The 60,159-nt window shown below is 35.3% G+C and overlaps 1 protein-coding gene across 1 annotated transcript; it reads right to left on the bottom strand.

Moving 5' to 3' along the window:
* Positions 1–21,043: 21,043 nt before the first annotated feature.
* Positions 21,044–54,395, bottom strand: LOC142341159 (uncharacterized). Its single transcript, XM_075392054.1, has 6 exons — positions 52,630–54,395; positions 48,906–49,095; positions 30,446–30,581; positions 29,870–30,034; positions 26,509–26,693; positions 21,044–21,663 (listed from the first exon to the last, which is right to left on the bottom strand). The coding sequence occupies exons 1-6, from the start codon at positions 52,839–52,841 to the stop codon at positions 21,277–21,279; spliced, it is 1,275 nt and encodes a 424-aa protein (XP_075248169.1). The 5' UTR covers positions 52,842–54,395; the 3' UTR covers positions 21,044–21,276.
* Between the last annotated feature and the right edge of the window lie 5,764 nt (positions 54,396–60,159).

The following is a 60,159-nucleotide window of genomic DNA, read 5'->3' as shown; positions in this document are numbered from 1 at the left end:
AACCCGCAAAACCGAAAGCAAAATAATTTTATTGAAACTGATACCTATGCGATGCAGGCAAAAAACCCGCAAAACAGAAAGCAAAATAATTTTATTGAAACTGATACCTATGCGATGCAGGCAAAAAACCCGCAAAACCGAAGCAAATAATCTTTTTTTTCAACAATCAAACTAATCGAAATTTTATTTTATTGAAACTGATACCTATGCGATGCAGGCAAAAAACCCGCAAAACCGAAAGCAAAATAATTTTATTGAAACTGATACCTATGCGATGCAGGCAAAAAACCCGCAAAACCGAAGCAAATAATCTTTTTTTCTACAATCAAACTAATCGAATTTTTTTAAATAAAAACTGATACCTATGCGATGCAGGCAAAAAACCCGCAAAACCGAAACAAAATTCTAATACTCTTTCAACAATCAAACTAACAGAAAATTATACGCAATCCATTTGCCTATATAATTTATTGGTCTCGTTAACCAACATTATACAAAGACTACAATGAATTGAAAACCGAATCCAAATGTCAATTAAGGTCAAAAAATTGAGCACCAGTATGTTCCAAAACAGTGGTTCAAACAAATATGAGTGAGCAGGCTTAACAAATGGCAAAAATAAAGCAAATAAAGCAAAGTCTAATATACGTTGGACAAACACTAAGGGATTCGTCAAAGCAAAGACTAATATACGTTGAACAAACAATAAGGGATTCATCAATTAAGACCATTCTCTCTCATGCACTTATTGATCGCACAAGCTAATTCCATGAATCCTTTTTCAGTCAAATGAATACCGTCTGATTCTTTGAAGCATTTTCTGTTGGAAACATCCTGGTGAAGCTTGAAGTGCGAAATTTCTGAGTTCATAAGCTGCGAGTTGTATCTCTCAATGTAATGGTGGTTAGCCTTCAACCTTTTCAGGACTGTACAGACAATAACTTTTGGTCGGTGTGGGAAACATTTAATTCGATTGTAAAGCTGCCGAATTTTTCCGATAACAATCTCCGGTAACTCGCCAGGGGCGTCATACAACGACAAATTATTTCCGCCCACAGCCAAAATCACATTTCGATAGCTCTTGACCGTATCAAGGATTTCGTCGAACTCTTCAACCCTACCACCCGAAAGTGAAATCGCTAGACAGTTATCAATGCAAAGGTTGTCGACTATCGAATCGCCTACAATTACTGTGTGCAGTTCCAGATGGCTTTGAAAATTGTTCAGAATAAATTCTAGGGGACGTCCATTCTCCGGCCTCTTTAAGATTTTGCCCTGAACCTGGTCTTTTGAGAATGCTGGCTTAAACTGCTTCCTGGGGGCTACATATGGATTGCTTACATAGGTTTCACCGACTCTACTTCTGTTGAAAGTTTGGTCCTGTTCGCTCTCAGCACTCCAGGAGTCAGAGTGTGGCGAGGGCGGATGCCTCTGAAGCAAAAATATTTAATATTTTTCTGCCATCCAACTAATCGAAACTTATTTCATTGAAAAAGATTCCTATGCGATGCAGGCAAAAAACCCGCAAAACCGGAGCTAAATTAAAAACAATCTTATAAATTTTAAGCAATCAAACTAATTAAAACTTAGTTTATCAAAACTGATACCTATGCGATGCAGGCAACAAACCCGCAAAACCGAAGGGAAATTATCTAACACTCTTTCTACTATCAAAGTAATGGGATCTTAATTTATTGAAAATGATTCCTATGCGAGGCAGGCAAAAAACCCGCAAAAACTAAAACAAAATTGTATAATATTTCTTTACTATCAAACTACTGGACGACGAGGGATGTCCACTCCAGGGGTCAGAGTGTGCCGAATAAGGATGGCTTTGGGCAAAATTAGAAAAGACTCCTGGACTAAGAGGCCGACTGCTACTTTGACTGGATGAGCCTTGACCAGGGTACAAAGGTGCGCCAGTACATCTATCCGAAGCCGATGAAGTAGCCAAGGTGGTGGAATACTGGTAGGAATGATATGGCGGCAAGGGGGGATGTCCACTCAAGGCGTAGAAGTGTGGCGAGGGTGGATGCCTCTGAAGCAAAAATATCTAATATTTTTCTGCCATCCAACTAATCGAAACTTATTTCATTGAAAAAGATTCCTATGCGATGCAGGCAAAAAACCCGCAAAACCGAAGCTAAGTTGTGAAGAACCTTATAAATTTTCTGCTATCAAGCTCATCGAAACTTAGTTTATTAAAAATGATACCTATGCAATGCAGGCAAAAAACGCGCAAAAACAAAACAAAATTGTATATTTCTTTACTATCAAACTACTGGACGACGAGGGATGTCCACTCCAGGGGTCAGAGTGTGCCGAATAAGGATGGCTTTGGGCAAAATTAGGAAAGACTCCTGGACTAAGAGGCCGACTGCTACTTTGACTGGATGAGCCTTGACCAGAGTACAAAGGTGCGCCAGTACATCTATCCGAAGCCGATGAAGTAGCCAAGGTGTTGGAATACTGGTAGTAATGATATGGCGGCAAGGGGGGATGTCCACTCGAGGCGTAGAAGTGTGGCGAGGGTGGATGCCTCTGAAGCAAAAATATCTAATATTTTTCTGCCATCCAACTAATCGAAACTTATTTCATTGAAAAAGATTCCTATGCGATGCAGGCAAAAAACCCGCAAAACCGGAGCTAAATTAAAAACAATCTTATAAGTTTTAAGCAATCAAACTAATTAAAACTTAGTTTATCAAAACTGATACCTATGCGATGCAGGCAACAAACCCGCAAAACCGAAGGGAAATTATCTAACACTCTTTCTACTATCAAAGTAATAGGATCTTAATTTATTGAAAATGATTCCTATGCGAGGCAGGCAAAAAACACGCAAAAACTAAAACAAAATTGTATAATATTGCTTTACTATCAAACTACTGGACGACGAGGGATGTCCACTTCGGGGGTCAGAGTGTGCCCAATAAGGATGCCTTTGGGCAAAATTAGAAGAGACTTCTGGACTAAGAGGCCGACTGCTACGTTGACTGGATGAGCCTTGAGCAGGTTACAAAGGTGCGCCAGTATCTTTGTTTTCCATGGGTGATGTTTTGAGTAAGTTACAATAAATCACAGATCTGAAAATGAAATCATTAGGTTTGTCGTTATGTTTTAGACATAGTTCAAAGCTTCAAGGTTAATGTCAATGGTGTCAACGGATGGTGTCAACCGCTTCTGGGGCTAAAATCGAGGGCAAGTTTACTGGCTAATTTCTCTAAAACGACGGAACAAAACTAAACCCCCTTAATACAGTTTGTAGCACTGCTTGAAAATTGACCCCCTAGATCTCGGAAAACCCTATACAAATTATATATGGGCAGATTCCCAGTTACAAATGGGGTTCAACGAGCCCATTCCTGCAGTCAAAGTCATTAATTTCAACATTTCACACGTAGAAACGTGACACGTACCAGTCACTAAAAGGTCAAAATGGCCGTATGTGTCGAGGCCAATTTCTCAAAAACGGCTGAAAGAAACAAAACGCCATTTACAGGGATTCAAGTACGGCTCAAGTTAAGTTCAAATCAACAAACAAATCGAAAATCGATTTACTCTACGAGGTGATATTCCAACATCAAGGTACCGTACCAAATGATCAAAATGACCTATTTCTGGTCCTGTTTCTGGTCTATAACCGATAACCACTCATTATAACCACCTGTAAAATATATATGGGGACAATCCCCATTATCGACCGAGTCTTACAAACTAACTGTCCAGTCTAAAATAACCAGTTTTGTTGATCTAATATGTAGCTTCACGAAAAGTACCGGACACGAATTGGCCAAAATGGAGGTATGTGTCCTGGCCAATTTCTCGAAAACGGCTGAAAGAAACAAAACGCTATTTACAGGGATTCAAGTACGGCTCAAGCTGAGTTCAAATCAACAAACAGATCAAAAATCGGTTCACTCTACGAGGAGATATTCGAACATAAAGGTACCGTACCAAATGACAAAATCGCCCAAGTACGGCTCATGTTTCGCTAAAATTCACCATCTGGACTACATAAAACTACATACAATATATATATGGGGAGACTCCCCACTAGCTGGGGATTCTATATCACTAAGATTTGAAACATAGTTCAAAGCTTCAAGGTGTGTCAATGGTGTCAACGGATGGTGTCAACCGCTTCTGGGGCTAAAATTGAGGCAAGTTTACTGGCCAATTTCTCTGAAACGGCTGAACCAAAATAAACGCCCTTAGTACTGTTTGTAGGACTGCTTGAGATACGCGTCATATTAAAAAATGAACCCAATCGGTGCATTCTTCAAGAAGTTATAGCAAAAAAAAGGTACCGTACCAATTGACCTTGGAGGAGAGATGCACCACCTTCAGAGCTAAAATTGAACATCTAAACATCACAAAACGCTATATAAAGTCTACATATTCTGAATCTACGTTAAATGAGCAGTTCAAAACACTAATTTTGTCACCGGAAGTAACAAAATTCAAAGGTTCAAAACGGGTACCAAGTACAGGTACCCTGCTTCACCAGGTCAAAATTGGGGCACCTGTCCTGGCCAATTTCTCGAAAACGGCCGAACGAAACGGAACGAGACCTATATCAGAACAAAGCTTAGCTCAAGCTGGGTCTAACAAAAAAAATCATCAAAATCGATTCACTCTACAACGAGTTATTCCGAAGTTAAGGTACCGTACCAAATCACCAAAAAGCCAGGGTACTCTGGCTGCAGAGCCAAAATTGACCATCTAAACCTGCAAAAACGCTATATAAAGTATACATATTCGGAATCTACGTTAGACGGGCTAATCAGAACACTAATTTTGTAACCTGAAGTAACCAAATTCAAAGCTTCAAATCTGGTGCCGGATGGTGTCATCCGCTTCTGGGGCTAAAAATAAGGGCAAGTTTACTGGCCAATTTCTCTAAAACGGCGGAACAAAAACAAACGCCCTTAGGACAGCTTGTAGCACTGCTTGAGATACGCATCATATTAAAAGATGAGCACAATCGGTCCACTCTAGAAGAAGTTATAGCAAAAAGTAAGTACCCTACCAAATGACCCAAAAAGCGAGGTGACCTGATTTCAGAGCCAAATTTGACCATCACAATTCCGTAAAACACCATATAAAATATATATGGGGATACTCCCCACTATCTGGGGATTCTAAAACACTAACATTTGTTTGGTAAATCGCGCGTTTTGTTGTACCGAAATTTGGGTCACCCATGATAGCCCGAAAATTCGAACTATTTCAACTTTGAACATTAATAACTTTTTGATTACGCCGATTTGAGAAACCAACCAAACACTGTAAGCAAGAGGGGTTTAGTGTAAACAAAATGAGACCACTCCCGTTTGATTTGGTTCAGTACTTTAGAAGTTATTAACAAAATACTATTCAATACCCCATTTTTCGGGCCATCAGCAGAGCCCAAAATCTCAGGAACCGACGTAAGACAACGTGAAGCAGCGTTCCCGGCGTATTTGTGGGTGTAATTCTGGTCCACTTCCACGTTCTGGGTCACGGCAAACCTTCATGGTGAGGTGGGAAAAAATTTCCCATCTCACCATGAAGGTTATGATGTTTTGTGTGTTTTGCCATAAAACAACATCCACAGAAATTTGATGAAATCGTGAAAAAAGTAAAATTGTTGAATTAAGCTCATCAATTAATACAAGTAGCTCCAAAGACCTAAATGGTGCCTAGAAAACACAAATTGCACGCCGAAAAACCTGTTCTTTGCGCAAAACACCACTAATCAGTTAAAATTTGAAAATTGTTAATTTTTCCAGCGTTCACTGTTAAATAACACTGTCACAAAAAACTTTTAGGAAGGCGACCAATAATTCCATCAAAGACGGGCTTAAAAGGAGGAGAATGCGCTCTAAGTTTCCCATTTTGATTCTTATTTGACAGAGAAACAAGTAAAAAGGTACAAAAACGGAGTGCATTTTTTATGCGACGAAATAAACTTCGTTCCTCAGCATTTGCAGACTGTGCCAGAACATCCACCGTAAGTATCTAAATTCACCCGGGCATTAATCTGTTCTTAGACCTGGAATGATCAAAACCAATTAAGAGAAACTTTTAACTGCGAAAAAGCTGCTTTAAATAGCGTGTCCTAATGTTTTCCACAAAAAAAAAATTGATAAATTGTCATTTCAGGAAAAAAACTGTTGTAGTTCTCCATTACCAATAGCTATTAGAAGTCTTCAAAGAAGCTAAAAAGCGAAATTGAAGAAACAAACAATAGCACACGAAAGAGGCGTCAGAAAAACAAAAAAAAGTCAATTAAAATTGAAAAACAAATCGGAACTTTTTTAAAGACTTTACTTTATTTTTCTAGTTCTTAAAGTGCAGCATTGTTCGAGTGCTGCGTTCTTTCAACAATTGAAGTTCTGAAATTGTAAGACGTTGATAGACCTTATGAGCACTAGGGTGAAATGAAAATTTGATGTTTGAGTTCACTTGCAAAACAAAAGATTTCCTTCGGGTTATTAAGGATGAAAGAAGGTTACTTGAAATCTTATTAGTTTTAAAACTAAAAAAAACGACAAAATGAGGTTACGATTGTTACGATATCTGAACTGTTGAAATTATTTCACTTGTATGCTTGATAAAGAGCGAAAGTCTATTGAAAAAGTATCAAAAACTATCCTTGATAAACTTTACCCTCACTTATTTACAACAATTAAAATTCAAAAAATTTTTAAATGTGTCATAAATTTTCCCCAATTTTTGAGCCGTAACTCCCATTTCAAGATTGTTTTGGCTTCAAAAGAGGTCCCATTTGGCTACAGAATGAGTTTAAAAGGGATTAAAAGGTTTGAGACATATGCGCATTTAGCATTTTCGGCAGGTACCTATTTTATCAGCGATATACCATGTAATCGCAACACAAAACGCATGGTTGACGATTTTGCAGACACTACGTGTTTTATCACTCTCAACTGATTACTGACAATTGTTTCTTATAGTACTTGCTACCTAATAAGGACTCAATAATGATGGGACAATAGGAAAATATTTTGTACAGAACAAAAAGTCGAGTAAAAAATTATATATCATAAGCTGGAACGCACTAGATGCTTTTGTTAGACCTTTTGATTGATTACCACTTCACTCAACTTTGGCGAGAACAGATTGAACTATTTAAACGATCATTGAACTGTTTTCATGAAAACGAGTATTTGAAACAGGTTATCGACGCTAAAAACTATATAAAAATAAAAATATTGTTTTTATTTCAAGTTTGGCTGTCAATAATTTTTTTACCGGCTTGAATGAAGAAAGCAGCGAGCAGGGCAAACATGAACTGTTTGGTGCCATCAAAATGCGACTATGCCGAACAGATTTGGTACAGTACCTCAGGAGATTTTAACAACTCCCTAAGTTTACCCCATTTTTCCAGCTTCTCTTAGAGCCCAAAAATGCCGAAGAAATTCTTGACGTTGTTAAAAGGTAACTCTAGCGTGTTTCTGGGAGTAACTTCAGTCCATTCATCTTTGCGTTCCCAGTTGAGTCAAACATTCATGGTAAGATGGGAAAAAAATTCCTGCCTCGCCATGAAGGTTATGGTGTTTCATCAGTTTTGATACAAAACAACATACACCGAAATTTGACAAAATCATAAAACTAGAAATATTGTTGAAATACCAGATATCATTGATATAGCCAAATTAAGAGACTTGAGTATTGTCTGGAAAACACAAATTGCACGCAAAAAACTTGTTCGATTACAAAAAGCACACCTCAGCCAATAGAATCTGAGATCCGACACTGTTTTCAGGAATGAATCTTGAATAACCGTTCAATAACAAATTTTCAAGACAAACAAATTAAATTGCATGCAGTAACAACTTAAGCGCCAACAATTGCGCTGCTGATTAGCCAGTTAGATGCCAAAACTATATAGAAGTTCAAAAAATATAAAACCTTGATTTACTTTTTTTAAAGCGATCAAATGCATTTATTGTTGCGCATTTGAAGATTCTTCTTAAATAAGTCTTTTAAATTGTTTAAACTATCACATTGTAGAACTGCAAGCCGGCTCTTGCTGTTGTGAACGCCCAAAAGTAACTGACTTTTCAAATGAGCCAAAACTTGAGTAAAAAAATTCCTTCTGAAACCAGAACAGATTTATTTGAACCGAACGCAAACCAAACACATTAAATTTTCTTTTCACTCCTATAAACTGTGGGCATGTTTTTAGGTATTTATTCACCAGCTTTTGTGGATTTTTGGAATTGAATTTTTTTCTGGTTGATTAATGACATGAACTGGAGAAGATATCATTAGGCTTCCAAAGTTCTGCACGGCCTCACAAGTGGCGTAACAGGTTTTTGCTATTTCTAACTAATTCAAGGTAAAATTTGTGAACGTTAGGTGTACCTGCTACCTACTAAGTTTTTTAGTTTTTTATAGATGTGAAAAATGCCAAAAATTATTGAAAAAATGACTTGTATGAGATAATCGTTGTTTTTAAAACCAATTTTAGGAAGGTAGACTTTAGAAATTGGCAATTACATCAATTAGATACGGTGTCGTAGAAAACTTATTACGGCCTTATGCGGTGCCGTACAAAGTTTTGTAAGTTTTCTAAGGCAGCGTATAAGTCTTAGTAATTTTTCAAAGTTTCCTCTAAGGTAGTCAACCTGAGAAATCTGACAACGTGTTAAGTACTTATATCTCAGACCATCTAGAACGATAATTCCTTCTGATTTAGAACCCAATTGGACTTTTCCACTCCTACTTAGGCCCTCATTTTATTTGAACAAGTTCTTCACTATACTGAAAAACACTTTTTGTTAAACTGTATAAAGATGATATTTTGAGTGCGAAATCTGACAACGTGTTAAATACTTCTATCTCAGACCAACTAGAACGATGATTCCTTCTCATTTAGAACCCAATTGGACTTTTCCACTCCTACTTAGGCCCTCAATTTATTTGAACAAGTCCTTCACTATACTGAAAAACACTTTTTTGTTTTTAATGTGTAGTCATGGGGGGTAATTCATTGCAGCCCATTGCAGCCCACTCTTACATGGCAATTTTAGTCGTGGGGGGTAATTCCCAAAAAATCCTCCCATTGCAGCCCATTGCAGCCCACTCTTACATGGCAATTTCAGTCGTGGGGGATAATTCCCGAAAAGTCCTCCCATTGCAGCCCATTGCAGCCCACTCTTACATGGCAATTTTAGTCGTGGGGGGTAATTCCCGAAAAGTCCTCCCATTGCAGCCCATTGCAGCCCACTCTTACATGGCAATTTTAGTCGTGGAGGGTAATTCCCGAAAAGTCCTCCCATTGCAGCCCATTGCAGCCCTCTCTTACATGGCAATTTTAGTCGTGGGGGGTAATTCCCGAAAAGTCCTCCCATTGCAGCCCATTGCAGCCCACTCTTACATGGCAATTTTAGTCGTGGGGTAATTCCCGAAAAGTCCTCCCATTGCAGCCCATTGCAGCCCACTCTTACATGGCAATTTTAGTCGTGGGGGGTAATTCCCGAAAAGTCCTCCCATTGCAGCCCATTGCAGCCCACTCTTACATGGCAATTTCAGTCATGGGGGGTAATTCCTCAAAAGTCCTCCCATTGCAGCCCAACTCTTACATCATTTTACCCCCTCTGAACAAATTACCCCCACACTCTTACATCAATTTACCCCCCATAGACAAATTACCCCCCCCCACTCTTACATCAAAATGGGAGGATTTTAGGGAGGACATTCGACCCGGGAGGTTCAGATACCCTACGAAGGTGGAGAAAACGCGAAAAAAGAATAATCGTTTTACTCTTTTCAAGGAAAGTATATTCCAGGTGAAAGTAAATACACTACTGATTGGCTGAACTGGGTTTTTACAAATAAATACAGGGCAAAAAAAATCAATCAGCTTTCTAATGCTCAAAAAAGTATGTGTAAAACAAATTCAGGTATTATTGATAGATCTCACAGCTCTAATCGAAAGAAAAATTTTTAGATCAAAATTTTGCAATTTTTGCTTGCCAGATTTTAAATTCTAAAAAATACGAGTAAAAGCCAACTAAAAAAGAATTAAGAAGCTTTCGAGGGCATCAAAGTTTTTTTCGGACTTCAAAAGTTTTAAAACAAGGTGTGTAATTTGTTCAATTTACCGGTATCTAGGGTAGCATTAAAAGCAAACCCGGCAAAGCGAGAAAAATTCAAGGCAAAATTTTCAAAGAAAAGAAAATTTTATGAATTTTGTTGTTGCCAATTTTGTCCATAAAATGTCAACCCGAAACCTATAGTAATATTCCAATATCTTAAAATAAAGAAACAGACAGCACAATCATAGTATCTCAAATGTAAAGTGTATGTAAATAACATGAACAGTGCAATTCAGCTTCCACCTAGCTCTGATTTTAGTCTAGTGTTGTCACTATGATCAGAAAGCAACTTTAACTTACATTCCAGTACTGTCGGAAGTAGAACTGCATTCTAAAAGTCATCTCAGTGTCCGAAGGGGTTCCAAGATGCGAAATGTACATAGTCACATTTACAAGGGTCGGTTTGTAGTCTTCAGTAGGAGGCTTCATCATTTTTCCATAATTGTAGGGCGATAAAAGTCTGTTCAGCACTTCACCTTCTGCATGAGTGTAAATCGCTGCTACCAAATCTTGTTGCATTAATGTTGTGATTGCAAGCGACATAAGTAAACAAAGTGATTGAGTCGCAGCCATTTTGAAAGGTTGCGAAATCTGATACTTCCAGCAATAATCTTCTGTTTTTTTGTCAAAATCTAAAACAAAACTCGTCTCAGAGAATCAAGTGATGATAATTTTGAGAAATATATTTTCAGAAAAAAAATCACAATTGTATAAACAAATAGATTTTTGAATAGCAGTCAATAGTTTTTATACAGCAGTCACTGATGAAAACCAGGTTGTGAAAAATTTGCAGACGAGAAAACTGAAACCCTCGAAGTGCTTATTTTCTGCCAACTGTATTTTAGGTCGCAACTCAGTATGAAATATGTGATCGGACGTTTATTATTCCGTCAGTTTGAACAATCTATTTTAGTCGAAAATTGGCAAATTTATTTTGATCGAACTAAAATGCAACATGTGAGGGATGCATAGGTTTACATCATATTATTTTAAGTTTTTGGTGATAAAGTTTGGATTTCGCAATGCAATTTTCGATTTGTATTTAAAAAAGGCAAATATATCATTTTGCATACACTATGTTACCAAAAACTCCGCACAGCATTATTCCTGCTTTTAAAGCACGATTCGTGCTTCATGCGCATCATTTACGCTAAGGCGGGAAAAGAGGTCAGAAATTTAGAAGTTTTAAGAGAAATTTAATTCTCACTTTCGCCGCTTAAGCAGAAAAGATGGTTAAACCGCTTTGTTCTTTCACTGTTTGCCAAGTTGTTACGCTACAAGATGTCGAATTTTCATGGTCTGAAGTACAAAAGCAACTCAGATTGAAATCAAGATCCAGTGAACAGTATGCATTCAAACGTTACTTAAAAAAAACACTTTAGAGGCTCAAAAATCAGAGCGGATGAAAAGTCAGAAAAAAAGTTAGTTACCGATGTGTTGAAAGATCCCAAAATCTAACTAGAGCGAGTTAGAGTGGCTCACAACGCTTTCTCTTGCTACTATACAATTTCCATTGGTACAGTTAGACCAATTGTCAAAAGATTTGGCGTTTTTTCAAGAAATGCCGCAAAAAAGTCTGCTTGAAGAAGAAAAGCAAGTGTTTCTGTTCAAAATGGTGTATCAATAAGCTCAAGAAGCCTTTATCGTTATGACAAAATGTTGTTTTACAGATGAAAAAAGGGTGCGCAGCTCCAACGACGGAATTGTTAGAGTTTTTTGAAAAAATGGAACCAGAGTTCCGACAAATGACCACTTATGTTTTGAGGTGCAATACGATTAGATGAACGGAAATTGTTTTTAATTGACCAAACAAGCTAAAGGTTGTCGGTTATTGGAAATTTATAAAAATTGCAAAAAAATTGCATTTCCTGGCATTTTTTTAAAACAATATAATGCTCCTGTGCATAGATCGAAGATTATCGGCATTTTTGCAAGAAAACGAGTGGAAAGTACTGGAGTGGTCAGTATACACTCCATATCTGAATCCGATTAAAATTTTTTGAACAATTTTGAAGCAACGTTTACTAAAGCAGACAGTTTTCGGGAAAAATTTAGAAGAAAAAGTCTATGAAATTTTAAATGAAAATGACGCAGACGTCGTGAGAAACCTGTGTGAAAACTATACAAACCATCTACTAGACGTTTAAAAAGCGAAGTGCATAATTACGCGTTTTTGCAGAACAAATTTGAACTCAAAACATTATGTTATTTGATGTTTGTTTTGCTTTTTAAAAAATCTTCAGGTGTACTTAGCTTTTTGTTACCATAGCATATTTCGCTCTAATTTGAGTTATTGAGAGAATGTTAAGCTTTATAATTTCATTATTTTGTCAAAATTGATAATGTGGAAGACAAAATTCATGCAAAAAATCAACCAAAACAACTAAAAAAGTATCACTCTGAGACCTTTCGTTTCGATGATTTCGTACAATATTCGATCTGAATTTTCCGTAACTTTTTTCTCGTTATCTTCTGTTGAGCAGAAATATTTTTGCGGTTTATAAAGAATCAAATTCTTACATTTGGCCTGAATTCTGTACATCTTAAAAATTTCCGTTTTTGATAAATCATAGTTTTACATAAATGGCAATTGGAATTATCACGCATTGTTTCTCACATCTTTTAGCTAGTCATTTCCTCTATAAGTATTTCATCTTTTGGTTATCTTTGGCTTTAATCTCTTTTCGTGCAATTAACTTCTCTATGGATGATCATTTACGTTGGTTTTCAATGTGATTTTGAAACGAATTTGTTTTTGCGATGCTGCTTCAACAGCTAATATTTGAAAGCATTTTATTCAACTCGATGGTGAGCACCTTTAGTTTTCAGTCAAAGCAAAGAAAGCTTTGCAACAAAGGATGATGCAGAAAAGTTATGAAGTCATTGTACTCATTTAGAATAAAAACACATAAAAGTAACAAGATTTATCATTATTCACAAAAACTAATTTTCAGAAATTTTTTTAAGAAATAATCTTTATTTGTGAATAAATTTGACTTCTTTCAAATCGACTGCTTCCACTTTTCAAAAACCAAAAAAAAATGAATAAAAACCAATTAAAGATAATTCAGTACTACAAGTTTTCCCGACACAATTTTTTTGTGGTTTTGTGGTTTGTTTAACTACCGGGCTGCGGAAGCAGCCCGGTAGTTAAACAAATGTGATTGATTTCTGTATGGAAATATTGTTAGTTAGATTTGATAAAATGTTCCGATCGGATTCAAACCTGTTTTTAAACTTTTCGGAAAATTAAAAGAAGCAAAATAAAAAATAATAATTCCAATTAGGAGATAATTTAACCTAATAAGGCTCTACAATAAACCGACAATCTAGAACTTGAGTTACTATTTTAACTTACGCATAAGGAACTAATTTATTTATACGGAACTTAGCTATATAAAAAGTCACCGTTATGTGCAAAAATTTCCTGAACAACTGTCACTTTTTTTGCCAAATTGAATAGATTTTTGGGTTAATTCTTCTGTGGTTACCATTCAAATTTACGATTCAATTGACAATATAACAAAACATATGAGCAATTTTTCAAGCTGTCAATTTCCTGTTTTTGTGTTTTTACTCCACGAATGAAAAGAAATGCTTGCACTTCTTATATTCAATGTGTTCATCTGTTAAATTGCTTTAAAAACAGATTGTGTACAAACGCTTGTGAATATGACTTGAAAGTTTTATCCGATATCGGTTGCATCATAACATATAACTTTGTACTTACGTTCACTAAAATTGGTGGTGAAAAACTTGCAAAAATTAGGACGAACAGCTCAGCTATTAAACTATGTATAATTCTGGAGATTTCGAACAAGATATTGATCAGCTAATCAAATATGCCTTACAGATAACTCAGAGCTACTCTAGAAGTTGTAATATTGTTTAGATTGTAGACAAATTGGTTGTCACTTCAGTATGTTCTGCTTTCGAATGTCTTTCGAATTTTCAAAGTTGTTGTATTGAGTTCTCCGTTCAAATTTGTTTAGCATGAGTTATCAGTGGTTTAACATTGTAATGCAGGTTGGCAGGTGGGACCCTCAAACGTACCTAGATAGAGATCAACACTCCTGCAAAATCGAGTCTAGAATTGCCCCCGGCCACCATGAAACTATTTTTTCCATCACCATTTCTGAACAAAATACAGAAAAACAGTTTGTACAGTCTAAAACGAGGTTTGATTGTCCATCATAAAATTATATATACCATTATAAACATGCTGGCATATCAATTATAAAGTTTTATGGATTTTTATGGGTGGGCTGAAGGAAATCAGTTTTTTTTTAGTTTTATATACACAATGATTACGGAGCCACAGAATGATTCGGCTTTTTTGAAGCGCAGCAAAAATTGAATTCAAATTCTGTGATCCGTTTTTTTTAGTTTTGTTCAGTACCGGGCCGACCCCGGTGTTAACGTCTGAGCTAAACTTAATTTTTCATCAAAAATTATAAGCCCATCCTTGTTATCGCCTACGAGAAGTCATCAAACTCCGAATAACTTTAGAGCGATGATAACCTTTTTATACAAATATTCTCGCGATTTCATTATATTACCAAATCTCCTTCTAGCTGTCAACCCGAAAAAAAGACAAGCGAAGAAGTTTAGGTCTTTTCCGTGTTTAAGTGGAAAAAATTCTAGTTTTCATAAGCAATAAAAAACACATACTTGGGCCCAGGTTTCAGCCTTAATCCACACTTAATTACCAGTGTTAAGTGCGTGATGTTCATTCTACTCCTATTTATGAGTGGAAGAGTGTAAGTAAATTCCATTGTAGTTAAACTCTTGTCTACTCTCGAATCACGCATTTTGTAAAAATTATAATTTATTAATTTAGTTTGGACTGACAGAAAATTCACTCTCATTTACACCATTACATTTTAAGTTTTGCTTTTTATACTCTTCCACCGTTCTCCAGTCGGTTAAGCATGTTAATCTTGCAAGATCTTGACAAAATCATGAAAGACTAAGCATAATCTGTGTTGCACGAATCTTTTTACATTAACATCCAATATTTGCATGATTCTTGCAAAATTAACATCCGAAAAGCATTGAAGAGGCCAAAAATGCCTCAAAGTCTGAAAAACATTAAAGAACGCCACACAATAGCCGTTCAGACTCCAAATCGCAAGAGAGCCCAGAAACCCATCCTATTCTACTCTAAAACAATTAGTTCTTTGAATTTTTTTGAAAAAATAAAAAACAAAGAAAACGCCTCAAAAGCATTTCAAAAGCATCAGATTATTACGACTTGCAAAATTTTGCATGATTAATATCGTCTTGCAAGATCTTGCAAGATTAGCGTCTTTTTCCAAAAATCTTGCAAGACTATTCAAGATCAACTTCCGGCTTTTACCAGGGTTGTATGTGGAAAAGAGTGTACAGCTAGTTTGCGTGTACAAAAGATTCATTTTCTTCGTGAATAAAATTCAGATCACTCTTTCGAAAATGTCCTGCGTTTTCGTTTATGCTCAATCTCCGGCTTAGCTGTTACCAGTAAGTCGCGACCACCATTTGCTCCAAAATATAACAAGTTCTATAATAGACTATGATGTTCATAATGATTAGGACACAATTATTGAAATAACAAGCAGAAATGCACTGATACTATCTAATTCTGCTTTGAATTTTTTTACTTCATACGCATCTTTGTTATTTTTGTCTCTCAAAGGTAATCCCGTATTAGAGATCAAGTGATCAACGGCATTTCCAGGAAAAAAATTAATGGAAATCGGTTTTCAAGCTAGTTCTAGTTTTTCTTCTTGTGAGTTTTTCCTTGTATGAAATATCTGCAGCTATTTCATAAATATCAACTATGTGACCAAACAGAAACATTTTCCTCCAACAAAATTTTTTTTGGGTGCCGGTGGTAAAGCGAAAAGTCAATAAAGGATTTCTTAATAACCGCGCTCTACTATTTTATTAATATTTTTTTTTTGAAAAATTGTACATCATTCGATGTGAGAAAATTGTAATCGTTTCATTATATAATTCCCGAGTTGGGTACATGTAAAAAGTGTACCAAACTCACGGCAGCTTAGCAGTAATCCAAAAAAACTCTGAGTTCACTATTGATAAGTTTAGCAAACTTTTACCGCAGTCGTCACTAAAAAACGCCAAAATAAATGTTTGAATTTCAACGCTAAATAGTTTTTTGTTTTATTTATTAATTTTTCCCCTAGCTTTGAATCGCGGGGAATGTAACACTTTAACTAACTTTGGAAAGTTGTAACAATAGAACTGTGGTTTTAACTAACCCCAAATACTGCTAACGAATTATATCTGAGAGTACTTGACTTTACTATCTTCAGAAAAGCGGTCAGTCATACTACCGATGCAGCAAAGCTCTCCTGAATATGTTATTTAGCTTCATATAACACAAGATGAGTTAATATACTACTCTGTTCTCAAATTAGTTTGTTCCATATATATAAAACGACCTTTCATCTAGAGGTACATGCAACACAATGTTAGAGCCAATTATCTAAGCTGTAACAATTGTAATTCGTTCCTAGTCACTCTCCTGCTTAGTGGTTACCCGTTAGTTGTAACCACCAAGAGGACGTGCTAGAAAAAAAAAACATTTTTTTGTGCTCCAAACATACAAACACACAATCTTCTATCATGGCCTAGGATGATCATAATATTCAGAACAGGTAACCGTGCATTGACTTTCTCTGATTCTGCTGTGAGGTTTTTTCTTCAATCGCCTCCTTTTCCGTGATTTTTTTTGTTCAAGATTACTCCCGATTAGAGATCAAAGTGATCAACGGAATTTCCAGGACAAAATTCAGTGTCATACAGCGTCAAGAGTCGGTGTCAAGATATTTCTATCTTTCCATCATTTAAATTTTGTCTCGTCCCTTTTTTGAAAAGAAAAAATATTTGCAGCTAAATCATACAGTTCAAATGTCAACTATATGACCAAAAACGTTAATTTTTTTCTGATAAATTTTTTTTTCGGAGTTCTGATATTCAAGAAAATAGGCCATAAAAGATTTCATAATAACCATGCTGCAATATTTTATTATTATCTGCTGAAGAAATTGTACACCATTTATTGTTTGATTTTGTTCCGTGTGCTGATCTATTAATCCAAGCATGATTTTGTGCTAGATTAATTTTTGTGGAGATTTTTTAAACATTTCAGTTGAAACCAGTTCATTACTTTTTACACAACCAAATCAAGGAGTGTGCTTTGTCTATCTTTAGTTTCTTTCTGACTAATTTGCTATTTTTTTTGTCAATTTTCCCTTGAAATTTTAGACAAAGTTCAAATTTCTTTGTGGGGTCAAATTTGAAGGAAGAAAAAGAAAAAGATTGGACTAGACTAGAACTCATTTAATCCCGGGATGGGGTTCCAACGATAGATTTACCTTTACCTTTTTTCGATGACCCTGATGATATATATATATATATATATATATATATATATATATATATCCTTTTGATGAAATATATTAAATTGATAAAAATCAAATTATATCAACGATTCATGGTAATTTTGCAGAACCCCAAAATTAAATTTCACAGCAATTTTTTTATCTACTGCGTTGATAAATTACGTATCCTTTAATGAAAACAAAAGGCCTGCTTTTTTCAAATTTCAGCCGGCAAAGATGGAAGTCTAGATGAAGCATACAATTGCGCCCAGTAGAAAATTTCTAATTTTGGATCAAAAAAGCTTTGGAAGGCGAGCTATGTGTAAAATAAGGTAACTAAGTGCTTCAAATTGGGGGTTCACGGGTCTGAAAATGACATATCAAACAATAAAAGTGAAAAATGAACAGCAATTTTTGGCATTGTTGCAAATTGAAATTATTAAATTGAATCTAACAAACGGCTGGGAAATCTAGTTACATTTTTGGTGGAATTGAGACAATCAGTTTTAAACAGCGGGGAATTTTGTTCCCCATGCTTTGCATAGTTGCAATTGAATTGACCGAAAATTGAAATTTAATTTCTGACATCAAATTTCGACCGTCAGTGTCCCAAATGTAAAGACTAAAAAACGCATCAGTGTATCAATCATGTATTTAATTTGGGCTCAAATCATTTCGGCCAGATTTTTATTTATTGATGTACATCTGGCTTTACAATATTTTGAAACGATTTTCAGTGATTGAAAATCAGATGAGAAGTTAAATAAAAAAAGTGACGAAAAAGTGATGTTTAACCAATGGTTATCGTAAAAGCCCATTTTATCCACTTTCGATTGCCAACCGATCATTTTAACATACGTAATTTTGAGTGCGCTAATTCAAATACAACGCGCAAGAAGTACAATCACTTTTCTGTTCGTTTCAAACCATTAATGATCAGAACAATTCGTCAAATTAATAGCCTGCGTGGAGGTTTCAATGCTGAAAATTGGTAAAATTTAAAATTGTGCATTCATTTAAAATTGTCATTTTTGTTAACATAGTTGTTCATAGGGCATAAGTGAGATTAGATATTCGTGGTCTGTTTGTGTGCAGTTTAAATTAAATTTTATTCTCACTGCCAATTCAAAATTGGGTTGAACTGTTTTAAGTTACAATTATAGATCGCCAACACGGTAAATCTAGAAAGGAAGAAAACAAGAATTAATTTCTCCGTATTTAAATAAATAAGTATCAAATAATTATAATAATTCAATAATGACTTATTCGAGAGACCCGGAGAGGACAGACAGACAACGGGACAACACAGTCCAAAAGTTTCTGCCCTTCTGATTAAAGACTTTACCACCTTTCAACTAAAAAAAGAAAAAGAAATAAAATTTGTATATTTTCAAATTTTTTCACACAGAAAAGGGTGCTTTTATGTGTTTCACTTGTAACTATTACCTCCCCCAATCTCATGATGTATTTCATGAAACAACTGATGAATAATTTTATTAAAAAATTGTTTTGAATTTTTTTTTAAAGTTTTTTCTTGGTCATTTTCAATTTCTTCTTTAGAAAAATGTCAAAATCTGGCGTTCTATTGATGCTACTGGGGTCATTTTTTTCTCACAGAAAAGCAAATCTATTTGAGTACTCATAAAGCACGTTGGAGAGGGGTATGGGAAAAACTCTTTTACAGCCGGAAAAAATGTTTTATCAATTCTTGATTATTTAGTGTATAACCATCTTTCAATTTATGATAAATTAAGTTAGTCCTTCTTACTGTATTTCCCGTCATTGTATCAAAGAGAGCTTGCCTGGCTAGGATGTTAGCCACTCGATATCGAATAGAACATATTTCAATTTTAGTTTTGCACAATGGTTAATTTAATAAAGAATGAGCGGCTCCTGGTATTTTTCAAAGCTAAAAAAATTTTTTATGAAGTTTTCGGAATGCAATTGGATCAATGATCTCAGAACAAATTCAAAAGCTCATAAATAAGTAGTTCATACGCATTTAGTTTTTTGTTTTTCACGAAAGTGTCTTCTGAGTTGTCAAAGCGTTTACGGAAATAAATGAACTTTAGACTTTTTTCGGCAGGATGGAATTTTTCGTCAGTGGCGTGTCATCTACGCGCTGTAACTTTGCACGCCCAATGCGAGTGCACATGCCAAAAGTTCCTAACAATTTCAATCAACTAGAGCCAGTTCCGACTCCACCTTTTGAGATCCCACAGGAGAATACACCAGCTACGGCTCTTCCGACAAAGAAATGGATTCGTCCTTCCATGTGCGGCTGCCCCCCGTGATACTTTACAGCAAGTTCCTACAAGATGTGGCAAACGTAACCGTAGAGCCCAAAATTCTACGGCTTTAAACAAGACGAATCGAACGGCAATTCCACTCATACTTGCCCCTCGAATTTGAACGTCCCAAAGAGAAAAGAACGAGCAGGCGACATCGAATCGTTCCAGCCATGTTTTTTTTTACAATTTATAATTATGCAACCTTACAAATTTAGCGTTACAACAACACAACTTTTATACAGACATCTTTTATACCAGAAACCCCTCTTGAGGTGAACTGCTGTTGGTTCTACAAATTCATTTAGTCGTTATTATTGACAATGAGTTTCATAACCCAGTTAGTTGTCATTTTAACTTCTTTTTACGTGAAAATTTACACAGAAAACCTTTATCTAAGGCAACGTTCGGCAACGTTTACTGATGGAGCCTCCTGAGATTTGGTCAGTTTGGAACCCACTTTTCTAGGATTTGAGATCAATTTGGGCAGATATGAAGTTATATAACGTTTTTCACTCGTCCTACAACTTCAGTAGCCATTTTTTTTTTTGAATTCTTCGTAATCGAACGCATTGAACTTCTCTTCAAGTGTCCAGACTGCTATTAGGTTATTTTGCTGAAAATCTATCTAGATACATCTTCCATATCTAACTAAAATAGTTCTAAAAGAATAGGGAAGAAGAAACAGCTATCTTGTTAGGCAATTTAACACTTGAAGACACTTCCTGGCTTTAAAAAAACGATGAGCGTTGCGCGAGCCAGTGATTTCTGTGTGGACTAAATCCAAAAACACCTGGGAGGCATTACCATGAAAAAGAGGTTCGAGGAAATTGCAATCATCATATGCTCAAGATGAGGCTGTTCGTTAAGAAAAATGAAGCAGCTGATAAAAAGCAGAATTACAGCTGATCATTACCAATAATAGCCCTGATTCTAACGGCTAACATTGTGAAATTATTTTTGAGCAATGACGGAATTGTAACACACTTTTCACTCGCTTGACCATCGGCTTAACCATTTTATTTCGGCTTGCTCAGCTTCTTACTTTAAAAAAAAATTATCTATTTCCAAACGATTGATGACACAATCGATTAAAAAATGAAGGCTTGCAGACATGTATAGTAGAAAAAAATTGTGCAAACAATTCCAATGCATCGATCCGTCCTCACTTATCGCGGTTTGAAATAAATGAAAGTATAATTTTCGGAAATAGTTTGATCTTAGCATTCCTGAACTAGACGCACGCATCGGTATGGAACAATGAACTCATAATAGTCAAATTATTAGATTAAATATATAAGTATATGAAAAAAGGAAAATGGTACATATCTACAGATGTGACAAAATATTTAGAAAAAAAATATTTACAGCACTAACAGCGAATGAAATTTTGATTAATATTGTGATACTAAAACTCTCAATCTTGATAAGTTTTTTTTTCAACTTTCACCCAAATTTTCATTCCAGGTGCGAAGACCAGCAGATGTAAAATTTTCAAACAAACATTTTCCAATTAAATTTAACTCCAACTAAATTGAAAAATTTTATATTCCACCCAGTAATTTGCTTTAGGGTATGCTCATGAATTTGTTTTGTAGGATCTGTATAGCCATCGGTACCCTGACCTTTATTGCCCCAAAATGGGTTAATTTTCCTGGACTTCATGCCGAAATGTTTCCGGACATAGTCCACTGTTTCCTGGGGTGAAGTTGTGAGAGCCTCTGTTTTGACCAATAGGATTTGAGATGAGTGGAAATAACGTAGAAATTCGTAGAGAATGCTGTGATAGTTTGAGTAGTTGATATTTGCACTGGCAGTGATGAACTGCTCCAGTGATGTCCTTATATGTCGCCTTCTGACGTCACTGCTGTACTGCGAAAGCTGAAAATCACACAATGGTGAGTGTGATCTTTTCCGTTTGTGTCCCCCCCCCCTTCCCTCCTCCCAGTACGTTATGCTCCCCCAGTTACAAAGCCAAAGCACGTGCCATTACATAGTTATATCATTACGAAAAATTATGGCACGTGCGTCTGGGGGAGGGGGGTGCAAATAATATGCACCGACTAAGCTGGGGGGGGGGGGGGGGGGGGGGGTTCAAACGGAAAAGAATTGTCTACTAGACTAATTAAGACACAAAAATCATGAGTTTATTCACATATGGGGATCTTTTCCATTTGTGCCCCCTTCCATTCCCAGCTTAGTGGGTGCATATTATTAACACCCCCCCGGACGCACGTGCCATATTTTTACATAATGATTTACTATGTAACGGCACGTGCTCCATAACTGAGGGGTGCATAACTTACTGGGGGGGGGGGGACACAAACGGAAAAAATCCACATATGGTTATGAAAGCAAAAAAATGGATCGATATATCTTTTATGCCCCCAAGTACACGCGCTCACTGCGGGGATAACAGAATAGACCAAAAAATTTGTTCACGGTGGTTAAAAGGAAAATTCCTCTAACCCACCGTTAACAAATTTTGTTGTTATAACCATATGTGAATAAACTAATGCTTGTTTTTGCTCTGATAATCGCCTGTCTTATGTAGCCTAATAATAGTTGGGAGCATCCATTACAGTTTTGAAAGACATTACAAATGGGTTCAGATATCGTTTACAGGGGTAACTTGACGGGGTGCTTGGGTAACAAATTACTAGGTCTTTGATGGTTGAATGGTTACAAATGACCGAGACATCAATATACACTATGGTACCAAAAACCGACGCACAGCATGATTTCTACTTTTAAAGCATAATTCCTCCTTCAAAAGTATGATTTGCGCTCAGGCGTGAAAACAGTTGTGACATTCCGAGGTTTTAAGAGAAATTTCATTCTCATTTTCTCCGCTGAAACAGAAAAGCTGACAAAGCGACTCGGTAATGTGCGCTCGCACATAAGGTTCCGACCCCGCTCATCCACAATTTTGGCTTGATTGTCTACCAAATGAGGAACATAGAAAAACCCGAAAATTCAAGTATTAAAAAAAAAAATTGGTGTATGAACGAAAAGAAAGTCTCCAAAGCAAATAAATGTGGTGGAGGAAAAATGGCGCATTAGACTGATGAGATGTGCAAATATTAAGAAAGGGAGTCAAGACGAACAGCAAAATCAAACAACAGCAAAAACAAAAATTAATTACACCAAAAACTTCATGTCCGTTTTAAAAAACAAAACTTAATAACAAAGTCAAAATACCGTCAGATAAAACTGATATTAAACAAAATAACTTGTAATTCACCAGAAAAGATAAGGGAGTAGTCAATAAAAAGGCTTGGTAACAATTAGACAAGAAAGAACAAAAACAGTAAAGTTGAAAAATTCGCTTTTTTTTTTAAAAAAAAACAATTAATTTCAAAATAATGAAAACCATTAGAAATCAAATAAAATATCCCATAGGTGTACGGTTGCCAATGCTTCCATAGAAGGAATTGAGAGCTGCCGGTATTCAATTTTTTAAGCGGTTCCAAAAAGAACATATAGACAACAAACAAAAACTCAAATGAAACTTGGCAGAAAATGCTTTGAAACCGTAAAGCCATACTATGGCCATCAAAATGTGTTCAATTGCAATCAACAATAGTGTATCATGTGTGTGACCTCTCATTAATGAAGCAAGGTAACAAGTAGACAAATGGTAAACGAAATGCAAAAATAATTAACTTATTTTTTTTCGAAAAAAAAAATTTCCCAAGACATGAACGCCATTAATTACAGTATAAAACAATTAATTAGGTTCGTATATTGTTCCAAAAGAAACCCATGAGAATTGTAATTATCCCGAATATGTCTTTTGTCTACAAAAAGAACGTCAAACATGACAAAAATCAAAAAGTAATTTGCTTTTTTTTCGTGTCGAAGCCAGTAAAGTCAACGAATTCTTTAAAAACATTAGATTGCGTGACACTAATCCCCTTTTGGAACCTCTCTTTGGCAACAAAAATGTCATAATTGATCTGTAATTAACGAGACTAGATAACAACCAGACAATAAAACGAACAAAATTGCGAAGTTAAAAAGTGTTTTTTTTTAATTTGGAAAACAGTTGTTTCAGAGTCATGAAAAATATCAGCTATCTACTAAAATCAGAATATCGTTTCATCTATTCTTCCATGAAAAGGCAATGAAACCGGGTCATTGTACAGTAAAATTTCAAACGACTAAAAAGACAAAGTAAAAAAGGCAGTTAAAGACAATTTAAAAAAATCAATTAAACTCTTCGAGAAAGTAGTGCCAAAGCCGTTAAAATCATAATCTATATCTTCAAGCATTTTAATAAAAATGAATGGTGCTTTATTTTGAAAGCCAATAATGTGATATAAGAACTGTCAATAACGTGATAATGTGACAAAACCAGAAAACGTGAAAAATGGGCAAATACCTAAAAATTAAGAAAATTTGAAATCTAGTCGTATCAAAGCCAGTAGCCAAAACTTAAGGCGTAAAATCGCAATAAAGATTAAAATTGATTTGAATAGAAAGATGAAGCATTCTATCTTTGCTGACAATAAGCTACAAGTTGACCAAAGAAAGAGAAAAATAGAGGCAAAAGTTCAATAAGTCGTTATTTATTTGAAAATCAAGTGCTTTTAAAAGTCAAAACGACCATAAGCTATCAAGTAATCAACTAGATACAATAATGTGGAGCTAATTAGGAACCCAATTGGAACTATCATTAGTGAGCTTTTTTGAAATGTAATGTTATTTATTTATTGTAGAAGAGATCGAATTTTTTTTATAAAAAAGACCGACTGTTCACAATCCGAATTATTTCTGGATTATACCAGTCCAAGATTGGTCCAACATTAGCCCTGCTAATGCCGTTTGTTTTTTAAGAACACTTAATTTTCCAATTGTTGTAGATATTGATTTGTTGTTAGGTAAAAAATCAAAAATATATGCTGCGTTTTTGATAATCAATGAATAAAGTTAGCAAAAAACGGCGCAGTTTTAATTACAGAGCACTCTCAACGGAATTCGAATTAAAAAAGAGCCCCTTTTTGAGTCTAAAAAAATTGTGTTAGTGGTGTTTAGGTCTGTATTTCCTGTAAATTTAATCAAAATGGACTAAAGGAACTTATTTCGTGCTGTTATTGAAGAAAAAGTCTTAATTTTGAAATGTTTAGCCAGAATTTTTAACAAAAAAATAATAAAAATAGCCTACAATATTCTTTGGATTGTTTTTGTTTTTACAAATAAAAATCGACAACACTTTCAAAAAAAATTAACAAATTTTAGCAAAATTTGCGAAGTTTCATTCAAAAATTCCGGAAAAAGTGAACAAAATCTCGCCGGAATTCACACTATTTTCTCAAAATTTAAACCTCGATAACTCCATGTAAAAAACGAAAATTGAAAAAAATTTTGATTCCATATTCTACGCTGGACAAGCTTTCTAATGATACCAGTCTCAACTCTCTCCGATGAATATATCTGTCGGTCAAAACTGACTGAACAAAAAAAAACCCGTTTGAGTATATAGCTCCTTCCCCCTCAAAAGGGGTCGAAACAATTAAATCATTTTGTTCTTTCGCTGCTTGTTACGCTGCGAGATTTTGGATGGTCGTGTCAAGATCCAGTGCATAGCATGCGTAAAAACGTTTTCTGCAAAATAACAGTTTTGAGGTCAAGAAATCGAGAGGAAGACCCCCAAAATTGTCTGCAAAAACTGAAAAGAATTAGGTAACGACGTTTCAAAACCTCTCTAGAGCGTAACAGAGTTACTAAAAACGCTTTCTCTCGCTACGAGTTTTTTTCGAAAAGTTGCTGCAAAAAAGTCAGTTTGAAGAAAAAGTGTGAAGTGTTTTTGTTCAAAAGGGTGTGTCAATATGCTCAAGCAGCCTTTGTCGTTCTGGCAAAATGTTGTTTTTACTCGTGAATCAAAGGTGCGCTTTACCATTGACGGAGTTGTACGAGTTCTTCGAAGAAATGGAATGAGATTTCTTGAAAAAAAAACAGAAAAAAATTGAGTTTGGACAAACGATCTTGTATGCTTAGGGGTGCAATACGATCAGATGGACGGAAAATGCTTATTAAGTGTCCAAACAAGCTGAAAGCTGCCGGTTATTTGGAATTTTTGAAGAACTACGAAAAGATTTATTTTCGGGACATTATTTTTCAACAAGATAATGCTCCTGTGCATAAATCAAAGACTATCGGCAACTTTCTCCAAGAGAAGGATTGAAAGGTACTGGAATGGCCGGCATATCGCCCACATTCATATCCAATTAAAATTTTAGGGGCAAATTTGAAGAAGCGGTTACGAAAACAAACAGTAGTTAGTTTTTTTGGAAAATTTAGTAGAAAAAGTCAGAAATTTGGAACAAAATTGACCCAGATATCTTTAGAAACCCGTGTGAAAAATATACAAACCGTCTGCTAGACGTTAAAAAAGCTTTAAAAACGTAATGACGTGTTATTAGAGAACAAATTTTAGCTCAAAATGCCCTATTATTTGATGTCTAGTGCTTTTTAAAAAACCTTCAAGTGTACGTAGCTTTTTGTTACCATAGTGTAATTCGCAACATTTCGATGACAAGATATCATGAAGATTACAAGATCCCGGGAAGAAAAGGTTTAACAACCTGCCTAAAATTGGCTTACAAGTTAATGGAAACGGGTTTTATTGCTAACCTAATCACACAGTATTTGCGCACCTGCTTAAACGATACCCTCCTCAACCCCCCCCCCCCCCCTCCTCCTCCTGGATAACATTTCACTCACCAGTCTGTCGTATGGGTCCCTGAGAAGCATGACTAGTCTGGCATTGGGGTTACTGCAGAATAACTTCTTGGCATGAGAGGCAGCGTAAAAGGGACACGCGTCCAGAAGGTAGTCTTTTTTCTGGCTATTCGTATGTCCACACGACCGACACCCATTTATAGCTGGTTGTCCTGCGCTGGTTTGGGCTAAAATACCAATCACTTTATAGTAGTAGTAGTTGCACTGGAATCTTCTGCGAAAACACCTCATTGGATTTTAGACCTTCGCGAAAAGGTTGCTGATTAGAACCCGCCTGATCAGACAATCTTCGCGCCCAAAATTACAGTCTATCTCCTTCTGGGCGCATGAAATTCTGGACAATGGTATGAATTTGAGTCTGATGAGAGGCGGTTTTGAGCTCACGAAGATCTAGAAAATTGTTAGGGTTGATTCTGATCAGAGGTCATTTTAGTTTGAGACTGTCAGATCAGAATTATTTTTGGTATGGGGCCTCAATCTGGGGCAAATCTTTTGTTCTAATGTTTCACCAGATTTCTTGTACACTGTAGAAGACGTAAAATCACCCCCCCCCCTTAAATTTGATTTTTGGTCATGATAATTTGTTTGGTTGTCATAGTTTCATATCAGGTCCCTCAGCCAGCTAAGGCATGGCCGTGGCCCGCGAGGCATGGCCAAACGCTCTAAATGCGCAGCTCTTGAATAGTCAAGTGGGAGGGCCTATTTCAGTGGGGGGGGGGGGGGGGGTATTTCCTATTTTAAATCAAGTGTATTTTTCGAAACCACTCAATAAAAGGTGCGGCTAGTTATTAAAATTCATATATACGATTCTAAAAGCGTGTAGTTATCTACCATGGTAATTATCTATTTTCTGCCACGGGCATAAGTTCCTTCGTTTATTGTAAGACCTCTATTCACCCTATGCAAGTAAAGATTTTATCCGAAAATTTGTTTGAGTCCCTTAACTTAACCGTACTTTGTTCACTTGAGTGGGATGGGCACGCAAGGCCATTTTGATGATATTGAGAAGACAAAATGATTGAAAAAAAAACAATTTAACTTATGAAAAATGAGAGCCATGCCTTAGCGGCCCGAGGGACTTGATATGAAACTATCACAACCGAATAAATTATCACAACTGAAATTCAAATTAAAAATTTGGTTTATTTCAAAGGGGGTTTATTTCCTAGACCCAGTTCCGAGAATGACTCTATTTGTTTCTTTTGCCCGGTGCAAACTTTTGTGAATTCAAAGTGACATCACATTAGACTGGCCTCTAACCGTTGTACAGATTTTCAAGCGTATTTTTGTCCTGACGTGTAATTCATGCTCAGGATTTCTTGGAAGTGGGTTTTTGAGAAGTGGGTCTTTTGGGAAGTCGCTTCGATGTGGGACCTTAACCTGGGTTTTTCACAATTTTTCTTTTCAGCTTAAAATTTTTCTTTGGCGTTTTTAATATATTGCTTCAAATGAATTTATGCATACAGTTAATTATAATTTTTTTAAAATCTGAAACATGTAAATTAAACTAACCTCTTGGATAATGTTACATGTTATAAATTTATTATTCAAACATTATTATTTTCTAATTCATAACAAATAACAAACTAAGGTTCGGTTTTCTTAAAACAGTTTAATAAACAAATGTTTGAATCCTGCAACCCTTCTGTCTATTGGAACTCTTTCGTGTTGTTTAACCATTTCCGCTGTAACTTTTTGTTTAAATTTGGTATTCGACGTTTCTTTTTTAATTGTGATTGGAAGTGTGTTCCATTTTCGAATAAAGTTACGAATGATTGAACCATTACTCCATTTTGAGTTACATTTTTGTTCTAAAAGGTTATGGGTTCGTTTGTTTGCAACAATTGGCACGTTTTCTAAAAATCTGAAATGTTTATTAGAGCGATTTCTTGTTTGTTGGAGAATATTGAAAAATCTATTTAATGACACCCGTGTTAATTGGAGCTCTGCTGGAAGAATTTTAGTCTCCAGAAGTAGATCTCTGGCAGTATACTATTTGGTTTTCATAAAGCAAACTTTCATGCCCCAGTTTATTTGTTTGTTAATTCTGTCAATAGAGTAAGATAGTAAATTTTGAAAAAAAATCGCACTGAAATCTAAATGAGACAAAACTAGTGATTTAAAAAGATTTATTCTGGTTTTTAACGATACCTGATAACGAACCAAATATAATGATCTGATTGCTGAAGCCATTTTACTGATAACCCTATTTAGTTGATTTTGGTATGTCAGTTCCCTATGAATCATTACACCTAAATATCTACATTTTTCAGATGCTTCCAATCGGTGCCCCTTGAAATCGACAGTTCCAATGACGGGCAAATTTTCATTATGAACACCATTAACTCCGTTTTTTCCTCATTCAAGGTTAAAATGTTTTGTTTCATATATTGATCTGTCTTGATTAATGTATCTTCTGCTGTTAGCTGCAAATTTGCTTCGTTCTTTGCATGACATAGAATTGCTGTATCATCGGCAAACTGTAATACATCACAATTCGTTGATAGAGCTTCACTGAAGTCGTCGACATAAAGTATGAAAATTAAAAGCCCTAAGACAGTTCCCTAAGGAACAGCGTGATTTATTACAACCCAATCCGATTTTGCAACCCAATCTGATCTAGGAAGGAGTTTAATAAGATTCTTGCATTCTCTCCAATTCCATACCTTTTTATTTTGTTCATAAGAACATAATATAGCTTGTTCATATTATAGCTTAAATAAGTGGAACACAGCTTGAGATGACGTGCTGTTGATTCCTGAAACTGATTTAATTATTCTTACTGACCATGGGTGTGATACGGTTTCGGAAAATACCCACGGAAAAAAATTTATGTGGGGAAAAACCCAAGGAATTATAATCCCAAGGAAATAACCCCCTTGACTGTTAAAGAGCTACGCATTTAGCGCATTTGGCCATTGCCTTAGCGACCCGTATCAGGACCGAAATTTAAATTTAATATGGCGGTTTATTTCTTTGAAGGTTTATTTTGTACAAGAATCAGATGGAGGGGGGGGGGGGGTAGTTTATGATTAGCAATACAATCATTTGGCCATGCCTCAGCGGTCCGTGGGACTTGCTATGAAACTATCAAAACCGAACATGCCATTAAGTTATCCGCTTAATTATGACAAAACATGCCTTTATATTCTACTGCTAATTGGCGAAATGAAATGATAGAGAGGTTAAATAATAGAGTGGTTAAATGATGTGTTGTTAAAATATGCGGGGTTAAATGAATCGGGGTGAAAAGAAATAGAACCGTTTCCGTGAGGCTTCTCTTTTCCTAGATCCATTTCATAACCAGGTAACTTCTCCATCCAATTTTTAATGGAAAACTTACACATAGATCTGGTTGCCCAGCAGGGCTCCTTGCCAGCATTGATAAATCCACTGGACGGGTCGTGCACCTCAGTGGCGTCCAGGTGGTGTTTGAGTTGGATAGCCAGAGTGGTGGATCCACACTTGTAGCTCCCAATGAAGTATACAATCTCACAACACGATTCCACTGCAAAAAACACAGAAAATATAAAACAGTTTGTATCAATTACCCGATCTTGTTTCCCGTTGTCCCCTCCCCCCTACCGTACGTTATGCACCTCTAGTTACAGAGTACGTGTGATTACATAGTAAATCATTATGCAAAAATATGGCACGTGCGTCCGGTGTGTGCAAGTAATATGCACCCACGAAGCTGGAGGGGGGGGGGGGGCACAAACGGAAAAGATCCAAACTACATTCGAATTCGTATGACTTTATAGTCATAGTTATTTAACTAGCATGATTTTGCAACCGTGTATTATTGCCCGGCAGAAAGTTTTAGATTGAGTTGTAATCCCCTTTCAAGGTTTCGAGAACATCTCAGTTTCAAGCTATAAAAATAAAGGACAAAAATTGACATAACAAAAATCTAACTAACCATGACTACTGTTCCTTGCGGCACACCCTGGGACTGTCTGTTTGGTTTGCAACTCCAAAGGCAACTTGCTTTCATCCAAGTAGAAGTAGGACTCAGCCCATGGTAATGACGTAATTGAAGACATATTCTGCAAGCTCTACAACAGAAAATTACCCCCAATGAACGTGAACCAATGATCGATAATTTTTTTAGTCAGTTTTTTAGAGTTGACAAGTAAATTACGTTTATAACCAGTTGGTTAAATTTTACAAGTCAGCGAAAATATACTCTATTTTTCCAGTCAATATTAGATTTCCCGTGTCCTGCTGAAAATAAATATCACGTCCGAAGTAGAAAATGCGGGAACCATGGCCATTTACAACAAATAACTTTTTTGACAGAAAACTTGTAATCGAGTGCAAAAACTTTCTGAAAGTTGCCCTCAGTAAAGTGAAAAACGTCCTATCTTGATGATGTCAAGCTTAGATCTGCTCAGAGAAACTCAAGACATGGGTTCTGCTCTGCCAAGAAAAAACTAGTCCCAGCCTCTCTCTGCCATAGAGGGGTGTCGGGGTGCTCGGTTGACTTGCCTTTCTTCGTGGTTTGTCCGTTGGTGATGTTTCTCAAAAAAATCTTAGTCGATTACCTATATTTCATCGTTTCCACTTACCTTTTCTAGTTCCAAATCTTGTGTTGTGAATCAATATTTTTATGTTTACACTGATTATGATAATTTGTGCGGCAACGCTAAGCACCAATGTATGAAGAATTATCAGTGTCGATAACATTCTCGGGGCCTACCTAACGTAGCCTGGCTGGAATTGGTTTTAGAAAAACATGTGCTGTTTCCACAGCTTGGCGAGTAAAAGTCTTCAAGCAATTTTTTTTTACTTTACACGAGGTGGCAGTTTTGTCGGGGTCGGGTAAGGTCCTTGTCACGTGTTTTAATGGAAAAATCCACTCAGAGTCCACTCCTCCAGTGCCCAAACGACATCGTTTACTTCAAGTTTTGATTCTGGATTGGTCAAAATCTTTCGAGCGCTCAAAGTAGGTAAGTATTCTCGGAGTAGCCCCTTCCATATTGCTTGCAGTAATTGTGTGATCTGTGTCCACCTTTTCATTTTCAAAGAGGGGTTATCGTTGAATACACAAGCTCGTATGTTAGAGACGACTCGACCAATCAGGGAGTGATTTGACGTTAGTGAACCCTCATCTTCGTTGTCGCTTCTGAGGTGCTTTAAAGCGCGCGCATTAACTAAACAATCTTTTTCTGTGACAATGGTTGCGAAGACGTCCCAAGTCAATTTGGCGGCAGCCAGATTCAAAAGAAGAGCTCGTTTCACTAACTGTACGAGCCTCTCGCAGGATCTCGATAATGACAATGTCGATGCCTCTTGGGGGGTCGGGGAGCTCGGTTTGGGGCGTCGACTTGCCTTTCTTCGTGATCTGTCCTTTGGTGATGTTTCTCGAAAAAACTTAGTCGATTGCATTTATTTCATCGTTGCCACGTGCTCTTTTGGTTCCAAATCTTGTGTTGTGAATCAATATTTTTAAAAGTTACACTGATTATGACATTTTTGCGGTTAAAGCTGAGCGCCAATGTATGACGAATTATCGGTGTCGATAACAAAGGTCTTGGGTCCTCTACGCAAGTCTTGGCATCTCTCTGCCAACTTTTGGCCTCTGTAAAATATCTGAATCAGGTCTAACAGGCACGGGTAATGTTTCTTTCGAATGGCAAGTTTAAAGTGCTACAGCAGAAGCTGTTTAAACATTCTTTTATATCATTTCAGAGAATTTATTCTCCATACTTCAAAAGGAAGTTTACTTCATTTCAGAAAGCTTTTTGTGGTCGTTCGACTTAATAAGTGTTCATAAAACAAAAATAATTTCGAATCCACTAGCACAGTTCGCAAATAAAACAATAATGTTCCGCTGCTGATCAGCTTAAAAAATATTCTTGGAATCTTCTGTCTGCTTTACCACAAAGAGTAGCCAATATAACAAAAAATAAATGAAAATACAACAATTAATGACACACATTCAAGCTTTAAGATAACTAATATATTGTAAAACAGATTATGCAAAATTTCCGAAAACAGATCCTACGAAACATAATTTGAATTTTCATGTTAAATTAACTTTACATGTCATTCCATTTCTTACGAAAATGATCAACACGCGACAAGAGGTTATTTCGCAAATCAATTCAAAACTGGTTCTCAAAATTGTCTACAATACACCTGATGTCAATAGTTTCTTGCTCTTTCTCTATTGATGTCACACGCCGTCATTTGCCAACATCTGTAAAAATATCTGGCGTAAAGCTACCTCTGCTTCAAATAGATATAGTGTCTGGATTTTGAATTTTGCATTGTTTGTTCGGATCTGGCATATATCTGAACATATATTCAGATCTGGCATATATTGAAGTTTTATGTACTTGTCCAATACTAAAATTACGCCAGATTACAAAATCTCCTTCCAGTTTTACGCCCTTCATTGAAAAGCATAAATGAGTTCAATAAAAAAAGATTTTAGAAAATGGGTTCTAAGAATTATACACACTATTTGCATTTATTAACCTAAATTGCCGATATTTTGTGCAACTTTGTTTTCCATTGATCGAAAGAGTGTTTAACAAAAAAAACTTTAATTGCAACTTTAACAGACTTGTCAGCTTGTTTTCAAGACCAAAATAACAAAAAAAACAGGCAGGATGTAATATTAGAAAATTGTTTAAAATCTTAGCATACTGTAATGATTTTGAGCACATTTTTGTTTTGATGGACCTATTATGAGCTGTTGAACGGAACAAAAATCCACGCTTACTGTTCGAAAACTTATTAGAACAATATGGCTCATTCAGCAATACGATCACAGAGCAATTGGATTAGTTGAGCGCTAATACACACTAAAAAAACGACGTTTGTCTTGCATAAAAGAGGCAGCACAACATAACTTTTACATAAATCATCAATAAATTCAATTATATATACCCACATAGAATATTTAGACAAAAAATATATTCATTGCAATTTGAAGCACATTATAGTCTCAAGCCTAACACGCGCCTCAGCAAAAAATAAGTTCAGAACCCGATTGTAAAAAGATGACAAGTAATTTGAAAAAGACGCAATCATCTAAGAAAAAAATGGGGCAACATAAGTGGAAGCGATGGCAAACTTGTTTTGCACTGGATCGAGAAAATACAAGACACTGTAAAGCGAAAACAACAATCAGCAAGGCGCACCAGGAAACACGGGTTATTTCTATTCCGGAATCTCGACTACCAATTCCTAGGAAAAAGTATTATTCCAACTAAAACTGGCGAAAAGTAAACCAAAAATTAAATGATACAAGAAAAACTAGAAGGACTCTAAGAAGTGCTGGCACCGGGCTCTGCAGTTATAAAATTGTGCCTATACACTTAAAAGATAAAAGAACCCGCCAAACCAGAGATCAGCATCAAAAAATCCGGTGTAGCAAATTTCGAGACGAATGCCGAAAACGCTACTCTAGGCGCAGTGCCGCACAACAGTTCATCATCGGAAAACAACCGAAAAGAAAAAACAAATCACGCACCGGACCTCAGAGAAACTGGAAGGATGGCTAACGATTCGGTTTTTTAGCTGACGAATCGATACAATAACAGTCGAACAATTATTACTTAGTGAGTGCAATTTTTTTAAACCAGTTTCAACTGTTTTTACACTTTTATCAGATCTCTCAAAAGTTGCTCATGTTTGGCGTACTAACAAAATTGTAAACAGGATTTAGAAAGATAGGATTTAAGTTCGTATGGAATGATAATGTACAGTCTAATATTGTTCAAAATGACCCGTCAAAACTCCAGTTTAAACTTAATGTCAATTAGGAAAGTTCTTCCGAATGAAAATTGAAAATTTTGCAAAATAATGCAAATATTTTGAAATATTTTAGATAACAGGTCTGAAATATTGATTTTATCTACGTTATAAACTGGCCGTGAATGGTGGTCGATCTGTAAAAACACATCTCTTACACAACGTACCGTAAGCATTTTTAAACAGAATCAAACAATCTCCGAGAAATGGTTATAAATCGCTAACTCTTGGCGCCACTATTGAACGAAAGCATGAGACATTAGAGCAATATAAAGGAAATCAAAACCGTAAAAAGTGGAATTTTGTCAAAACTCAAAAAGGACAAAACTGAAAAATTTTAAAAGGTGAGACGGCAAATCTGAACACACCGCCACCCCGAATTTGGAAGGGGAACACCTGAGCAATCCGAGGTTATAACATAGGGTTAGGGTTACCTCTAAGTTATCCATGCACCCAATAAAAGATCTGGCATCATACCCACAAGTGTGGCTATTAGCACTTATATGATGGAAAAAGTGCATTTTTTTATATTTTGTTGTTACTGTTAAATTTTTAAAACTATTAATAGTGTGATAATTTAGATGTCTATTTACGGTAAAATGCCATGAATTGAGGCATTTAGAATTATGTACGTATCAGCCTTTCTTATGTCAAATGCAAATATTGCAGTAAGTTGAACTTTACTTTGTAAATTTTGACTAAAATCAATTACTCGATTACCCATTCAGAAACGAACAACAAACATGTTATGATATTTAACTGATTATTTACTTTCACCAAATTGTTTGAATAGTGAAACCATATTGTATTTAGAAGCATTAGAAACTGTTACAAAAAGCAGTTGGCTCTCAGATTGGACTATTGTTTGGTTCTTCATCAACTTTAGTCTTTTACATTAAGTTTTGATAGATCTTAAGATCTTCCGAGTAAAAAGTTAATTGAGCTTTCTCGACGAGAAGTTAGAAACAATACAAGCATTTGGCTGAAGCCGTACAAATTTCAGCACAAGATTGAACAGAGGTTATCAAAAGGATATTCTTAACTTCAATAAAAAATAAAGTTACAGTCCTTTAATACAACTGAGCGACTAATAGTTTCGACATAATTGTTCGTCAATTGAAACCGAGTGAAGAAACAGGCCGGCGTACAACTCGAGAACCAGGACGTGGGGATTGGGTTCCGCTGAGATTCTTGAGCAGCCGCAACATTTGGTCCGCCGACCCGGAAAACAACATAAAGAAAGAAATCTTCAATTCAATCTGATGGATCAGAACGAAATCCCTATGATCGCCCTATGATCCCTATGAAATCCCTAAGATTCCAGGCCAATTCAAGAAACTACAAAGTGAGCAAGATGTTTCTCCGACATATACGACGAGCTGGAGAAAATAGACAGAAGCAGAGGCAACTTTTGAAGCCGAAATATATGGGAACTTCGATACCGACACTAAGCGATATTTGGGTGAAAAGAAGAAAATACTGAACTGGCTGGTTGAACAATTACCAGAATTCGCAATAATCGAGCACTATCGTCGCGAAGTGTCTATTTGTTACAAGACTGTGAGTTAATTTATACCGAAGCGTCAGATCTGGTAAAGGCTGGAAAATCTGATTGGTCAGAATATCACTAACAGTCGCACCATTATAATTGGTGATCGTTCGGATTTTCTGCTTAAATCTTCAGCCCGTTAGATCGCCTGGTTTTCAAACTTGTTGATCCGGAAGTTCTTACATTGCCGAAACCTTTCTGACGCAAATGTTTATATATGGGGCTGTAATTGTATAGCTGATACAGCTGTTTAATTGTTTAGTTTTCGTTATCAGTCATGACAGACATGCAAATTTTGCCGTTTTTGTAAACACCTTAACTACCAAAAAAAATTTAAAACGGAACCCCTTATGTCTGTATAACTTTGGTAAAATTGACGTCAGCGTATGTTTCAGCAAATAAAGCTGGCACTAAATTGTGGCCTAAAATGGAAGCAAGCAAAATTTCAGAGACTTAAAACAAATACGTAAAAATATTGACATTTTCAATGTCATTAATATTTGTACAGACATATATTTGGAAACTAGTTTTCAAGGTTCAGAATTTGAGTCTAATAATGAGATCAAATTTGAACCATTTTAAAATCTTTGTTGTTAAGGCAAAAAAATATGTCACTTAAATTTGAAACGTCACCATTAGTCTCTCGGTTCAAAATATATCATCATTAAAGCACAGACGCCAAAGAAACAGGCAAAATTCTCGTTTTCCCTCTCTGTTGCAGGCTGCAAATAACGCTCACAGCGATGTGAACTATACTAATCCATCGCAATCGGATTTCGAATCTTTTTAATAGCCGCACAGCGATAGCTGAGGCTATTATTGGCCTTCTCTTGGTTTTTTACAATTCAAAGAATTTGAATTGTATTGGGGCGCTGTCTTTTTTTTACGACTCGAAGAGGAGTATTGGAGAAGTCCTTTTTTTTTTTAATCAATTTTATTGGAGTGAATTCTGAAGCGGGAAATGAAACGCGTGAAAAAATTTCGAGTGATTTGGTTGCTGAACAAAAGTGAAGAGCGGAGCGAAACGAGAGTGGTTTTTTGTTCATGCCGCTGTTTTTGAGAGAGCGAGAAATTGATGTGTGAAAAAATTTTCTCTGAGCGAGCGAAATTTTTTTGTTCACGTGCGGCTTTTAAAAGCAGTTTTTTTGAAACTTTTCTTGTTTTTGAGGTTTGATTATGATTTTGTATTGGATTTGGGCTCGTTCTGATAGGAATGAAAGGTTTCAAGTAGTTAATTTGAGTTTTATGCAAATTTGGAGGTTTTTGATCAGTTTTGCTGATTTTTCGACGAAATTTATTGTATTTCGGCCTTTTGTTTTGTTTTACTGCTTTAAGTGCAATTTGCATAGAAGCTCGTTACTCAAGGAATATCAGGGATACAAATTGATTACAATTTTGCTGGCATAAAACATTTTTTTCTGAAGAAAAATGACAGAAAAATTGAAAATTTTTCAACTATTTTTTGAAATTTTTTTGCTTTCTTTTCGTTTTTTTTTCAATCGTAGACATTTTCTTAGCTTGTTTTAACTTGTCCATTATTTCGCGATCACTTCATTGCTCTATTTGATCAAAATAATTTTATTTGGCTTTTTTCTTGTAAAATTTAAAAAACACCTTACTTTTTCTCGTCTTTTTGTTCAATTTGGTTTTAAATGTCCTTTCTATTCTTTTTCAACCTTTGATATCATTTGGGGAGTTTTATAGTGGAAGTCAGCTGTTTTAGTTCTTTTGGATGTTTTCTCATTTTGATTGATAATAGTTTCGAGTTGTTTTTGTTAAAGAAGTTCGAGTAAATCAGAGCAAATTTTGGCCAATTTTTGTCTTTTTTCTTAAGTTTTTTTCCCTACTTCTTCCAATTTGATGTTTTTTGATGGCAACTTTTTCTCAATAAGGAGCATTTTGTAGGTGTCGATACTATGAATTTGCACTTGAAGGCTTAGCAGGAGGGCAGTTTTCATTTAAACAAATTATACAAAATTCTAATTCGTTTAAGATTTAATAGTCTTTTTTAGTTTGTTGTTTAACATTTCTCTGCAAGTACTAGGTGGGCGATTGATCTAGCCAAATATATAACTAATTGATTTCTATTAGTTATGGATGGGAAACTGCATGTTATCTTTTTGTAGAGAATTTTATTTGGACTTTTAGAGAATAATAATTTTTTTTGATTTTCTCCTTTGTCAAGTTTCCAGTTCTCCAGTCTTTTCTTTGTGAATTGGTTACGCTATCTGTCGATTGGTGATTGGTAATATGCTGGTGATGCATCTGATTAGTGCGAATTTTTACTTCGTCAGATTCAGATTTTTCGAGTCGTTTCCGGAATTCTTCCGGCTATGTTTTTTTTTAAGATCTGTTCACACATTTTCATGATTTTTGAAGTCAAATTGGAGTAGTGATTTTGGTCACGCCGAAACAGGAAATGGAGCAAAAAAGCGAGTGGTTTTGCGGCGTGAAATTTTTCGCTCTAATTTTAAAGTAGAGTGCGAAAATGGTATTTGAACAAAAATTCGGTTTCTCGATAGTGGTTTTTTGTTCACATGCGGCAATTTCACTCTGATTTTTACTATTTTTTTCGATTTTTTGGATCGGATTTTTTCTAAATGGTTTCCCCAATCCACTCACAGCTCATTCTAAGCCTAGTTTTTTGTTTGAATTAAGTTTTCATTTCTCGCTAGTGGTTTTTTTGTTCACATGCGGTATTTTAACATTGATTTTTTGAATTTTTTTGTTTTTTTTATCTGATTTTTTTAAAGGTTTTTTCAATTCACTCATAGTGCATTTTAGGTCTAGTTTTTCTGTTTAGTCAACGAAAATTCTTTGAATTGTACGTCAGGACTTGTCCTGCTATGTTTTTTTTATTTCGTCGTCATGATTTTTGTTACGACCATATGACGTCACAGCCACTTTTTGTTCATTCGTTCATGCAATTTCAACTGAATTGCATGTGTGACGTCATTTTTCGCTCTTAGTGGAGCGAGTTTTTTGTTCATGCGCGCGATTAAATTTTTGGTCACACTTGACTTACCTCACTCTCAAAAATGACTTCCTCAATTTGAAATTGACTTTTATTTACTTTAATTCAAAGAGATAAGGTCAAATGGGTGTGTGTCACTCTAAATGAAGGTTATTTGAGATCAGCTAATAGAGGCAGCCAGAACTTATACAGATTTTTAATCAAAATATAACAGATCAGCCTTCAATGAAAGGACAAATTTTTTTTTGGTCTGTCTTTTTTACTGTTTTTAGACTTCCGATCTACGAATCTACTGCGGCTATTTTCTGGCAATCTGCCAGCTATGTTCTATTTTTGCCCCTCCCTCTCCCCCCAAGACCTATATAACCAGTCTGTTTGCACCCCCCTCCCCCAAACATATAGTTTTTGGTCCTTAGAGATCCCTTATTTTAGTCATAAAAAATTGCCGACACAAAATGGGATGGATTTTTGTTACCGGTTGTCAAAAAAATTACTGCCATAAAGCCAACTCTATGAAACAGAAGCAAAAACAGTGAAAACAGGGAATGTTATTTGTTTGCTTACATTATATGCAAATTTGAATTACTGCTGTGGCACGGTTGCACCCTAATTTGAAAAGTGTACTAAATTATTAGTATTAGTTGTCCTCGTGTTAGTTAAGTTAAAGTTTATTCATATTTGTGTTCACCAATGTAAAACTTTACCTCTGACTATAAAGTCAAGTTTTCAAGTGTGTTCACGCTCTCTCATTTTATTACTTAAATTAACTTTCATTCTCTTAACAAAACTTCTGAAATTCAGTTGTTCTCAATCTCTCCTGTTTTGATACAAGAATAGTTCATAAGGAATTCCAGACGAAATTCCACGCCAATAGAATAGTGTCACACTCGTAACACTATTGCTTGTTAGAATTGAGAACTGTAATCCTACACTTCGCCGAATATAGTGGATTCGCATATCGAATCCAACTTCTCTGAATCAACACGCATTTGTGCCTCTGTAGTAAGAGATATCACATGGCGCAGTCAGCACCTAAAGAACGAGCCCTTTTGGGAATAGAACCCTTTTGGGAACGGCCCACATTGGAACCCTTGTTGAGATGGGAACGTTGGAGAATAAATCTGAAGCTGGCCTTCCTCGCTAAAGAAGGGATTTCGATCCACATTCTACAAGAGGCACCACCAGATAAGATTACTTTTTCCCAAAACATATCTATGATGAAGTTTAGGACAATAACACTGCTCAAAGCGAAAGAGAACATAAAATTCGGAACGAACAAATCAAGAAGGCATGGCTCAACAAATGTCAGAAGATTGAAGCGGCGGGAATATTGTGTGGTGACAGACAATGGAAACTTTGCGACACCAAAGCTGTCTTGCTCATTTACCTTAGCCTTGGCATGGAAAGCCGTCGGATATTTGGTTCTCAAGAACCAACCATTCAAATTGATCAAATCTCGACCAAAGACCTTTGGGAGAGTTTGGATAACGTCTTCGCAAAGCAGAGAAATATAACTTTCGATCGTTATACTTCCCTAACACGAAAACAACTCAAAGGAGAACCGGTCGAAAAATTCTACGGATGTCTCTGAGATCTTTTTTTGAACTGTGATCTCGGTAGCCACGAGGAATCTATCATTCGAGATGTTTTTATTGCAAAAATGCAGAATGGTGAAATACAGAGAGAGTTATTGAAAGAAACGAGATCGGCTAAACAAGCATTAGAAGTGGCAATAAATATCGACATGGATATTCAAAATCAATTGAAAATATCAGGAACAGCAGCTCATTCAACTTCAAATCAGGCAGCGAATATGTCAGTCAATAGTATTCATAACTCTTGCAACAGACCCAGACCATCGTCAAATACCTTTGTCAAGCCTACAATTTGCCTTAATTGTGTTTACGGATGGTAAGCTAGTCATCATCAGAACCGTCTTGCTCCAAAAAAAATGCAAAATTGCGGAATTGCGAATCCTTTCGCAAAAGTTTGCAGAAAAACAAAAGTACAAATGAAGCCAAAACCAAGAGTCAATAACGTAGATGATACTATTTCTGAAGCCGCAACTATCGGTATTTCTGCCAAGCAGGAGAATAAGTAAATCAGATTGAGACGATGTTCCACAGACACCGTATTTACGATACTAAATACGAGTCTGATTATGATGAATTTGATGACAATTGTGAAGCTTTAATTTCGGATAGTGATAATGTCAGAGAAGAGGAACCAGTTAATATGCACATTCGCATCGGAAATACAGAGACGAAAGCATTAGTGGATTCGGGGAGCGTTTGCACCATCATTAACAAAAGTCTAGCAAACGCAGCGGTATTGATTAGTCAAGAAAGCCTTTGGGTAGAGTCTCCGGAAAATCACGATCTAAAAGCTTTCTCCAATGAATTAATCAAGACTATTGGTGTAATTAATCCATCGTTGAAATGCAACAAATGGGCAGCTGTAAAAGTCAATGTTACAGTTGTTGAAGACGGTCATAGACCAATAATTGGGCAATATCTCTTTCCTCAGCCTGGACTTTTCTCACCCAAACTAAACAATTCTCAAATGTTGATCACAACCAGTGGTTAATCAAGAAAGAAATAGCATTTGATTTTCCTGGTTTAATCTCTCGAATTGGCAAACCACCAAAACACACAGTGAAATACAAATTTCATAAATATTTTACACCAACTCATCAAAAAGGACGCCGAGTCCCTATAAACCTCCAACCCTTAGTTTACACAGAACTTAAAAAATTATTAGGAAAAACATGAAAATAAATAGTTGTTCAGATGAAAACTTCATCTCCCCAATTGTTACAACTGTGAAGAGATCAAACAGTTAAAATAGCTTTATAATTCAAGATCATAAATAAATCAATAAACAAAAATAAATACCAAATGCCTAACATTGATAATCCAGTTGACACGATACAACAAAATTTTCAAGACAAATGCTTCACACGAAACAGCTTATTTCCTAACACTGGATTTGAAATACGCCTACAGTCAATTAAAGTTATAACCGAAAACTTCCCGGCGTACAGGTACATATCGCTTTACTACTGGATTTTACGGGTTAACTGCCATGCCAGCGGCATTCCAAAAAGTAATGGATTACACATTAGTTGGACGAAAAAATACTCATTGTTTTCTAGATGACATTATAGTAGTTAGTCGTGGATCAAAAGAAGATCATTTAAAGTTAGTATATAAATGTCTTAAAAAATTAGAAAAGGACAATCTGAGAATAAATCTACCCAAATGCCACTTTGCTAAACTGAAATAGATTGGTTGGGTTAAAAATTTACTCAATCTGGAGTCGCACCACTTGAGACTTGAACATCAGCAATCCTAATTTCAACAGCACCTAAAAATTACAAAAGCACTTTAAAACAATTACGATCATTTTTAGGATCTGTACATTATTTTGGTAAGTTTATTCCTAATCTTTCCCAATTATGTCATCCACTTCGACCTTTACTTAGAAAGATCACTAAATGCATTTGGATTAATGAATTTGAAACTCGCTTCCCACATATTAAGATAAAGTAGCAAACGCTACAGAAAACACACACTATAATCCACATCTGGAAACCCGTATCAGATGCGATGCATCTAGAGCTGAATTAGGGGCTGCATTAGAACAAAGATCACCAACAGGTTAGCACACAGTCGCATTCGCGTCTCGTTTCCTTAATTCAAACGAAGACCGCTATTGCGTCAATGAATTAGAATTATTAGGCGTGGTGTGGTCTGTTGAAAATTTTAAAAACTACTAGTTTGTAAAATCATTCACAATTGTTACAGATCATCGGGCAAAACCTTTAATCATGAAAGAACACAGAGATAACAAATCTTACAATAGTCGTTTAACTCATTGAGTGGATCACTTACTACCTTTTGATTTTAATAATGAACATAAACCAGGCGCGAAAATGGGGCTGGTAGATTACATTTCTCTCCAACCAAATCAAAAAGCAAAAGTTACAAACAAATATGACGAAGAATTTGTGGTTGCCAAAATAACCCGCATTCGTGATGCAATTGCAGCAATTTATATAAATACCACACCACAAAACTGTCAATCACATCACTTTAACAGCGTAAATCAAACACATTCCACACGTGCCTCAATAGCCCACCAAACAAACCATTCCATTTTGTTTTCTGCCTTGAATCTCCGCACAAATCAATTGCTTCCCTCTCTTTCGGCAAACGCAGTACAAACCCAGCCTTTCAATATTACAGTCATGAGTACATCAAATGCATCTCCACAAACCCCACCAACACCTGCTACCAGCAGAGTAACATTTTAATCTACTCCAAATTCGGTGGTCAATTCCAACAGTTCATCAAACGAGGGCACAATGTCACCCAACTTGGAACTTTCAAAGGAGGAGGTCTTTGAAAGCAATTTGACCCAGTTGTTTACGAAGCTATTTCTTGCCGTGTTAACGAGCAAGGATGCAGTTTTGAAAGAAGTGAGTGAGTGCATTCTCCAGGGAGACGAACAGAGATGTAAGGAGGTCAACCCCTATCTACACTCGTACTGGAGATAACTGCACGTTCGCTCGGGATGTTTGTGTGGACGAATGCGTGGCCATACCAAACTCCATACAAGACTCGGTCCTCGAGTCATTGCATCTCACACACCCAGGCTGTTGAGGTATGGTTACCCTGAGTCGATACGCATTCTGACCCTATATGCATAGAGAAATTCCAAATAAGGCCGCACGGTAAAAGCCATGCACTGAGATTGGTAAGAATCTTAAACCAGTCATTCCAGCGTCGAAACGGCAGCCTTTGATATATTGTTCCGAACCTAACGAAAAAATTCAGCTAGAATTTGGCAGACCAAATACAAGTGAAAAAAATCAAGATATACATTTCCTTGTATGTATTTACCGTTTCGCTAAGTATCCCAGAGTAGAGGTCTTTGATAAAAGGTAACTGACCTAAGGTAATCAAATTTCTTGACGAAAATATACAAGCACATGGAGTTCCTCGAAAAATTAGATTAGATCAAGCACGTTGTTTAATAGGATATAAAATTAAACTTTTTTGTAAGCAAAATAGTATTCACATTATTACTGCCCCTGCTAACAATCACAGGCTTGTGGATTACTAGGGCGTTTGGTACAAACAATTGATGACAACGGATAGGTAAAGGGGGAACTGAGCGACATTCTAGTCGAAGAGGCAAGGTCCAAAGCACAGGTGGATGAGGGCAGACGCTAAAATGGGGACAAAAACAGGTCCGTTTCGCGCTTTATCCTTCACCAGAAATTGACAAATCAGATAACCCGTAAAGGAACAGTCACTGTTAAAATTAGCCAAGAAAGTCTCCAAACAATCGAAGCGAGAGTTGCGAGGCCTTTGGGATACTTTAGCGCCCAGCAGTACAGTCGTACGCACATCCACTACAACGACAGCAACCAAGGAGCCAGGAAGGAATCCCAGAAGTGAAGGTGCTCGGTAGTGATATTGCTAAGTTTGGAACACTGGAAGAGCAAAATATGGAACTGCGGCAATACGCCCAAAGTAGCCTACTTCCGTATGACAAGACGACGGAAGAAAAGATTGCACACCATTCCAAGGAACTTCAAAAAAAATACAGAGAGGATATAAAGATAAGGCACCGACAAGCTGATAATGCATCCGGAATTTCCTCAGCAAACAGCAAAATTTCGAAGACCATGTCATCTCGAAAACCGAAAAAAACATCAAACCGGAACGATTCGTTCACGCAAGTCATCTGCCACACCAAATACCTCTTCAATAGCAGCTTCTTCAGCAGCCTCTTCGATTGCAAGTCCGACGAGCTCAAAAAGAAAGAGGAACCATCAAGCTCCGGACTACTTTGGATTTGAGAGCTCAGTATGCTCTGTTAGTGATCTTGAAACAGTGCCAGAACCTAAACGCCAAAGATCTAACAACTCGGTAATTGAAACAGTATTATAGGAGGTGGCCTTAAAACCACCAGCAGTCAAAACTTCTTTCGAATTACCAGTTGTGAGCCCACCAGACCCTCGTATTCGCCCGATCGGAACTTCGCCTCCTGAAGAATACGATTATGCTGACTATGAACGTAAAGTAAGTATGAGCGTTTTCGATATCGAAAACCAAATCTGAAAATTTTTCATTTGCTCTGTAGCAATAATCAGTAATTTCAAAACTTTCTAATTTGGATTTTCAATCTCATCTTTAATTTTAAACTTTAATTTAATTATTAATTATTTCATTTTCATTGTAGAAATTATGTTGTGAATGAAAATATTTCATTTTCATTGAATATAATTGACTGTTAATTTGAAAGTTGCCACAGTTGTGCTGCATTTGCCTATTAATTTACGCCAATTGTTTAATTTTGTTTGTAAACGTCAATTGTTTACATGTTCGTTAACTTATCTTGGAAAGCCATTGCAATTCCAATTGTCCTGCTATTGTTGCAATCCTAGTCGCCATTGTAATTGTTAAAGTAATAATTATACTAACCATTACATATGTTCTTTATATTTTAAAGTTTTATTACCTGCAGTTTAAAATTTTGTCAAAGCCACGGATATGTGGTACGGTTTTAAACTAATTTGAAAAGTGTACTAAATTATTAGTTGTTGTTGGCTTAGTTAAGTTAAACTTTACTCATATTTGTGTTCACCTAGGTAACACTTTACCTCCGACTATAAATTCAAGTTTTCAGTTGCGTTCGCGCTCTCCCATTTTATTACTTAAATTAAATTTCATTCTCTTAACAAAATTTCTGAAATTCAGTCGTTCTCAATCTCTCCTGTTTTGATACAAGAATAGTTCATTTAGGATACAAGACAGAATTCCACGCCAATAAAATAGTGTCACACTCGTAACACTATTGCTTGCTAGAATTTAGAACTGTAATCCTACACTTCCCCGAATATAGTGGATTCGCACATCGAATCCAACGTCTCTGAATCAACAAGCAGTTGTGGCTAAAATAAATACCTCTGTAGCAAGAGATATCACAACTGCCTATGTGTTAATTTCAAAAGTTCGCTGCATAATTAAATTGTAAATGACGCTTGTGCTTAAGTGTAATTGTACGAAATTCAAGCATGCGGCAAATGGAAGCGGGGGGGGGGGGGGTACAAAACAGAAAAGATACCGGATTTCACATTTGCTCCAGGACAACTCCCAATGGTTATCTTGTAAGATTGTACAAGATTCTGACGGGTGAACTATCGTTTTTCAAGAATTTCTATCAGACTCTTGCAAGATATTATTCGATTTAAATGAATTTTCCCCGTCGCGTCTCGTTCATGAAAAATACTGAAGTTTTTAGTCGGAGAATAATCTATAAATTCGACTTGTAGTTTTTCGTAATTGGACTTCAGAATATAAGTAAGTTCAAAGGGTGAATTGTATGTCTAGGATTAATGTAATTAAAGTACACACATCGGTAAGTATAATACCCAAGTTTAGGCCACGACTTATGAAAAGACTCAGAATGTCTAGTGGGAGGAGGGCTTTTATTGACTAAAATTACAGAGTCGAGCTGTCTAATTGAAGTCGAGGAAATGTCTTTTCATGAGCGCTTTGAGTCAAGCACAGTCTTTTCATAGGCATTTTGGGCCGAGAACGGTCTTTTCATAGGTCGATAAATGTCATTTTATCAGTTGAGCTATTAAAATACAATAATTAACCGAATGATACACAAAAAATCTGAATTCTAATTGCATTAACCCCAACAATTTAGTCTGTAATTAAGGCACTTAGAAATCAAGTTATTGTAGCCCAATTATTTGAGACATATCTACGCCCATTTAGAAACAGACAACTCCAAAATGTGAATAAAATAATTGAAAACATTTGTAAATTTTCAATCCTAAACGTTTTCCGCTTGAAACAGTTTATCGAACAAATATCGAATAAATAGGGTTTTAAGACTCATAAGGGGCACAAAATCTTGAACTAAGTTGTAATTGACCTTTTCTATTCAATTTTGGTGTCCCTTGGAGATGAACCAATATTTGAAGCTGAACTGCACGTTCAAATGGATCCAACAAAAACCACAGATCAAGTGAACTTATGTTTTTAAACAAAAAAAGGCCTGCTCTTAAAGTGTGCAAGTTTAATAATATTGAATCGAACTATGAAGAGCAAGGCAATAAACGGTTCGTATTTTAACTTTAAAAAACAAAAACAAATGGAATAAAAGAATATTATTTCTTTTTTATATTAAGCCATTTTTAAGAAAATGATTTCGACATTGGACCAAAAAATCTAAATGCGATGTTGTTAAAAAGTACTCGAAAAAAAAAGAAACTTATTTTGGAATATTGTGTTCAGCCATAGAAATCAGTTCATTCTTTAAAACTTGACCTTCTGGAAATTAAAACTCTCTGCAAAAGTAACCCTTTTTAGCACACTGTTTCAAAAATGCGTCTCTTGAAATAGACCTATAGCTTATCATAATGAGGTTATTTAGAAAAAGTACAGGAAATTTTTTGTTTCATACAAGAAAAAACAACAGCCAAAATTATTGGCCAAAAATTTCGGTTTCCAGAGCCACAATAATTTTAATCAAAAATCTGGAAACACAAATTAAAGAACTGAAACGACGTCACTTACTCGGTTGGGTATGAAAGTTGTGTCATTTCTGTAAATATCAATTTCCGTAAATAACCAATTTAAATCACAAAAAGCAAAAAATAATAATAATTCTCAGAAAATCTCAACATTGTGAAATAAATTCACTCAGTGCGACTATAATAATATCAAAATCACCTGAAACAGGCAAATTTTGAGCAAATCGCTTATCACCCTAAAAAATTTATCAACGGTTGTCAAAAACTCAAAAATTACAAGTATAAACAACCGTGGGAAAAGTTTACTTAGATGCAAACTTAGAGTATCAATCGCAAAGTACAGGGCTTTATTTGAGTGTTCATTTCAATATTCTGTGGACACATTGATGATAAGGGAGCTCAGATTGAGGAAAAAGTTAAGCATTATTTTTTGATAAAAACAAAATAAAAAATTATTACGGACTGTTGTTATGTACCAATTTGCAACTTTAGTGATATAGGATTTTATATACCACAACAGTTTTTAATTAACTGATATTTACTTGATATGCAGTAGCAACATTTTCAATTCCCATATATTGTTTTAATTAGTAAAAGGCAGCAACGATCAAAGCTTAAGCAAATCCGATATAAAAAGCTATCGAGCATGTATTAAGATTATAAAACGGATTTCGGCTAATAATCCGACTATATTTAATCGCTTCATTTTTTAGCCAATGTGTAAATAAGAACGATCATAATTGAAAGCCGAGTTGGCTCGGAGCAGTTTAAGAATAGTTATGTGCAATTAATATTAAAAAAAATATGATATCCCTGAGGCAAAAAAATAGCGCGCCTGAAAATAACAGATATATTTGCTGTAAACTTTATCCAGAATCAAAAAATCAAAAATTAAAAATTAGGAAACAATATTGGTAATTTAGCAAAATATTTAAACGGTTATTTCATCAACTTAAATTTAAACAAAAAAGTAGTTTGAAGAATCTTAATTCAAATAAATATTGAAAATTTGGACAATTTTTGCTTTTTTATATGACTTTTTAAAAGTAAACCTTCACGAAAGCAGTTTGAAGCGATAGAGCAAGGGATAACTTGACCCCAATTTCCTTCAAAGCAAAGAAATCTTGTGAGAATTTAATGTGACAGTACAAAATAATATTGGAAGATACTATTCTATAGGAAAATAAATATAGGAGATTAAATATGAGAAACATTTAGCAAAAAATTAATCTCGCAAGATGCTCAAATCTTGCAGGATCTACCAAAATTGTAACACAAGTCTCTTACAAGAACATCCGGTTTTGATTCAAGTTTTCACTACAGTGAATTGATTGGGTTTGGATTTAAATCTGCCACGTCTAGGCCAAGATGTGGACAAAACTAGCAAGTGTGAAAAGTGGCATGATCAATACTGATACTGAACTTGAAATAAAATTAGCCCAGTATAGGCCTTCAGATAGCCCTAGGTAGGGGAGGGGGAGGAGGAAGCTAGGGGGGGGGGGGGGTTCATTCAATTGAAGGTAGAAAATAACCTCAACGAGACTGACGTGTGGGTTATCAAAATGAACACGAGTTGTTGTCATTTTTTCCTCCTTCTCCAAATTGATTGGCTGTTGAGGAGGATTACGGTGGATTGGTTCCTGAAGTCCTTCGGCTTCCACTTTTTCTACAAACTCAACTTTGTGATTCGAATCATCTCTGTTTGGCGATTTATTCTCGCGACTGAAAAACAAATTTAATGATTGAATTCTAGGACTTTTAAGAGAAACATCCTAAATGAATCCTCGAAAACTCCTGAAAAATCTATGTGTTCTTTTCTTTACTGAATACTAGCTTCTGTCTTGATTGAAATTATTATTTTATAAAAGAATTTTTTAAAATTAATTGAGCCTAATTTTTTCTCTAAGTGATGAAGGAGGTTTAATTTTCTGTTCCTTGAAAAATTTAAAGTTGCCACGTCAATTTGGTTTAAACAGATCTATATCTTATATTCTCAGATCACTTTGTTTCAAGCTAATAGGGCCGTTGGATAATAAACAAGAAAGCGTGAATACACTAGAAGGTATTGTCACACTGAAAACACCCTGCCGACAACGCTTCGCAACTTTCAGCAATGGCTCCATCTACCAGCGCAAACTTACAGAAAAGAGCGAGATTACTCATCAGCCGCTAATATCCACTGAAATTTTCCACTGTCTTTTTGCGAAGCAGAAGTTTTAACAAAAAAATGCAACAAAACTGTCCAACAACACAAATGTTCCTTCAATTCAAATTATGACTACAACCAGTGACTTTTGAGAGCAACCATTGCAAGAAAGCATTATGGGCAATTCAAGCAAACACGCATTTCCAAGCTGTACTAACAACAAAACTCTAGCAAATTTTCCAAGTTATCAGAAACTATCACCCACTGAACGATATAACGAGTCACTAAACAAAATTATGCACCAACTGTTTGAATAGAAATTATCTCCAACCTGTCTATCACTTTGAAAAATGTCAAACGCTCCTTGACCCAACTGCGACAACGTACTGACACATTTGCAACAGAAAAGGTACAAGCGAATAACGTAACTGCAGTTTAGAGAAAAACATTAAACTTCTTCCATTGAATGGATACCAAAAAGATTGCTATTGTCAAACAATCTCCAACTTTGTTAATTTGATGCAATATTAAAAGTCTCAAGTGTTTCTTGGAAACGATAAATTTTTGGAACTTTGTTTTGGAGTAACTTATAGGAACAGAACCTAAAACTGTGATCACACGAAAAATGTCAATAAAACAGATACTAGAAGAATGTTAGCCACTTTTCTCCAAAAAATGTTGGATTTTAATTCCATATTAACAACAATATTTACTTATTAGGAATTAAGAGAGTGGTTGAATGTCAGAACGGACAATATCTTATCATGATCTTCTTTAAATATTCAAACAGGCGAAATTTGGTAATCCTATCCCTATGTAACTTATATGAAGAATAAAAGCATTCTATTGTGTTCGAAACAATTCAGCAATCATTTCAAAAGCAAATTATCTTCCAAATCAAAAATATTATAACATCGGCAAACGTTTGAAGAAGTGTCAGTTCAGAAATAGTATATATTACTTCACTTAGGAATCTATAAATTTGTGGATTATGAATCCATTTCAAAACTTTCATTTAGAGAGATTAATATTTCTGTGAAAAAAGATTATTAACTAATTGTCTTTAAATATTCGAGCATGCAAAACCTCATGACAACTTTTGACAAGCAATTTAAAATTTTCAAAATGTTTTGTCATACATGTATACAGGTTGACAGTCAATTCGTTAATGCGTATTTTTTTCTTGTAGGAAAGTTTCTACGGACATTAGAAAAGTTTGGAAAGTGATTCAATGACTTGACACAACTGAAAAAATCTTGATGGAGAGAAACATTTCTTGTAGTTAATATAGAGGTTACCAAATTCTGTCTTCCTATTTATTGCCATATGGAGTTTGTTGACTTTTGCACCACATAGTTTCGTTAAATAGTTCCAATCAATCAATGGCCATTACTAAATTACAACAACTAAGATTTTCTGGAAAACCCTGGAAGGTTTCAAAAAATTCGATATTTTTCTGAAAGACTAGCTTTTCTTTAAATTATTAAGCAGATGAGAGTTTGGAACCTCATTTTTAAACTGCCCAATAGTTAATACATTTTTAAGCGTGACGCAAAGAAATTCTCTAATGAACTGAGACGAATTCAAAAGAACCCAGTGCAATAAAAAGTTCTAGAAAAGCTTCAACGAAAAAAAAAATGAAAGATATCTTTGATTTTTGCTGGAGCAAGTATTGGATATTCTAGGTCAAAAATTGTCTCACTGAAAAGAAGAGTGAGACAATTTAATAGAATCTTGATGAGATTTTGAATACGAGAACCTCAGTACATGCACAATACTGCATTTCATCTCGAAGCCATTTCATCTCACTGCACCGTTAAGTGGCCAATGTCGGAATTTTCGAGAAAAGGTACTCGACCTTGTTACGATTTCAAACAACCCTTTTTTAAGATTGGGGCCATAAGCATGGGTCGAAATAGGTCACAGCAACCAAATTCAGTTAAAAATTTCTACACGTTTGGTTATGTCCGAAACTAGTTTCCATGATGAGATTTTTTGGAGCTATCGTAAAGAATAATGACAACACCTTGTAATTCAATTCCGCGCCATAAGTGTCTGATACTTACACGCGTCTCCTTTCCCACGGTTGCAGTATCTGATAACTATGATATTGTCAATTGGACTGATAGTTTGAATTAAGTCAAAGATAGTGTCAACTAAAAGAAAGCCTGGTTATTAATTTCAGAAATATCCTTCTCGATACTAATTGTGGATTGCAAAGATAATTAGCAGTTTTGCAATTACCCATAACATTGTTCACAAGATTAATTAAGTCTTTGAATTTGGTCCCAAAGAATTGCTTTAAAAGTTTCAGCAAAAAGTTTTAGACTATTTAAATGCCGATAAATATGGAATCGGTTTAAGTGAATACTCGCAACAAAAAGTAAGTCATTAAAGACAATATGATTAACTTATTTCCACGTTTTGGTAATTAATTTACAACGAAGAAAATGATTACCCAAAATGAAAAATGGTTAAGAAACAGTGCCACCCGATTCCAAAAGCGCCACATGTATTGAACTTTACCTTTTCACCCTTGTCCAGACTCCGATGTTTGAAAAGACTATGCCCGACACAAAATTGGTATGAAGAGACCATGCTCGACGCAAATGCTCATGATAAGACTTTAGCTGGACCTAATCATTCAGCTAGACTTTGGCTCGACCCAAATTTTTGATGCTGGACTTTAGCTCGACCCAAATATGCTGCTCGACTTAGCTCAACTCAAAATGTTCACGCTGGACCCAAAAAATTTGTGTTCGCGCTGAAAATTGGCTAGTGTTTGTACACGTAGTCAACGGGTTAGTAGGACCCCCCCCCCCCCCCTGCTAAATTTATAGTCTTTTCATAAGTCGAAGTCTAAACCTGGGCGGATATTATGGCCATGAAATAAAGGTATTAGACTATTTATCGAAATCACATCAAGACTTACGAATAAAAAACAACCGAACAAGATCTTACTGAGGTATCCCAAACCCTGCCAGGTGAAATAGAGATCTTGTATGTCTCTTCAAAGATTCGCCCAAATTTTTGTTTCACAAGTTGTGCCTAGAAATCTTCTTAAGTCGGTTCGCGTTCGCGGAATAATTGAAAAATAAAAAAAGCCCTACTTTTCCTGTTGACCAGCTCCATTTCTTGCAGTCCTTGAGTTATAGTTTGGGGCAACTTTTTCAGACTTATCTGTTCCCTCGTCGACACCCACGCCTTCTGGGAAAGACTGGTCGTTTACTGCAAAGTATTTAATGACAACTGATAAGTTAAATAGACAAACTAAAGCCAAGATAAATAAAAATTTGGATGTTATTTTGTACAGCTTAATCATTACGGTACAATGTAAGTCTTTTTCAGCGTTTTTTTATTAAACTGTCAGATTAAGAACGATAACCAACAATTAGTTACAGCCGAATAACAAATGAAAATAAAGTGTTAATGAGATTGGTGTAAAAAGTAACGCGTAATATTTAAATAAACGTATTAACTTATTTATTGTTTACTACGTAAACGTACCATTTAAATCGGTGCATATTCACTTAAAAGTAATGTAACACGCAAACAATATCGGGGCAATTTTGTTTATATTTGAAATTAACTTAAACGCAATCAGCTTACTTTTCAAAAAATGTGTCTATAATTATATTTGAGTTCGCGATCAAATCGATTTGGTTGCCCAATTAACTTTCAAAATTCTGCAAAAAATTTGCGCATCACAAAATTGATGCCAAAATTCAATTTCAGCGCATTTAATCTATTTTTTCCGCGTCGTAAAATGTCAAACTTTACAATTGCCCCGAAAATTATCGAGTTAGATAAAACAAGTGCGGGTAAAACACGTTAACTTGTATAGTAATGATGCCAAATAAATGGGAGAAAGAATTCGGAAATAATAAGTATACGTCACTAGAAAATAAAGAACAAATTAATCAGTGCCGAAATACTATCAAAGCAAACATGGCATTACTCGTAGTCGTCAAATTCAAATCCAGGGTTAATAAATTAATCAAAATTCTCGTCGAAATGAGCGTCCACTGCAAACAATTTACAATAAAACGAATGTCGCGAATATCAAAATTTAAATCTGTCACCGATTTTAAATTTTGAAAAGATTATAATTGATTTAAATTAATAACAATCGATGCTTGCATGACTCATTTATTAAAACTTTTTGTTTTAAATGTTTAATTTTTTTTGGTTATAATTTTAATTGTTTCGAAAAAAAGGCGATTATTTTTGTCATGAAAAGGAGTGACTGAAAACTTTTTATATCAGCAAAAATATCTTTTATCTATTCCAAGTTTTTGTAAAGATCTTGGAATGTATCATAAAGAATTCTTCTAGTTGAATCTTTAAAAAACTTGCTAGGACCTTATCATAATTGTTCAACTAACTCACCGAACATTGAGAAGAAATTTTATAATCTTTTATTGAACCGTAAATTTGCGGACTATCGCTTCTTTAGCTTTGTATTAAAATAATAAATTGATAAAATTATAAATTCAAGCAAAATATACGTTGCTAAAATTTAGCTAACGCTTGTCTGTAAGTAACTTTCAGAAAGGCGGCGCTTTGTTCCAAAATTTCCGACAGATTTAAGTTTACAAAAAGAAACAGTTGTTCAAGTACAGCAAGAGCAGACAAAAAGTCAACAATTTCTGAATATGAGGGTAAGATAGTTAAAATATGTTACTCAAAATAATTGTTTTAAACAAGTATTTCCAGGTCGTTTTGAGAAAAATGAGGGAAAAATAATAATTGAATAACGAATCTATAGCCTGAGAAAAAAAACAGCTTTTAACTGGTGCGTTTTGCGTTTTGTTTTGTGTTTTGTTTCTGCTCATATAGGGAAAGACATTTATAGACGTTTAAACGAAGTGAACACATTATATATTCCCGTAAACACGTGCTCCTAAAACCACCGGAGCGAATTACTACATATATGCTGTATTGTGTGTTCAACTCCACAAATCAAGCAGAACTCCAGTATAATACAAAAAATCACGGTTATTACGAGCATAATTGTAAATTGATGGAAAAGCAGCGCAAGGCTTTTCCTTCTGATGTTATTTTGTATTTTTTTGTAAAAAATAATTTCAAAAGACATATATAAAGATGCTTACATCGATTCGAAATCAATAAAAAGTGTAGTTGGGCTCATATGCAAGTTGGCGAACCCGGTCTGTAGTGTGAGAGGATACCAACAGTGAAAGTTTCTAACGAAAATCGAAGATTCGGTTTTCTCCCACATAGTATCTCACAAGCTTGACATTTCTTCAGTCGAGACATTTTGCAAGAAATCTGTAAAATGCACTGACAGTCGTTGGAATTTTTTCGATTTATAAATTTTACATAATTATCTCATTAGTTTGCTCAATTCTCACCACGTTTTTTTACAAAATTTCAGCACTTCTTAATAAATCAGTAGATAGATAATTATGCAAAACTTTTTCCGCCGCAAATTTTTTCTGCAGCGGCTGTCCGCATTTATTACCTGATTTTTAAATCATTAATTACACAATTCCAACACTTACAATTGTGTAATTTCACATCTTACATAATAACAAGATTATCCTATATGCATAGTCCAAAGAATGATTTCCCATTTGTTCCGAATTTAGTCACAATAATCGGCTTTCGGGTCTTTAATTAAGTCAGTACTTTTTTTTTCAAGGAGGATTGGTAGAATTAGTTAACAATGAGGATAGGTAATGTGCATTTGCACATAATAGTTCGAACCCTTACAAAGTGAAAATTATAAAACAGTCCTCTTAATACAAGAACGGGTTAAGCAGCCATTTAACGATCATTCCAGTCTCCGAATGCAGTTCGATGGATGTCCATTTTTCGTAAAAATAATTGAAGTGGTTAAAGAACAAGATATATTAACTATTTGCAATTGCGATATTAACGTTGTGACGTTGACACCATATCAAAAGCTTTGAAATCAGCGTAAGAGGTGTATTTTGATGAGTAATTTATATTCTTAAATTTTCAATTGACATGGTTTTGTTCACTTTTAGCATAATTTTTTTTCAAATTAAGATCTTTCATTGAAAAATATTAATTCGAAATTAAATTTCGTGCTTCAAATTCAACACAAATTTGTGTTGACAATAGACCAAAGGTGATAAAAAAAGGGCCAATTTTCGTCTCATAGCAAAATTTACAATAAAAATTTCTATTTCACTCTGAGGGCTATTTTTTAAATAACTTTTCATATTTTATTTTGTTTTTCAGTCGCATAGAGAATAGACACTTTTCATATCGAGTTTCCGTTAATTACAAACTTTCTTTAGCTTCACAATATGCCCAATGAACAAAAAATTCGTTTTCAAGAAATCGCTCATCTTTTTTTAGCTCCGACTCTCAATTTTCGCATTTTAAGTGAAAATTTTATTTTCATTTCAAGATCTTACTCAATTTTCGGTGTCTTATTGCATCTACTCATTGATTGAAAAAGCAAAAACTTCCTAATGAGCTTTAGGTGAAACTCTCTAATACTTTGAGGGGATAGCTAACGGCTGTTAAAGCTTTAAAAATGACTCTTCCAAACAGTTTTTTGAATATTAACCAATCTCAAACTTATTTTAGTGAAGTATAGGCCAGGTTAATCAATTACAGGAAGCCCAGTTTTTTTCACTGCAACCCAAAAATAATCGGGTTTAAGGGTTTTATCCGCTAATTATTTTTTTTTACTTCACTGTCGCGCGTTTTCATCTTTTTTTAAATTAATGGACATTTTCTACGTAACTTTATTTCCTTTGGCTATCACAGTATCTTTATTTTGATAGTTCTGATTGGCTTAGAGAGGAAACGGGTTCAAAAAATCTTAGGTAAAAGTTTCAGAGAAAAGCTTATGGTTAAAATTGCTGCAATACCTTCTTCTCGCAATTTTCCAATTTGTAATTTTTAGTTTCAGCCTATACTTGTTCTTGTTTCATAGTCATAAGATTTTTTGTGATATTTTATTGTAAAATATGAGTAAAAGACATCTTTGTCATCTCATTAAGGCATAACTTAGCGTTTTGTTGACTTCCGTTGAAAGCTTTTGAATTTAATAGCGTTGATACTACGGGTTTCTTAACATTTTTGTTAATATTTGTTGACTTTTTGCTACTTATTGTTGAAAAAGAAGAACCCCATTGCTATTAAAAGATTTAGTTGGAAAAATTTTTTACTGAAAAGATCTTTTTTATTGGCTTTGACAATATTCTTGCTCTGCTATTTTTGCCTACTTTTTTTATTCCGTATGTAGCCGTAAAATGTTGACCGGTTTTATAAATTCCTAATTGAAGATTAACTGAATCCTGTTGTTGAAGTCGATCGATTTATAGCGAATAGTCTTAAAGTTTTTGATATTATTCGTTTTCAAATGTTTTTTAACTTTTCAGATTTTGTTGTTCTTTTCATCACCTTGTATCTGATTCTCATCATTGAGAGGTCCCATCCAATTCCTTGTAAATCAAAAAGTAACGTGTCGTTTGATAATTTATCGTAACTTAAGCTTTGGTTGTTGGACAACTTGCGTGTTTCAAATAGATTTTGTCAGCAGTCAATATTTGTGTTTCTTTTCCTTTTCTTTTAGCAATTTCGCATAATAACATACCCCAATGATTTTAAAATGAGGCCCGGGTGAACAAAGTAAAAATTTCAGTATATTTTAAACAGAATTAGTACAAATAACATTTGAAGATGAAAAAGCATAATATTCAGATAAAAGCTAATTATTTTTATTGCCTATATAATTTGTGTTTTCGCTAATTGTTTGGATTTATTAGTTATTCTGCAACTTTAGTTCGCTTATATGGCTTAGTCTAACCAAAAGCTGGTTTTATTGGTTTCCCAATCGCGTTTTAGTAAACTTATTTTAAATTTTGTTGAAAACTACTGGCTTTTAAGACGTTCGATGTTTTTTGGTTAAAGAAAAGTTGATTTGTTTTTAAGTTTTGCCTCATTATTTCTTCTTTTTGTCGACCTATTACTTAGTCTCATAGAATTAAAGTCGCATTTGCCTTGTAGTTGGCGTACCTAGTATTTTGACGTTGTTACTAGGTGCTTTTCAATTTAGACATTTAGTTTTTGCCGTAAAAAACGTTTTGTGTTATTTTTGCTGGTTTTGTTGTTTGTCTTTTTTCTCGTAGTCTCATTGATGGTAGATCCGGTGAGCGCATTTTTGAAGCATGGTGTGATGTAATTCAATTTGTAGTTAGATTGTGTAGCAATTGTTTTAAACTCAAACATCAATTTTCATTACCTATTCATTTGGTTGACAATGAAGTCGGAAATGTAGATGAGCTCGGGTTGAAACATAATGTGCAAACTCACATTAAAGAGCCTCCTTGTTTTTTAGATTTGTTTTTTTTCTTGAGATTAATAGGAATGATTAAAATGAGCTAAGATAAGTCAATAAGTTTACATCATTTACTATTTTTATTCATCATTTTTAGTTGTGCTTTTAGAAGAAAATACAGGAAATCATTTAATTGTACTAAAAAAACTCAAATTTCTGCCGGAAACGTCAAGAAATATAAATTTGATCGTCGGTTTAAGACAAGTCTACACTAATTTTGATTTATACCCTAGCCATTCTACTTTACAAATGTGTAATATTATTCTGCGCCCAATGTATTTGTGCAAACAGCAGTACTTTCAAAAATTAGCTCGCAAAAATAACTTGATTAGCTTTAAGAAAACTTTATAAAAGGTTGTTTGAAGCTAACCTATATCTGCACAGGATGCACAGGATTGAAGCTAGCCTATATCTGATAATCTAATTGCCACAAAAGAATTTGTATTCAATCTCACTGAAGGTCTAGTCATGAAAAATTATTTGAATTTTCACTGCTTTTGCGGCTCTAACCATACCAATGAATTCCTCAGATTTCAGTATTGAAAAAATGGTATGATTTTATTTCTAAAAGCGAAATTAGAACTTTAGCATAAAGAAAATGTTGACAAAGAAGTTGAAAAAAATGAACTTAAACTTTGAAATTTTTGTTTGCTCAATCTACCACCCATTCTACCTCATTTACCAAGTATATTTGCTTGCTTTGTGAGACGTAACGTAAATCAATTCACAAATCTTGTAGTATTTATACAAAACGTTTATGCAGTGTTCTGTTTTAAGTTTCAATAAATGAGTGATTGAGTTCCGATGTAGAAAACTAGCAGCGTATTTGTGAAAGTGAACAGTTTTTTTTTGGATTGAATCTCATTTTTTTTCGGCAACAACCAAATATTAGTCTCCAAAATAATTGAATCAGTTTTCAAGGGTGTTCAAGTGGCTCCACTTTTGTATCTCGTCCCAAAAGATATCGACCAGCCAAAATCGTCTCAACAAAAAAGAGTAGTCTATAAAAATCTATACATTTTATCGAGGGTAACTTTGGGGGGGGGGGGTGATACCTGTATTCATTTTTATTGTCCAATTTATTCAGTGCAGAAAAACTATAAACGATGTCATAATTTAGTTCATTTTAGTTTGCCCTTCATTCCTAATTCATCTCCATCTTATTTTTTTCACATTTCCCGCTTCTTGTTAATTTCATTCATATCGTCTAGCGTTCCCCACCTCATGATCACACACGTCTGATCATCTGATCACATTTGTTTATATCCACTTGAGTTACTCTTTTCATTTCATTAATTCAATTTAAGTGGCTTCTCTCTCTCTCTCTCTCTCTCTCTCTCTCTCTTGGTCTCGCGTCGCAAGTTCGATAGTAGAATTCAGTTGTGATATCGCCTAGCGAAATCCAGTTCAAAAAAGAATCAGGCTCTCGCGTAGCAAAAGCCTACATCAAATAAGCAGAGTACAACCTGGCGCAGTCAGCTAACAAAAGAGCACCGCTCGGAATTGACGCATTTTGGGAAACACCGACACCCGACCCACCTATAAGGTGGGAGAAGTCGAGATACAAATTAGCGTTCAATAAAAGTTGGCATTCAATACAAGCGAGATACAAATTGGCGTTCAATACAAATTGGCGCTATTCGCCAAAATATATCATCCTTGACACCCTCCTTGTCCCAAAACCCGAGATGGTTGAACTTCCTTTAAAAACATTCTATAAAGAAACAATTGTTGGCTTAGCTGCCCAATCTGAACGGGAAAACAATGCTCGCAATGCCCAACAAAATATGAACTGGCAAAATAAGTGCCAAAGATTGATTGAATTTGGAATCATGTGTGGGGACAAACCATGGTCACTCGAGGACCAAAAAACAGTTTCACTATTCTACCTAAGCATTGGTGTAGAAGGGGGCAGGATTTTGAATTGCAAAAATCCGCATATAATGATTGACACTTTAACAACGGCCGAATTCTTGAAAATAGTAGAAGATGGTTTCATTCGACCAAGAAATATTCCACTTTCGATAGACCTGTCTTCCTAATCACAAAGCAACTTAGAGGCGAAAAAGTTGTAGACTTTTACGGGAAACTCAATAAATCGGCCGAAAGCATCGACTTCGAGAACAAGTAAGAAACCTTGATCAGAGACGTGTCCATCACAAACCTTAGTGATCCTGAGATTCAAAAGGAACCTCATAAAAAGGCGGTTGAGCCGAGACAAGCATTGGATTTGGCAATAAACATGGTAATCGGAATGCGCAACCAACATCAAGTTCAACAACACAAAAAGACCTTC

The sequence above is a fragment of the Convolutriloba macropyga genome, chromosome 6, assembly GCF_964194025.1.
Source record: "Convolutriloba macropyga chromosome 6, txConMacr16.3, whole genome shotgun sequence".
NCBI classification, from domain to species: domain Eukaryota; kingdom Metazoa; phylum Xenacoelomorpha; order Acoela; family Convolutidae; genus Convolutriloba; species Convolutriloba macropyga.
The sequence above is the reverse complement of the archived record's forward strand: the minus strand, read 5'-3'. Positions and strand labels throughout refer to the sequence as shown.

Coding starts and splice junctions, on each gene's coding strand:
- LOC142341159 (XM_075392054.1), bottom strand. CDS start 52,841: ATGATTAAGCTGTACAAAATAACATCCAAATTTTTATTTATCTTGGCT. Junction 49,096..52,629: donor GGAGCTGGTCAACAGGAAAA/GTAGGGCTTTTT, acceptor TTTGTTTTTCAG/TCGCGAGAATAAATCGCCAA. Junction 30,035..30,445: donor CGCAAGGAACAGTAGTCATG/GTTAGTTAGATT, acceptor TGTTTTTTGCAG/TGGAATCGTGTTGTGAGATT.